The 72089-nt window shown below is 39.8% G+C and overlaps 1 pseudogene; it reads left to right on the top strand.

The window, feature by feature from the left end:
- Positions 1–35003: 35003 nt before the first annotated feature.
- LOC100458141 (thyroid hormone receptor-associated protein 3-like) lies at positions 35004–58938 on the top strand (annotated as a pseudogene).
- Positions 58939–72089: the final 13151 nt, after the last annotated feature.

The raw sequence follows: 72089 nt of genomic DNA, 5'->3' as shown, positions 1-72089 counted from the left end.
TTCCCATATACATCCTGACTCTCCTTTCCTCATCCTCCACAAAAGACGATTAAGAAAACTTTAAGAACCCTTCTATTCAAGGGAAATCAAGACATCATGTAGGCCCTGAACAAATTAAACAAATTTTTCTAAGCCATAATTCAAGAATATGCCTGGAAAATTAGAAAGTACTAATTGGAATAAAGGAACAGAAAATTTTAAAATAGGTGTATCCTAAAAGTTTCAGACATATATTCATCTTGGCACTGGGTAGCTAAAAGTGTTCTAGAGGAGACATAGAAGAGGAAAAAAGGATACAGAGAGCAACACGGAGAAAACACAAAGACTGTGTGCTTTATAATTCTATCATTTAGGGTAAGCTAGTCCAGTGTCTCCGAACTGATTTTTCATTATCATTTCCCTTAAAGAGTCTTTTTGGACATTTTTTCTTGATCCCCCAACGCATGATATTTAGTTTGTAAAATTTATTTATTTTTAGTTGCCAAATAAAAATTATATATATTTATGGGGCACAATGTAATGTTTTGATACACACACACACACACACACGCACATCATGGGAAAATTAAGTCAAGATAATTAACACATCCATCACCTCATATATTTATCATTTTTTATGGTGAGAACACTTAAAATCTACTCTTAGCAGTTTTAAAATATACATTATTATTAACTATAGTCTCATCTCCATGCTTTTCAGTGGATTTATAGAGCTTACTTCTCCTGTCTAAATGAAAATTTATACTCTTTGACCAATATCTTTCCATTTCTGTTCACTTCCCCCTGAAATTTGAATACCACAAATATGCTAAGTATCTGCTTACGTACAGTGTGTACACACTGTATTTTTTTCTTCTATCCCAAGAGCCAATTTTCATACTCTTGGAAGTCATATTATCCATGTTAGGAACGCAAAGGTTAGATACTGCTTGGTAACACACAATCCCAACTTTTTAAATTATTATTATGCTTTAAGTTCTAGGATACATGTGCAGAATGTGCAGAACTGTTACATAGGTATACATGTGCCACGGTGGTTTGTGGCACCCGTCAACCTGTCATCTAGGTTTTAAGCCCTGCACGCATTAGGTATTTGTCCTAATGTTCTCTCACCCCTTGCCCCCCAACCCCTGACAGGCCCCGATATGTGATGTTCCCCTCCCTGTGCCCATACGTTCTCATTGTTCAACTCCCACTTATGAGTGAGAATATGCAGCATTTGGTTTTCTGTTCCTGTGTTAGTTTGCTGAGAATGATGGTTTCCAGCTTCATCCATGTCCCTGCAAAAGACTTGAACTCATCCTTTTTTATGGCTGCATAGTATTCTGTGGTGTATATGTGCCACATTTTCTTTATCCGGTCTATCATTGATGGGCATTTGGGTTGGTCCCAAGTCTTTGCTGTTGTGAACAGTGCTGCAACAGACATATGTGTGCATGATTTATAATCCTTTGGGTATATACCCAGTAATGGGATTGCTGGGTCAAATGGTATTTCTGGTTCTAGATTTTTGAGGAATCGCCACACCGTCTTTCACAATGGTTGAACTAATTTACACTCCCACCAGCAGTGTAAAAGCATTTCTATTTCTCCACATCCTCTCCAGCATTTGTTGTTTGCTGACTTTTTAATGATTGCCATTCTAACTGGCGTGAGATGGTATCTCATTGTGGTTTTGATTTGCATTTGTCTAATGACCACTGATGATGAGCTTTTATTCATATGTTTGTTTGCCACATAAATGTCTTCTTTTGAGAAGTCTCTGTTCATATCCTTCACCCAGTTTTTGATGGGGTTGTTTTTGTAGATTCTGGATATTAGCCCTTTGTCAGACGGATAGATTGCAAAAATTTTCTCCCTTTCTGTAGGTTGCATGTTCACTCTAATGATAGTTTATTTTGCTGTGCAGAAGCTCTTTAGTTTAATTAGATCCCATTTGTCAATTTTGGCTTTTGTTGCAATTGCTTTTGGTGTTTTAGTCACGAAGTCCTTGCCTATGCCTATGTCCTGAATGGTACAATCCCAAAATTTTAGTAGCTAGTTACAACAAAGCTATTTATTCACATCCTCTGTTTATCACAGATCAGATGGGGTAGGTGCTGCTCCCCAGATCTTCTCACCACAGAATTCAGGCTAACATGGCAACTGCCAATTCCAGTGTTGCCAGTTGCCAATGGAGGAGAGAAAAAGAGTGTTCTGGAAGTTTTCACACCTGCAATTAAATGCTTCAGCCTAGAAGAGGTATAAGTCACTTTTCCTCTCTGCTTATTGGAAAAAACTAGTCATATGGCCCTTGCAACCACGTAAGGTCCAAGAAATACAATTCTATTGTATACCTAGCAGGTGGAGAACAGGAGGAAATACTAAGCAAAAGGCACCAAAGATTCAAAGCAACCTTGCCTTTGGCCAGCCCTCCCAATCAAAGAGAATATGCTGCTAACTGTATACAGACAGGCTCTCAGGACCATAGGACATAAACTTACCTCGTCCAAGCCTCCCTTGAGTTCTTGCCAAAATTAATCAACAGAGACACTTCCCCAATTAATCAACAGAGACGCTTCCCCTTGCCCCATCATCCTGTCCAATGACCAGTCCATTCACACCCCAACTACACTGTAGCCACAAACTCTCCACATCCTCTCTTTCCTCCCTATCACTTCTACTTCTCCTCCCCCAGTATTGAAAAGATCAAAAACCAGCAAAAGGAAGTTAGAAGGTTAAGAAGACTGTCTGTTACAGAAACTCTATAGATCGCAAAATTGTACCTTTTAAACAAGCAGATGAACTAAATACAAATTGTTTAACACAGAAAAAAGGGTCATTAGACCAAGTGAAAGAAGGTAGAGGCTCAAAAAATAACTGATACATGAATGAATGTATGATTAGATAAATCAATGAATGAAAAGCACGATGTGCCATCCATTTTTCTTTTTTTTAACTTTCAGGTTCAGGGGTACATGTGAAGGTTTGTTACAAAGGTGAACTTGTGTCATGGGGGTTTGTTGTACAGATTATTTCATCACCCAGGTATTAAGCCCAGTGCTTAATAGTTACCTTTTCTGCTCCTCCCCTTCCTCCTAACCTCCACCCTCAAGCAGACCCCAGTGTCTGTTGTTCCCTTATTCGTGTTTGTGAGTTCTTATCATTTAGCTCCCACTTGTAAGTGAGAACACGCTGTATTTGGTTTTTGGTTCCTGTGTTAGTTTGCTAAAGATAATAGCCTCCAGCTCCATCCATGTTCCAGTAAAAGTCATGAGCTCATTCTTTTTTATGGCTGCATAGTATTCCATGGTGTATATGTACCACATTTTCTTTATTCAATCTCTCATTGATGGGCATTTAGGTTGATTCCATGTCTTTGCTATTGTGACTAGTGCTGCAGTGAATATTCACATGCATGTGTCTTTTTGGTAGAATGATTTATACTCCTCTGGGTATATACCCATAATGGGATTCCTGGGTCGAATCGTAGTTCTGCTTTTAGCTCTTTGAGGAATTGCCTTCCTGCTTTCCACAATGGTTGAACTAATTTACAGCCCCACCAACAATGTATAAGTGTTCTCTTTTATCCACAACTTTTTCAGCATCTGTTATTTTTTGACATTTTAATAATAGCTATTCTGACTGGTATGCAATGGTATCTCATTGTAGCTTTGATTTGCGTATCTCCAATGATCAGTGATGTTGAACTTTTATTCATATGCTTGTTAGCCACATGTATGTCTTCTTTTGAAAAGTGTTTGTGATGTCCTTTGCTCACATTTTTTTTTTTAAGACGGAGTTTCATTCTTGTTGCCCAGGCTGGAGTGCAACGGCCAGTCTCAGCTCACTGCAACCTCTGCCTCCCAGGTTCAAGTGATTCTCCCACCTCAGCCTCCCAAGTAGATGGGATTACAGGTGCCCACCACCACAACTGCCACAACTGACTTTTTCTTTTTCTTTTTTTTTTTGTATTTTTAGTAGAGATAGTGTTTCACCATGTTGACCAGGCTGGTCTCAAACTCCTGACCTCAGGTGCTCCACACGCCTCAGCCTCCCAAAGTGCTGGGATTACAGGCATAAGCCACCATGCCCAGCTCTTTGCCCATGTTTTAATGGGGTTGTTTTTCTCTTATAAATTTGTTTAAGTTCCTTATAGATGCTGGATTTTAGACCTTTGTCATATGCATAGTTTGAAAACATATTCTCCCATTCCATAGATTGTTTGTTTACTCTGTTGACAGTTTTTTTTGCTGTACAGAAGCTCTTAAGTTTAATTAGATCCAATTTGTCAATTTTTGCTTTTGTTACAATTGCTTTTGATGTCTTTGTCATGAAATCTTTGCCTGTTCCTGTGTTCAGAATGGTATTGCCTAGGTTGTCTTCCAGGGTTTTGGTAGTTTTGGGTTTTACACTTAAGTGTTTAATCTATCTTGAGTTGATTTTTGTATATGGTGTAAGAAAGGGGTCCAGTTTCAATCTTCTGCATATGGCTAGCAGTTACCACAGCACCATTTATTGAATAGAGAATCCTTTCCCCATTGATTGTTTCTGACAGCTTTGTTGAAGATCAAATGGTCATAGGTGTGTGACCTTATTTCTGGGCTATCTATTCTGTTTCATTTGTCTATGTGCCTGTTTTTGTACCAGTACCATGCTGTTTTGGTTACTGTAGCCCTCTCATATAGTTTGAAGTAAGGTATTGTGATGCCTCTAGTTTTGTTCTTTTTGCTTAGGATTACCTTGGCTATTCAGGCTCTTTTTCAGTTCCATATGAATTTTAAAATATTTTTTTCTAGTTCTATGAAGAATGTTCTTGGTAGTTTGATAGGAATTGCGTTGAATCCGTAAATTGTTTTGGGCAGTATGGCCATCTTAATGATATTGATTCTTCCTCTCTGTAAGCATGGGATGCTTTTCCATTTATTTGTGTCTTCTCTGATTTCTTTGAGCGATGTCTTGTAATTCTTGTTGTAGAGCTCTTTCACTTTCCTGGCTAGCTGTATTCCTAGGTATTTTATTCTTATTGTGGCGATTTTGAATAGGATTGCCTTCCTGATTTGGCTCTCAGCTTGGCTGTTGTTGGTGTATAGGAATGCTAATTTTTTTACATTGATTCTGTATCCTGAAATTTTGCTTAAGTTGTTTATCAGCTGAAGGAGGTTTTGAGCTGACACTATGGGGTTTTCTAGATATAGGATCATGTTGTCTGAAAACAGGGATAATTTAACTTCTCTTCCTATTTGGATGCCCTTTATTTGTTTCTCTTGCCTGATTGCTCTGGCTAGGATTTCCAACACTATGTTGAACAGGAGTAGCCACCCATTTTTCAAAGTCCTCAAATATGCATTTCCTTTTATTGCTGTTTTATTTATCTTGATTTAGACAAGTGGGGCTCTCCTTCCTTTCTTGCCATGTTCCAGTCTTAGCTAAACAACAAGCTCTGTTTCCTTGTGGTCCCACTGTTGGCTTGACAACTTGATTTGGATTACCAGTGTTTATTACTCCACTTCCTCTTTCCTTCCTCTGTATTTGCAGTCAAGGTCTTATAACTTGGCCCCTTCTTTAGATTGTTCTGTAACCTAATTGACCTATGACTATCCAAGCTTCAAGTTAGCCCTTTTCAAAGTCCCCAGAAGAAAGGATCTTGTGACATAAACATACCAGCAGTGAAACAATGATATTGACAAGTAGAAAGAAAGTAACTGGTTATTGTGAAATGCCAGATACATGTGCACAGAGTCCTGCAGGTCCAAGCCAATAATTGTTTTAAGTTTGTTGTTTCTCTCTCTTTTTTTTTTTTTTTTTCCTTTTCTTTAAGACAGGGTCTCACTCTGTCACCCAGGCGGGAGTGCAGTGATTCAATCACAGCTCACTGAAGCCTCAGCTTCCTCAGGTTCAGGTAGTCCTCCCACCTCAGCCTCCCGAGTAGCTGGGACTACAGGCACATGCAACCACACCTGGCTAATATTTTCTATTTTTTGTAGAGATGAGTTTTCACCATGTTGCCCAGTCTGGTCTCAAACTTCTGACCTCAAGTGATCCATCCGCCTTGGCCTCCCAAAGTGCTGGGTTTACGAGCGTGAACCACTATGCCCAGTCCATTTTAAAAAGCATTAATGAAGCAGGGGGTTAGCAGTCAGTATTTTTCCTTTTTCCACACATGGTTATGTGCCCAAGCACTCTTGATGCAAGTGGCATAATCAACTATGATCAAGAACCAGTCATTTGTCCATTTAGGCAGTTCAAGTGTCCAAGTGGAGATTTGTCACTTTCAAACCAAAATATCTACTTGAATATTAAAATATTAAAACCTCTCCTGAGATAGGGCTAGGGATAGAGTGAGGATATAGGGAATGAGCGTTAGTCTTTATGTTCTACAGAGCAATGGAGTCATTTTTTTTTTTAATACCGTTAGGGGAAAGGAAGAGGAAGAAGAGGTTCCCAGGTCAGCAGAAAAATTTTGAGTCAGAAATTGTAGAACCAAGCCTCAGAAAGGGCAACATAAACTTGCTTTGAACACAAATCAAACATCATTAACACACCAGATGGCCATCTGGGTTGTCTGTATCCTATAACATGTCACTCCTTGCTACGTGCTCCAGAGAGATCATAGATTTCTATTTCCATTTCTATTCATCTGATATTCTTGGCAAACAACAAAATGGAGAAGAGAGAGTGCAGACGCATAGAAGGAAAAGGATCTTTCTTTGCCCTTTCCATGTAGGCAATATATTCATGATCATGCACATGTGTATTGATGACAATATGAGACAGGCACTCAACTAAGAAGCACTGGGAATATAGCTGTGACCAACACAGACCCAGTCCCTGACCTCAGGCAAGTAACATTTTAATGCAGGAGAACAGACAATAAGCAAATAAAAAAAGAATAAGGTAATTTCATGTGACAATAAATGCTAGGAAGAAAATAGAATATTGTGATTTTTAAATGATATGAGAGTTAGATGTAACTTTAGATAGAGGTCAAGTGAGATTTTCTAAGACAGTGTCATTTGAACTGAGACCTAAATGATAAGAAAGGGAACAATAAGTACAAAGCCCCTGAGGCAGTAATGAGTTTGGTGTGTTCAAGGAACTAAAGGAAGGTCATGTGCCCGGGGAAGTGAGGAGGGGAACGATAGGAGATGGAGTTGGAGCAAAAAGCTGAATACAGGTCATGTGCGATCTTAAAGACGAAGGCCAATATGCTTGAATGTCTAAGGGTATGTGTAGTATGGTTGTCCCAAGTCAGAGTTAGGATAGTGAGCATTGAGTCTGTCTTCCTATATGTCTATTCTATCCCAGCCTCATTGTGTAGCAGCTGGTGAATGGGGGAAGTCTCACATCTTGTTTTGTTAAAAAAAAAAAAAAATTATTCTGTTCTACATCAAGTTTCCTAGAAGCCTACCCCAAAATAAGGATTCCTGTATAAGTAATTTATTAAGGAAGTGTGCCCCTCAAAAAAGCAGTAAGGGAGGGTGGGGAAGTAAGTTAGAAAAGGTGTGGAAACTAGGGAAGGGAGAAATCTCAGGCAGAGTCCCACAGTTAGGACTGCAACCACAGAGGGAACACTCCAAAGCAAAGATATTTAACTCAACATCTCCAGGTTGTCTCAATTTGAGGTGAGAAAACTGGCTTCCATGGTCTCACACTTGAGAGTCATTGACTAAAGGCCGTCCCAGGAAAAGTGAGTTCTAATGTCCTGGGTACAATTCTCAAAAAAAAAAAAAAAAAAAAAAAACATAAAAATACTGGAGGTAGTAACTGTTGGAAGCAAAAGCACAATGAAGGGCATGCACACAGGTACACATGCACGTGCACAGGTAAAATCAGATCTAGAGGGTCTGGTAGACCACTGCTATTATCCACTGTACATCCTAACTGAAATACCTAGCTTCAAAATATGGTGTCACCACTTACCATCTCCATGATCCCAGTTTTCTTATCTATAAAATGTATATAATCATAGTGTCTACCTTATAGGATTATTCCAATGATTTAAATAATGATAATGCCTTTAAAACTCTTAACACAATGCCTAGCATATGGTAGCCACTCAGTAAATGTTACTATTTTTTTCACCTAATCAGGCATTCCAAAAATACAATCTAACGGAATACTTTCCCACTTATTGCTTTTTCCATACTCACGTGAGCTCATAAAAGCTCCACTGATTTCCATGAGCATAATAGCTTTAAAATAAGGTCAGTTAGCAAGCTAGAGGATTATCCTCAAAACCTTCAAAGAGAAATATGACTGCATTCCCACCTAATTATACATCAAGGCATCCTTAAGAATCTCTCTTCCCACAGTGGAGGACTAGGAATATTCTTAACAATAACCAAGGAATGTCATTAGCTGTCATAAATAGATTTAGAAATCACAGATATCCAAAGGATTTCAATCCAATTCTTTATATTGGAGTTCATTATGGGTAATAATAGACATGTGGCTGCTTCGTTGATTCTTGGATATATTTCATAGCTTCCACAATTACATTTCAAATGCTATCCTACTTCCAAATAACTAAGGTACATGTTCACTTCAGCAAAATTTTTTTTAATCTTGATTAAAGGACTCAATGTCAAAGAATCTCTATTTAGCACTCAACAGGAATTTGAACATTTAATCATGTTCATGCCTTTCATCATCCCACTTCCCAGCACCTACATTTTGAGCTGTTTCCAGGTTGGCCTATTTCTTTCCATCCATTAAAATGAGCCCACAAGAAGCAAGGGATGACCTAAGTACAAGAATTAGAAACTAAACTCAGTAAGTGCAAGTCCTATACAGAGCAAGACAGTACTCAGCTCAGAGTCTAGTTGGAAAGGAGACTAATAACACTCCACTCCTTAAAGTCAGCACAGTCTATTTAGCTGGAATTTCAGGGCCCGTGACTGATAAAGATTGTTTGTGAAAAGTAGTTGGCTGAGATGTATTATCCTCCATGGTTTTCTCCCCTTCCTTGCCAAACCCTGTGAAATTCCAGTAAAGGAATTTTTTAAATGTGTTAACCCAAAAGGACAAACAGAGCAGAAGAGGAGACAGCAAAGGGATAGAGTTACAGGTGGGACTGAAAACACAGCAATTAAGTAAAAATCTACATTCTTAACTATAGGAACTTTAGCCTCCTTCTTCCACCTGCCCCAAAATGACAGTAGCAAGGCAGCTTATTTCCCCTTCATCCCACGCCATTATGGAGGCTGGATTCTTCTCTGCAAAAGCTGACCAGCACAAATATAAGACCTTTTGAGACATGTAGCACTCCCCAAGAAAAATATCTCTTTCATGAAACAGAGGTAACTATTAACCCCAAAAACAACCAAAATTGTATTAAGATGTGATTATGATATACTACTTATCCCAGCAGTGAATGGCATTTGTAGTTTGAAACAATGTAAACACCAACTCCTTGAAACCAAAATTGTGATAGATTGGGTAGATGGTGGAGAGGGGAGGTGGAGAGAGAAGGATCAGAGAAGTGTATACAGCAGTGAATTTCTGAACTATCTTTCAGGAAATATAAAAATAACATAAAGAAATATCATAAGATTATTATTTGAAATGTGGAGGTACATATTAGATGTAATTTCTAAAAATTGAAATGGGTTATTTCTGGAGACTGAAAGTAAGGGATGAAGAAAGGTGAAAGAGAAGGTCACTTTTGATGTAATAAATGTTTTAGCACCAATTTTTTAAAAGATTATAAGCCAGTTCAAAACTAAACATCAAAAACATACTTAGTTCTCCAGAAAGCAAAAATTCAAATCAAATAAATAAAATATCAAGCTTACTTTAGGCTCAGGTCAAAAAGTATATATATTGCCCTTTCAGTTTTGATTCTCTTTGATCATTTTTGTACACACACACACACACATCACTCTTTATTCAAACCTCCTTAAGATGTGTATTCTTATGTTTCTTATTTTACTTTTGATCCTTTTGATTCAGTATCAACATTGTAATCCAGTTGTTGGTCTTTCTTGTAAGATTGCCAAATAAAATAAAAGATGTCAGTTAAATTTCAATTTCAGATAAACAACAAAATTTTTTAGTACATCCCAAATAATGCATGAGACATACTTTTACTAAAAATTATTTATTGCTTATCTGAAATTCAAATTTAATGGGAATCTGTATTTTTATTTGCTAAATCTGACAACCCTATTTTAAGGATTATCTCTGTCTATATGCACTGCACATTTGCTTCTGAGTTAGTCCAAACTGCAGCTGCCTTTTTCCATCACATGTTCCCTGTCTAGCATTCCCAGCTCCATCTTGAGCCATCATTTCTTTAAGCCTTGTCACTAGAACTGCAAGGCTCTTGTTCATCCTGAAGAGGGTACAGCCTCTGCCTTGCTGGCCTCAGCCAAAGGGTGATGCAGAGACGGTAGTATTTCTTTTGCTGCCCTGTGCTTAGACGTCTGCCACTGACCTACAGTCTGTGACATTGTAAAAGATTGGTGACACTTAACACAGAATAATAAACATGACTTCGAGTAAAATTTAAAAAAAAAAAGAAAAGCTTTCACTTGGGGTCCTCTCATGGAAAACTCCAGTTCCTGGCTTACTTTTTTCTCTCATGGTCAAATAGTGCCACATCCTCTTCTAGGCGATAAAACCCACCACCATTAGTCCTTCAGAATATGAGCCCTTTCTCCCCTTTAAGGGAACTTAATTCCTACTCACAGTCTTGCCCTTCTTCTACTAGAGGACTTTATTAAGAATCCCCCCAGCAAAGAGAATAATGTTCTGTATCTTGATTGTGGTGGTGATTGCATGAGTGCACATCTTTGTCAAGTTTCATGAATTGTACACATAGAATGAATGCATTTAATAATATATTAATAACAAGTACGTCAATGAAATTGATTTTTTTTAATATCCCCTAGCAGTACTTTTACTAAATCATGAGTTAATCTTTTTGGAATCTAAAATAATGCCACAGAGATTTCAGCAGCACGGCCCAGGATTTTCTTTTCCAAGTTTGGATTTCCTCCAATTCCGGACACCAGAGTGAAGTGGAAATATGTCTTCATTTGTTCCTTGTAGCGTTCTACCCTCCTGTGGGTACTTTTGAATAAAACACACACACACACACACCTCAAAGAGTATACAATACAGTTTATCTGAATATCTTATAGAAAGGAAAATTATTTAGTAATAAACTCTTTATGTAGCTTGGAGACATGTGCAACATATAGCTTGGAAGAACAATTCAGTCGAGGCAAAATTATGGGCCTCTTTATAAAAATGCAGTTGCATATGAGACAATATTAAAAATGGAATTATATTAAGCAAGAATATCCTCTGAACTGTTATACGTGTGGTGGGGGAGGTGGAGTTGGGGACGTTTGACTACATCAGTTTCTTACCATTAAGAGTTTCCTCTAACTGTTATAGGTAGTGTGGTGGAGGTGGAGCTGGGGATTTGTCTTGCAGAAATAGTCCTGGGTTCTGGAATTTTCTACCCAACCCAGGGAAAATTCCATTTTCAGCCCAAACCCCAATCAGGAAATGATTCTTCCTAAAAACGGGGAACAGCTAAAAAAAAAAAAAAAAAACTCCTCCTTACTCCACAGCCCAGAAAACACAAACAGGACAGAAGGCTTAGTTCAGATAGAGGGACCGGAAGAGTCTGAACTCCACCCAGAGAAAAGCCTTTTTTGGGTAAGGAATTATTTAGGGCCAGGCATTTTGCAGATGACATAGGAGGGAAGCAAACCTCTTAAGCAAAAAGTGGGTACTTAGAGTGACCCTTTTGAAAGCACGTACACAAACTCTAACAACTTTCTGTAAACTTTAATAAACAAATGCTTTACTACTAAAATGAGAGAAAAAAAGAAATAAGATAATCTAATATTAAACCAAGACAGAGCAAAGGGTACCCAGCAAGCAGAATATCAAAAGAAACAAAGAAAAGAGGTTGATGTCCAGCATTAGAACAATAATAGTAATAGTGACAACTGTCTCGGGCACCCACTGTGTGCAAGGACTATTCCTAAGCACTTTATCCTCATATCACCCTTAGTAGCAGCCCACCCCAAGGGAAGAATCAGGGGACAAGGCCCACAAGACCCTGGAAATATGCCAAGTATAAAACCTCAGGTCAAAAGGTCACACCACATACTTGTCTTTCAAGTCACCTGCTTAGCCCTCTTCCAAGTATAATTATCTTCCTTTTATTCCACTCTAAAGCTTTCTAATAAGCTTTCACTCCTGTTCTAAAACTTGCCTCGGTCTCTCCTTCTGCCTTATGCCCCTCACTCCAATTCTTTCCTCTGAAGAGGCAAAAAGTGAGGTTGCTGCAGACCCATACAGATGCGGATTCATCACTGGTAACAATAGTGCTTAGTTAGATTCTTTTAGGTTGCAGGAACTAGGCACCTCCAAGTTACTTTACAATTACGCTTTTAAAACTTTCCCACCAAATACCCCTAACAGGCTGAAACTACACACCTCCAGAGGTTCTGGAAGCCATAATATTTTTTCTCTCTCTCTTCCTTACCTATTTTTCATAAACAACTTTGCTGAGGTGTAGTTTTCAGACTGTCATATTCACCTGTTAAATTTACAGCTCAACGATTTTTAATAAATTCACTGAGTTGTACAACCATCACCATAATCCAGTTTTAGAACATTTCCATCATCCCAATATGATCCCTCATGTCTGTTTACAGTTAATCTCCATTTTCACCACCTGCCCCAAGCAACCATTAATCTCTTTCTGTCTCTGTAGATTTGCCTACTTTGAACATTTTATATAATTGGAATCGTACAATATGCGGTCTTTTTTCATGTGGCTTTTTTCCCTAAGTGTAATCTTTTTGAGGTTTATCCATATTGTAGCAGATATCAGTACTCAATTCTTTTTACTGCTGACTTGTTTTCACTGTGTGGAGCCATAGCCTTTTTCATTGTTTAACAAATCTGAAAAAATATTGAAGCCTCAATGTTTACCTTTAAAATTTATTCAAGTGTTGTATATGTCTGTGTTGGCCTTAATATACAGATGTTTTAAATGACATAGTTTTCTTCAAATTGTTAAGAACTTAACTGTTACTCTGGCTCATTTTAGACTTCATTGGTGTGAGAGATAGAGCCTTGGGTAATGGAAGTTAATTACAGGGAAGTCCGCAGAGAAGAAAAGAAGGCAGGGTAGGTGAATCTCAAGCCTTTGTCTAAGTTACCAATCAAAGGTCCAAGCAGTGTGGCTGAGTTAGCAGAGTCGCATGGGACCAGGAAAGGCAACACTAGGCACTAAGAACTGCCCATAGTAGACCTCCTGAGAAGCAGGCAATGGAGTTTCATGACCCTCTATCCCATATATTTAGAGTTCTCATTTCAAAGTCTTTAGTCATTCCCAAACTAATATTTCTGTAATTGGCTTCTAAGTTCCAAGATAAAGATGCCCACCAGGTACTGGTATAAAGAGATAGGAGAATGAAGTGAACCATCATGACAATTGCAGTCAAGATTTTGAGGACTAGAACATTGAAAAAAGTGAGCATCTCTCTTTAAAAACTATTGTTTTAATAAAGGATTATTTCTGTTACATAGAACAAGTAGCTACCTCTACCTTAATATCCCAAAAGCTTACTCTTAAAGATAAGCGCTATTTTGCATGTTCTAAAGCTCTTTTTGTTGACTTTGTCAAAACTTGGAACAACCCAATGGGGCTGTTAATTAATTCTACAGATGATCAACTTGCTCCCTAGCTGAGGTTCTATTAAAAGCACCATCAACTCACCACCAAACGCAAAGATCTTGGTTTATAATGTCATTTTCCAATAAAAGAAACCAAGGCTCCTTGGAAAAATAGCTGATTCTAGGACTGGGGCAGGAAATATACAGGATGAGCCTGGAGCATTTTGCAGTACCAGAAAGTAAGGAAGTGCTTAAAATAAAATGATGAGGGTATGTCAAGGGACACGGGAGCCAACCTGAAAGATCTCCCAACAGCCAAAATCAGAAAAATTTGAGAAGCAAAATAAATAATGTGGTACTGGATTAAAATCCAAACTGTAAAATAAATATCCATGAGTCCCTACTGATATGAATAAATTATTGAATAAATAAACAAGTGGGAAGAGAAAGTAATCTCCAATAAAGAAGAATTCCAAATTATTTGTGTAGATATTCCTTCCTCAAGGAGGTAGAACTTAACTCCCCAGTTCTTGAGTGTGGCTGTATTTAGTGACTTACTGCTGAAGAGTAGTATGTAAAGGGAGAAAAAAAGCTTCACAAAGGAGAAATCTGGCAAATTACATTGGCCAAGCAATCAAGGTTAACATCATCAGTCATAAGTCATGTTGATAACAGATACCCCTCAACTAATGTGTTGAGAGAATGGCATTTTACTTTCATGGTTTCCTTCCAAAAACCCATAACCACAGTCTAGTCATTAGAAAAACATCATATAAACCCTGAGGGACATTCTGCAGAATACTTGACCAGTACTTCTTGAAACTGTCAAGGTCATCAAAACCAAGGAACATCACAGAAACTGTCACAGACCAAAGAAGGCTAAGGAGACATGATAAATAAATATAATATGGTATCCTGGATAGAATCCTGGGACAGAAAAAGGATGATGTTTCGGAGAAAAACTGATGAAATCTGGATAAACCATAGAGTTTAATTAATAGTAATATGCCAATGTTGATTTCTTAATTGTGACAAAAGCACCATAGTAATGTAAGATGTTAACATTAGGGAAAGCTGTGAAATATATGGGATCTCTCTTGACTATCTTTGTAACTTTTCTGTGAATCCATGCTATTCTAAAACAAAAACATTATTTGCAAAAAAAAAAAAAAAAAAAGCAAACATCAAGTTACAACCAAAGAGTTACTTCAGAAAATCTCTCTACAGAGAAATATGCAGTAAATCAGCCTAACTATGGGCAATCAGTGGTTGTAGAAACAGAGACTTTTTCCTTCTATTTTTTTAAGGAGTTACTCACTGCAAGTCTGATGTCATCCATACCCAAAAGCCTTGAGCTGCAAAATGATGATCCAGCCTCCTGTCCCAAGCCCCTACTCCAATACCCAAAGCCTAATATTGTTTCCATGTAACTGTCTCCCAGGTCTCTCAAATGCATGTGACAACAATCCATGTACAATAAAGCTATGTATAATGGTAGACTATTATTTTAATAGTTCAAATATCCAACACAGACTCATTTTCAGGAAGGCTGATGTTTGTGAATTCAGCCTCTTGGCCGGCCCTTGTGATTTGCTCAGCCTCCAAAATGGATGAATCCATGTTATAAACCATTTGTGAACAAGGTCCACTGGCAAATAACCCAGTCATTCCTAAATGGCCAGAGCAGTTCTTGGGATCATTCAAAATAAACTGAAGCTAATTTTCTTTTGGTGTGGGGATGATGAGGTCGAAGTAAAGATTAGGAATAATATGAAACCCCTCACTAATTTTTTTTTTTTTTTTGAGACAGAGTCTTGTTCTGTTGCCCAGGCTGGAGTGCAGCAGTGAGATCTCAGCTCACTGCACCTTCTCAAGTAGTTGGGACTACAGGTGCGTGCCACCATGCCTGACTAATTTTTTGTATTTTTAGTAGACAGGGTCTCACCATGTTGACCAGGCTGGTCTCAAACTCCTGACCCCTGGTGATCCAGCCTCCCAAAGTGCTGGGGTTACAGGCTGGAGCCACTACATCTGGCTCCTCTCACTAAGATTCTAAAATCAGGAAGTTGGGCCCTGAGCTGAGCCTGCGGATGAGAATTAAGACTCTCTTTTGCAGTTACTTTCCCTCCATCTTTGATTTGTTCTTTCATTAATTATTTGTTGAGTGCCTACAATGAACCTGAAAGCTGTGACCTATTACAAGGTGGTTTTTGAATACCTAGAACAGAAGAAAAGCAAATGGAACCAGAAATGAAATAAATCAAGCCAGGAACTACCTGGATGCCAATTTCCACAGTTCTTAACCCAATGGTACATGGCATACAGGTGCATAATTAAATATTTGTTGAATAACTGGGTAAACACATCAAGACTTCCCCATAAATACCTGTCTGAATAACTGTATAGAAGGCTGGGTCTGATGGCAAATTAAGAAACTATTCTGTGGTAAGAGCCTTTGGAATGACGGTACCCAGGAGTGAACTGAAGAGGCTCTTTACCAAATACACTCATCCTGGAGTCCCTGTGAGTCAAGGCGATGGAATAAGTGCAAGGAACTTGTTAAATTCCTTATTACAACATTGCTCCTGTATTTCCCAGGTCTCTCTAATCTTAAAATTAGCTGAGTAAGATCAATACATCTTTAATATAAACTGAATGATTATTTGTGAACAAATCTTTAAAAGCAGAGTAATCAACATGATGCTTTGGAGAAAGTATTGAGTTAGAAATTAAGAGAAGAGCATTCTGGTGCCAGGTGTGTCTTCATTCTCATAGAACTTTAGCCAGATTATTCTACTTCTTTGTGACTCTGATTCTTTTCTAAAGAAGAGGGTGCAGTGAAGAATTAGACTACATTATCTCTCTAAAATCCCATCAGGGTCCAAAATCTTATAATTCTAAGGCTATTACTCTAATAATTATAATACCTATTCATAGATTGCACTGTTTGTTTTACATGCTTTCCAAGTATTGTCTTATATAATCCTCACAACAACTGTATAAAGTAGGTACTATTATTCCCATTTTCAGATGAGAAAACTGAAGCACAGAGAGGTTAAAGATCACTGGCAGTCCTCATTGTACATGATATCATGTTGACTGAAACTCACGTATATTGAAATCATGCAAAGCAAGGGCACTGATCTGATATGCACACATTTTTGTTTGTACAATGTCTTGAAAGCTAATCACTGTACGTAAACTCAAGCAATTCAAATTCAGGGCCTGCATGCATAGCTTCTATCTACGCCAATAGTTCTCAAGGGGTAGTCCTCAGAACAGAAACATCATCATCCATGAACTTGGTAGAAATGCAACTTTTCAGACCCCAGTCCAGACCAACAGAATCAGAAACTCTGGGGCTGCAGCTTAGCCGTCTGTTTGCAAGCCCTCGAGGTGATTCTGATGCAGGTCAAAGTTTGAGAAGCACTGTTCCACAAGTTCCTGTTTAGTGACCCCTAGAAGATGTGGTAATGGAAGTCAGGAAGCATAGTGCAATGGTCGGGGCATCCTCAAAGTTCATCTACTCCAAAGAACTAAGCATTCCTTCAGCAGAGAGACAAAAGCCATAAAAAGGAAACATGCAGAAGTAGGGTCAACTTTGCAAGCTGGTCCTTTTCTTTTTAAGAGATGGAGGTCTCGCTAGGTTGCTCAGGCTAGTCTCAAACTCTTGGGCTCAAGTGATCCTCCCACCTCAGCCTCCCAAGTAGCCGGGATTACTGGTGCGGACCATCATGCCTGACTTCAGTTACCTTTAGAGACAGCATTTTTTTTCTTTTAACCATAGCTCTTCAGTGAACAAAGAATAAGGAAAAAAGAAACCTGTTTTTTCCTTTAAAACTGTTACCCATGACCTTTTTTTTCAGGTTGAAGTGTCTTTAGGATGTATCCCTGAGTTTCCAAAGCACTAGGCAGGGATTTAGCTATGTGATTCCAATTAGATTCCACAGGAGAGAGCTGGAGCCACTGACAGGTGCTTTGAAGTCCTTACCTCTGGTGGACAGTCTGCCCTTCTTAGACACAGCATCTGATATTCTGACACTGGTGGAAAGCATCTGACAGCCCACTTATTTCTCTTCGGACCCAATGCTGTTCATTCAGTGGCCTTTTTCCAAGAGGCACACCAGATTGTCAGCTTGCTTTCTTAAAAAACGAAAAACAAAACAACAACAACAACAACAAAAACAGAAAACAAAAAACTCCAGGCTAAGATATTCAAATTGCCAAACCAATGGTATCATGGGAGAGCATTAGAAAATCCTCTCCTAGTTAAATCTGCATGCCTCAAAGAGCAAAAAATTAATATACTGCCATTACACAGTTGAGAGGGAAAATTAATTTACAGAGAAACCTTTTCTAAGACATGTTCAGACTGCCTGGATACTACTCTAAATGGGAGCATTATCTGCCTTCCCAAAATAATACACCATATGCCCTAATCTGGCAGACACAAACATAATTACATGACTCTGGCAGAGCCAATATGCTTGCTAATAAATGGAAAAATGAGAATAATGCAAATCAAAGTTAAGTTCAACCGTTTTTAGAATTGTGGTAGGGAAACTATCTATTACAATTAAATATGGTAAAAGGCAGAAAATGGGTCTCTTGCGTAGATTTCAAAAGCCAAATCTGGCTGGGCACTGTGACTCGTGCCTGCAATCCCAGGAATTTGGGAGGTTGAGGAGGGAAGATCATTTGAACCCAGAGCTCAAGACCACCCTGGGCAACATAACAAGACTCTGTCTCTACAAAAACTTAAAAAAAAAAAAAAAAAAAAATTCCAGGCACTGCAGTGCCACCTGTAGTCTCAGCTACTAGGGAGGCTGAGGCAAGAGGACTGCTTGAGCCCAGGAGTTCAAGGCTGCAGCAAGCTATGATTATGTCACTGCCTTTCAGCCTGGGTAACAGGATGAGACCCTCTCTTTAAAAAAAAAAATGCCAAAGCTGCTCTCAGGAAACCTATTTAATATGTATCATACATATCAAAGAATACAAGGAATATTAACATGGAAAAGACAGTTGCTTGTGAATAGGTGAGGCAATCTCATAGGATTCCAAGCCATCAGGCAATTCCTTTTCTAATAATCCATTGTTATAGGGATTCGGTGAGGGTTCTTAATAAAACCAAAGCTCAAAATGCCAAATTCCACACAATTACCTTCAGTTTTTAGCAAAGAAAACTAAATGCAAAATGTGGTCTGGAAGTTGGATTTGCATCAGTGCAAACCTATTTCAGATGATAGAACCAAAATCATGAAAAACTCTAGCCTACAGTCAAAAATCACAATCTAACATTTGTGTATTCTTCGGAGCTCTCTTTTTCAGGTAAGTGATTTTTTTTTTTTCCTGATCATTTTCTCACAAAGCTACCAGGAATTCTCATTTCTAAGCTCCTGAGTCTTGATGTGTATTAAAAAGTACTAAGTAGGCCAGGTGCGGTGGCTCATGCCTGTAATCCCAACATTTTGGGAGGTCAAGGCGGGCGGATCACGAGGTCAGGAGTTCGAGACCAGCCTGGCCAACATGGTGAAACCCCGTCTCTACTAAAAATACAAAAATTAGCTGGGTGTAGTGGTGGGCGCCTGTAATCCCAGCTACTCAGGAGGCTGAGGCAGAAGAATTGCTTGAACCTAGGAGGTAGAGGTTGCAGTGAGCCAAGATCGCACCACTGCACTCCAGCCTGGGTGAGAGAGCAAGACTCTGTCTCGGGAAGAAAAAAAAAAAAAATGTACTAAGTAACTGGAAGTATCAAGTCTGATTCCATATGACTATGGAAGAAAGATATGGAGACAAAAAAAAAAATGGTGCTTCCTTTACCTTAGAAAATATCCAATTTTGCTAAGAAAGTTTTTTTTCCTGCAGTTTTGCTCTTTATCTCCCCCACCAATAAGCCCCAGCAAGCTCTCCTATCTTTAGAATAGAAGGAAGAACACGGTCCTAGTGGTGAAACACTGGTGTGGGGAACCTAAATTAAAAGCACCCAGGCTCTCATATGCTATCTCAAGGAGCAAGCAGAATCCTGCTACACCACTGGGGTTAAGAGGTGAGGAATGGCAACCTCTGCAGGAGGTGCTTCAGCTTACAAGCCCATCTTGTCATCCACAAGGAAAAATCTGTCATTGGGAACATGAACCTTTAGGGAAACAGTCCCTCCCAGAGTGCTACCAAATAAAGTCCCTCGAGTCACTGTTGCCAATTAAATTCCAGGAGAAAGACAGTGACAGATGTGGGGGTGCCAGTGGATTTGAGCTCTGTTAGTACAAATACCTTTGCAAGGGAGTGTGTGTTGCCCAGAGGAAAGCAGCAGTAATGAAATATTTACATATTTATAAATATCCAGGCATTAACAAGCTTGCCAAACTCATTCCGTGCATTCTAAAGAGTGGTTCCAGGAAAGAAAGAGGAAGACATGGCCCTTGATCAAGAGATGGCCACAGATCTAGGAAATCAGGCAGAGTAAACCAAAATCTCCACTCCTGGAGAGTACCCATCATTCTTATTGCTTCAAGGACAACCTTTGACAGTCATAGAAGAGATTATCACAAGTCCAGACGTGTATCTAATACAATGTCTCCGAAAGCATTTTCCACCCTATTCCCAAGAGATGATCCTGGGGTGGGGGGTGGGGGAAGTCCACTGGCTAGACAAACGCTCTGAAAAGTCCTGCAGTAAAGAAAGCTGCTAAATGTTGTTTAACCCATCTCTCTGACTTCTTTGGCCATAAGAATCCTTTTATTCACCAATACATACATCTCACATAGTCCAAATTATCCTTCATACTACCCAACATAGTGGAATTTAATTAGGAAAAACTGTATTTGCTTATTCCATATTTTAATGTTGAATTAAACAACAGAAAAACAAACAGTCCCAATCTAACCTAACCAGAATTCGAATCTCATCTTTACGCTACATGCATTTTTAACAGTCACCCCTCAACTAACACAACTTCTTTCTTCAACCTTGCATTTCTTTTCCTGTGTGGAAGAAAAACAATTTCCTTTAAGAAAGAAAAAAAAAAAAAAGAACTGAATCAGAGTGCCTATGAGGTTCTGCTTGATTTAAATCTTTTTTTAATTTATTGTTCTGGTACCCAGAAGCCAAGGTCAGACTTGCTTTTCTATGAAGACAAATGTAAAAGACATGACTACACTACAGGTCATTCTCTGACACTCTAAAGCGACAATGGAGAAACGCGACAGGTCTGAGGTGGGCAGGGACTTAGGAGTATTTCTGAGAAGTGTCTGATTTTGATTGATTGCTGGTCTAGCTTATCTGCTTGTTACAGTTTAGGACAAGATCTAACTCTTTTATAAAGTAGAGCTCCTGAGTTACTTACCTGGATCCATTTCCATTTAAAACAAATCCCGGAGAAGTGGTGATGGGGAGAGATTAGTTAACAATAATATATTATACAGTTTCAAACAGCTAGAAGGAGGATATTGAATGTTCCCTGCACAAAGAAATGATAAATATTGAAGATGATGGATATGTGAATTACCATGATATGATCACTCTACATTATATGCATAAGACATCATTGGGTACCCCATAAATATGTATAATTATTATGTGTCAATTTTGAAAAATAAAATGTAAAAAAAGCAAATTCTCAGCGTGAAACAGAATTACAGTTAACCGTTGAGCAACGCAAGTTTGAACTTCATGGGTCCACTTATACACGAACTTTTTTTCAATAAATACAGTCGGTCCTCCATATCTGCAGGTTTAGCAGAAAACCAAGCACAGATGGAAAATACAGTATTTGCGAGATACAAAATCCATGGATATGAAGGGCTGGCTTTTTTTATATGTGAGTTCCCAAGGGTCAACTTTGAGACTTTAATATGTGTGGATTTTGGTATCTGAGGGTGTCCGGAAACCAATCCCTCACAGATACTGAGGGAGACTGTAGTACCTCCTCTCCACCTCCCACCCTCATCTTGAGCCTGCTCACTTATTAGCAGCTCAGTGTGGCTCACTTGCCTACCCACCAGCTCTAAGCTATTTATACTCTAAGATCAGCCCTAAGTCCAGGCTGAAATGCAAAGATTTCCCTGCTGAAACAGGAATGGCCTTCAATCCTCCCTTAATTTATTTCTGTATTAGTCAGCTATTGCCACAATAATGCCACATAACAAAGTACCTTAAAACTTAGTGGCTACAACAACAAACGTGTATTTTTCTCACTCACAGTCCTCTGGGTCTGCTGGGATGGTTCACTTTCAACTGCTGGTTGGCTGGCTGGGCTCCAGGCTGTAGGTTGTGTTCGAGTCTGCTCCACGTGTCTTTTCATTTTGAGCCCCAGGCAGAAAAGACAATAAATACGTAGGTATGCTTTCCTTTCAGTGGATCACTGGAGCATAAGAGACCTTGCCCTATAACCCAAGCACAGGTAAGAGATCTGTTTCTGTCATATCTGTTAACATTCTACCAGCCAAGAAACATCATACAGCCAAGCTCTAAATCAATAGGGTGGGAAATTGAGGGAGAAGGGACTGAATATTTGCTGAACAATAATTCAAACTACATCACTCATCTCCTCCCTTGCTTCTCCTTGCACTATGTATTTTGGGGTCCCCTACCCCTAACTGCTGGTCTGGCTTTACAGCCACCTGGATGGTTTTCACCTCTTGGACTCTGCCTGCTTTCTAACTTTCATAGGGTCTTTTGGGATGTCAGCCAGAAGGACAATGCTGGAGTGGAGACATAAGAGCCAAAATCTAATCAAGTAGGATGAGTACCATAAAGAATCCTAACCTCAAGTCTTTTACCCAAAGAGTGTGGGTAAAAGACGGGAGCGAGACAGGCAAAAGCAATATGAGGAAGCCTAACTTCATCTTCCGGGCCAAAGGGACCCAACAGAGACAATAATAAGAGATGAACCTCAACGGTAAGAAGCTGAATTGACCCAGAAGCAGGATGAAGGTCAGACAGGCAGGCAGATTCGTTTTCCTGGCTAGTTTCCATCTGGTCATCAGGGTCTTAAGTTATACTGTTGCAGGCCAAGTTTGCTAGAGCAACCTACTTCCCTACCACAAGGCCCAGGTATCCTGCCTCAGGACAGCAGGCTAATGTAGCCCTACTGAACCCTTCACTCACCTCCACACTAGAAAGCAGATGCAAAAGATAATTTTTAAGTCCCCCATTTCAACATCAGCTTAGCCCTCTCCGTGATTAGGAGACAGGTCTCAGCATCCTTCCAAATGATTCCCGCTTTCCCTGAAGCCAGAAGTTCCCAAATTTTGCTTCACATTGGAAACACCTAGAGATCATTAAGTCAGCATGCCTGCCCACACTGCAGGCATGCTGACTTAACTGATCTGTGGTAGATCTGGGTACCACAATGTTTAAGAGATCTTTGGGAAATTCTAATAAGCAGTGCAGTTTGGGACCCACTTTTCTAAAAATCTAATCCAGCCACTCAGACGTTGACAAGAGTTCATTTCAAATTTACAACGCAGTTTTGGATAGGCAAAAGGAGACCCCTAGATGACTTTGTATGTAGGAGCTGAAGGGACCCCAGTGGTTCGGCATAAGAAAATACAGGCCCAAATCCCTTAGTCTGAAACCCAACAGGCTCTGAAAACTGAAAGTTTTTTCAAAACTCAATGGCAGTAAACCCTGACCTGACTTGAATCACTTGGTGTTAAGACCCGATTATTTATAGTTTTTATTCATCAAACGCAGTGTGAATATTCATCCATTTTTCCAGGTAAATATTAATGTGTTTAATTACAGAGTGCTTTTCCAGACCCTGCTGGAGTTGTTACATAACACAAGGTATGTGTACCTTTCTACATTCTGAAAATTCTGAATTCAGAAAACATGTGTGGCCGAAGAGTTTAGGCTAAGAGAATATGAATTTACACAAGGAATTTGTTTAATTGCTGCTTGGATATAAAGACCAGATACAAGAAGTGGATAGGAGAGAGAAAAATTATGAGTCAATATAGCCCTTGTGTGACTTAGATAAAAGCGCCCATCTGAGTGGGTTAATTAGCGAAAAGGACCACCTCTGAGTAAACACAGCCCTTCACTCGGGCTCACAGCTTGATAAGCAGATCACAGGCTGGATTTTACCCTCACTCACCTCCCTTGGCCAGATTCTTCTGTGCACTGTACAAACTACACAACCGTACAGATGGCCTTACAAAGCAACTTTTATAGCAGCTGGAATCCGAGGTGCAGAAATGAGCAAAGCTCTAAGTACAGGGATGTCTAATGTTCAATTTTTAATTGTTTCTGTTAATGAAATGGAATGTCTCTGCCTCCCAAACCTTTAACCTAGAGCATACACAAAAGCTTTGGGATGAAATAAATAGGATTACCCACTTGGGGCACGTGCATGGGATAGAATGCATGGGATAGTATGTGTAAAGATGGCAAACACGGGAGGACCAGAGTTCATAAGATGGGGCATTGGACTTTCCACCAACTGTTAAATAGAGTTCAAGCTAATTTCATCCAATTATTAAGGAACAGTGTCTAGTGTGACCCCAACCAATGTCTGAACTACAATAACGAACTTCAGGCCAGGCGCGGTGGCTCATGCCTGTAATCCCAGCACTTTGGGAGGCCGAGGTAGGAGGATCACCTGAGGTCAGGAGTTGAAGACCAGCCTGGCCAACATGGCAAAACCCCTTCTCTACTAAAAATACAAAATTAGCCAGGCGTGGTGGCAGGTGCCCATAATCCCAGCTACTCGGGAGGCTGAGGCAGGAAAATCACTTGAACCAGGGAGGCGGAGGCTGCAGTGAGCTGAGATCGCGTCACCACACTCCAGCCTGGGTGACAAGAGTGAAACTCCATCTCAGAAAAAAATAATAAAATGAAAATAAAAACATAACAAGCTTCAGAACAATTCTAGAAGAGAAGAGGAAGCTAAGATAGGTTAGATCATTTGCCTAGTAAATGTGGCCAAAAAGTATCTAAATCAGTGATTCAATGCAGATATTTCTGATGCCAAAGCCAATGCTCACAACTACTACTCTGTTTCTACCCCACAGCAGCTATAACAGCACTTAGTGCCCAAAGGCCACTCCAACAAACCCACAAATGGTGCCCACCCAGCCCTTTGCATATTTGCATATTCAAGGATCTTGTTAAAACTAGGCCTTATCAAACTAAGCCATAATAAACACCCTACCAGACAAACACAAGCATGTGAAACACTTAACTAGCTCCTGTGTACTTGTGGGCCTCATTCACATTTATGTAAACTCCACAATACAAATGTACTCACAATTTCAGCTGTATTTTAATGTTTTCCTTTGGGCATTTCATTTGTAGGATCCATTAAACTGAACGTCACCACTAGTTACTTAGAACCAAAAAAGCACTCTCATGTACCAGGCAAAACTGAAAACATTCTCAGCATTGTTTATCAGCAAGGGGGGTTTCCATTACCTGCACCCTTTGAATATGCAACAGACCACAAGAAATTCAACCAATTCAGGATGCAGCAGTACCCTGACCTATGACTATACACAGAGTTGTTTGCTTAAATTCCCATCAAACTCAGCCAACAAATTGCACCAGTGATTGATATAGCACTTAATAAGCAACATAGATAAATTGAAAATATAAATTTCCTGCTGTTAGTGACTGTGGCAGACACTGCTGATTATCTCTGTGGCAATAGCTAACTATGCATCAAGAAACTTATCCTCCCCAGAGGAGATTCTGGGGCACTAATTATTTTCTGTTTCTAGATCTAGATACTGGTCACATAGGTGTGCTAAGTTTATGAAAATGCATTGGACTATACGTTTATCATATAAGCATCTTTCTGATTATGTTCTATGCTTTAATTAAAAGTTTTTTTAAAATCAGTTATCCAATATACACAATATACGCAAATGAAAAGAATAAACTGAGAAAAAAAAAGTTATCTTCCATTCTAGGTATACAGTTCTGACTAGAAGCAGATATCCAGGCAGAAAACTTTCCCGGATTGCCTGCTTCAAGATAAAGCCCTGTGACTAGTTCTCACGCATGAAATGTGAGCAGAAGTGATATGTGCCATTTCTAGGTCACGGTGGCTACAGCACTGTGTACTTTCTCTATCCTCCCTTCCCATCTGTCCAATGAATGAAGAACACTCCCTTGCCCTAGAGGATGGCAGCGCAACATGTTAACAGGCTGACCATTGACCAAGAACACCCACGTTGAACTTTTAATGGCCTAGAAATAAAATTCTGTTGTGTTAAGCCATGGAAATTTTAGAGTTTCGTTGTTAAGGCAGCTAGCATTACCCTGACATGTATACCTACCTAAAATCTGTTCACTCCTCCTTGACTAACAGAATCCTGTTTTTGTTTAGGTTGACAATGTGTCTTCTTAAAAATACTGATCTCCTTAGATTATCTTGCAGTGGGATTTGATTATGTGACTCAGTCCTGATCAATGAGATGTAAATGGAATTTGCTGGCTATGACCTCCAGGAAAGCTCTTTAAAAGATTCAGCTTTATCCTGTGTGGAGCACAGACATGCTACATGTAGATGTTACAGCCATTTTGCAACCATGAGAGGCTGAGAGCTAAAGATATCTTCCCCCAGGAGTAACCACTATCCTTCCCAGTCTCTATTATTTTCAGCACTCCCCAGTCACGCATATATACGTATCCAACGCACATGTGCACAAACATTTCTTTCCAAAATGGCAGTTGGGTATAAGAAGGAGGGGGTTCAAGTGTCTTCATGTGAATGACATAGTGATTACCTCAGATCTGCACAGCCTCCTCTAATGCTGTTCCTCATCTTCATGAGACAGAATATCCAGGACCTACATGTCCAAAGGGCTTCTTTTTCTGCCTCAGTCTCTCACTCTCTCTGACTCCTCTTATCCCCTCAAACATCTCACCAGAAGGGACAGGCTTTCTCTGTGTCATATTCTCAATTCCAGCTTTGAGGCTAAGCCTAGATGGGGATAAGTATTTCTTTTTTTACTAAATAAGAGAAAGTCTAGGGAAACTGGCTTTTGCTATGAAAAATAAAAAATAAAAAAAAACTAAAGAAATTTAGAAAAATCTCCCTTCTCAACAATGCCTAATGCTCAAACCTATCTCTTGCTAAAGAAGTCAGGAACCTAACCTCTCCTGCCTGAATCATTAAAGCCTCCAGGCTTAGAGTTCAAGGAGAATCTAGTAGCTTAAAATAACAACCATTTATTCTGCTCATGAGTCTGCAGGTCAGCTGGGCAGTTTCTTTTGATCTCAGCTAAGCTCACTCATGCATCTGCAGTCTAGCTGTGGATTGGCTGGTTGGGTCTGCTGATCTTAGCTTGGCTCACTCTCACATGCCCAGGGGTCATATGACTATCAGTTGTTCTACAAAGGCCTTGGCTGCTCCATATGTCTCATTTTTGCGCAGGCTAGCCTGGCCATGTTCTCAGGGCAGTCACAGAGGAATAGCAGAGAAAGCAGAAATGCACAAGGACTTTCACAAGCCTCTGCTTACAAAAAGTCTGCTAATATAATGTCCTACAGACCAATGAAAATCACATGAAGCCCTTATTTAAGTGATGGGAAAATAGACACCCTCTCTTTAGTGAGAGAAACTGCAAAGTCTTAAGGCAAGGGGCATGGATTCAGAGAGGGTTTAAGAGTTGGTACTTTCAACTCAAACCATCTGCCATATCCACCAATATCATCTGCCATTGATGTAGATCAGATCCCCAGCACTGCCAGACTGGCCCACAAGCTTGGGCCAAGAAAAAGCCCTCAAGCAGAGAGTTGCAGATACATGGAGTAGCACAATACTGACAATTACTGAAATGGTGATGCTGAGGGGATATGGGGGGCAGTTGGCAGTCAATCTACAGTTTGGTGGATAGTCCATGATAGAAATGACCCATCAGATTCTCACTCAGGAATTAGTACCAAGATCTAGACAGTTGTGACAGAAAAAAAGAGACACAGCCGGGCATGGTGGCTTATGCCTGTAATCCCAGTATACTGGGAGGTGGAGGCAGGAGGAATGTTTGAGCCCAGGAGTTTGAGAACAGCTTGGGCAATATAGTGAGACCCTGTCTCTACAAAAAAATTTAAATATTAGTCAGGCATGGTGGTATGCTCCTGTGGTCCCAGCTACTAGGGAGGCTGAGGTGAGATGATCACTTGAGCCTGGGAGGTCGAGGCTGCAATGAGCCATGATCATGTCACTGCACTCCAGCCTGGGTGACAGAGCAAGACCCTGAAGAAAAAAAAGAAAGAAAGAAAGAAAAAGAAAGAGAGAGAGAGAGAAAGAGAGAGAGAGAAAGGAAGGAAGGAAGGAAGGAAGGAAGGAAGGAAGGAAGGAAGGAAGGAAAGAAGGAAGGAGAGGGAGGGAGGGAAGGAGGAAGAGAGAGAGAAAGAGAAAAGGAGGGAGGAAGGGACGGAGGAAGGGGAAGGGAAGGAAGAGAGACACTAATTAGCAGGACACACAGAGGAAAATAGAGCTTCTAAGATTAGGTCTAGTTGCAAGCTGTAATATATAGTCATGTGCAGTTTGTAATGAATGCCCTTTTCTTGAAAATACCTAAGTGAATCTCTGTGTGTAATGACTGCCTAAAATGGGCCAAATTCTCTGACTCTCCCTGTATCTCCCTGATCAATACCCCTTTGCAATGTGATTTTGTAGGTCCTCTAATCAAATATCTATTTTCATACCCTTTGAATTTGGGCTGGTCTTGTCACTTCTTTTGACAATAAAATGCAATAGAAGTGACAGTGAACCAGTTCCAAGTCTGGGTCTTAACAGGTGCATAATTTTGTCCTATTTTTGGAATCCTTGCCAGTGCCACAAAAACAAATGTTGAAGAATGAGAGAAACCATGTGAAAGAGAACAGTCATTCCAGTCATCCAAGTCATCCAAGCCCCTTCAACAACAGCTGACCCTCAAGCACATAAGAGAGCCCACTTAAGGTCAGCAGACCTGCCTACCCAACCTACAGCTGATTACAAACATATGAAGCAGCTCATCCCAGGTCAGAAGAACTTCCTAGCTGATACATGGGATTTTTGTTCTTTGGTGTGTTAATATGGTAGATTATATTGGTTCATTTTCAAATACTGAGCCATCCTTGCATTCTCAGGATAAATCCCACTTTGTTGTATTGCATTATTCTTTTTATATATTGTTGGATTCAATTTGCTGATATTTTGTTGAAGATTTTTGTATCAATGTCACTGGGCTATCTTATTTTCTTGTACTATCTTTGGTTTTTGTATCAAAGTAATGTTAGAGTTGTATCATGAGTTTGGAAGTATTCCCTCCTTGTTTATTTTACATAAGAGATTTTGTAGAAATGGTGTCTTGGTCTTCATTAAGTGTTTGGCAGAATTCACTAGTAAAGCTCTCTGGGTCTAAAGTTTTGGGATTTTGTTTTGTTATTGACTTTTGTTTTTTGTGGAGTTTTTTTTTTTTTTTTTTTGAAGATTCCTAAATATGAATTCAATCTCTTTAAAAGATATAGGACTATTTTTTCTTAAATAACTTTTGCTAATTTTTTTTTCCTTCAAGGAATTGGTCCATATTATCTATGTTGTTGAATTTATGTGTATAGAGTTATTTATAGATTTTTCTTATTACCATTTTAAAGTCTGCAGCATCTGTAGTAATATTCCTATTTCATTTCTGATGTTGATTATTTGTGTCTTTTATTTTTTCCCTGGAGCATATGGATAGATGTATTGTATTAGCCTGTTCTCACACTGCTATTAAAGACATACCCAAGACTGGATAATTTATACAGGAAAAAGGGTTTAATGGACTTACAGTTCCACATGGCTTGGGAGGTCTCACAATCATGGCAGAAGGCAAGGAGGAGCAAGTCACATGCTATGTGGATGGTGGCAGGAAAAGAGAGAGCTTGTGCAGGGGAACTCCTCTTTTTAAAACCATCAGATTTTGTGAGATTTATTCACTATCCTGAGAACAGCACAGGAAAGACCTGCTGCCATGATTCAATTACCTCTCACCGGTTCTCTCCCACAACACATGGGAATTCAAGATGAGATTTGGGTGGGGACACAACAAAACCATATCAGGTATTATATATATATTATTGATCTTTTCAAATAATTGCCTCTTTGTTTCATTGACTTTTCCCTATTTTTCTGTTTTCTATTTCATTGATTTATGCTTTTATATTTATTATGTCTTTCCTTTAGCTTTCTTTTGAGCTTATTTTGCTCTTCTTTTACTAGTTGCTTAAGGTGGAAGCTTACAGATTTGAAACTTTTCTTCTTTTTTAGTATGTGCACTTAATGCCAAAAATTTGAATCTAAACACTGCTTTAGCTGCATCCCACATATTTTAATATGATGTATTTTTATTTATTTCAAAATATTTTTTAATTTACCTTAAGATTTCCTCTTTGATTCATAAATTATCTGGAATTATGTGCTTAATTTCTAAATACTGAGGGATTTTCCATATATATATATATATTTTTTTTTTTTTTTGAGATGGATTTTCACTCTTGTCACCCAGGCTGGAGTGCAATGGCACAATCTTGGCTTACTGCAACCTCTGACTCCCTGGTTCAAGCAATTCTCCTGCCTCAACCTCCCAAGTAGCTGGGATTACAGGCATGTGCCACCACACCTGGCTAATTTTTTTGTACTTTTAGTAGAGATAGGGTTTCACCATGTCGGTCAGGCTGGTCTCGAATTCCTGACCTCAGGTGATCCACCCTCCTCAGCCTTGCAAAATGCTGGGATTACAGGCATGAGCCACCGCATCCAGCCCAGATATCTTTATTGATTTCTAGTTTGTTTTCATTAAGGTCAGAGAACATACTTTGAGTTATTTCAATTCTTTTAAATTTATTCAAGATTGTTTTATTATTCAAGATATGGTTTATCATGGTGAATATTCATATGGACCTAAAAATAATGTGCATTTTGCTATTGGTAGGTAAAGTGTTTTTTAATGTCAATTAGATCAAGCTGGTTGACGGTGTTACTTAGATCTTCTATACCCTTGCTGATTGTCTACTTTTTTGATTAGCTGGTAAGCTGGAAGCGTTGAAGTTACCAACAGTAATTGGATTTGTCTATTTCTCTTTTCAGTTCTATTAGTACTTGCTATATGTATTTGAAGTCTTCAACTATGGTAGTGGATTTGTCTATTTCTTCTTGCAATCTTTCAGTTTTTGTCTAATTTATTTTAACAGTGTGTTTTTTGGTGCATACACAGTAAGGATTGTTATGTCTTCCTACAGAATTTGCCCCTTTATTATTATGTAATGCCCTCCTTTGTCCATAATAATTTTCCTTGCTCTGAAGTCTGCTGTGTCTGAAGTTAATATAACTACTCTAGCTTTCTTTCGATTAGTGTTAGCATGGCATAACTTTCTTCATCTCTTTATTTAAACCCTATCTGTCTTAATATTTAATGGGAGTTTCTTGTAAGACAATACATAGTTGGGTCTTATTTTGTGTCCACTTTAACAGTCTCTGTCTTTTAATTAGTGTATTTAGACCATTTACATTTAAAGTGATTTTGGTATATTTGGATGAATATCTACCATATTTGTAACTGTTTTCTATGTGTAGCCTTTGTGTTTCCTCTTTTTTTGGTATTTCCTTCTTTTTCTGCCTTCTCTGGTTTTAATTGAGCATTTTATACCGTTCTATTTTCTCTCCTCTCTTAGCATTCAATTATCCTTCTTTTTAAAAACTTTTAGTCGTTGCCTAGAGTTTGCAATACACATTTACAACTAATCTAAGTCCACTTTCAAACAACACTGTACCACTTCATAGGTAGTACAGTTATCTTGTAATACAGTATGCCCAATCCCTCCCTTCCATCCCTTATGAAATTGCTGCCCTTTGTGTCACTATCCATAAGGTATATCATCCAATATATTATTATTTTGAACAAACTGTTAACTATTGTTAGAGCAATTAAGGATAAGAAAAGATTTTATTTTACCCTCATAATTTCTTCTCTAACACTCTTCCTTTCTTTATGTAGATCTGAGTTTCTGACCTATATTATTTCCTTCACTCTAAAGAAATTATTTTAACATTTCTTGCAAAGCATGTCTTGGGACAAATTCCTTCACTTTTATCTAAAATGTCTTATTTCTTTTTCACTTTTAAAGGATAATTTTTCTAGACACAGAATTCTAAGTGGATAGCTTTTTACTTTTGACATTTTAAATCTTATACTTTACATTCTTCTTGCTTGCATCATTTCTGAAGAGAATTCTAGTGTAATTCTTATCCTCATTATTTATAGGTAAGGTGGTTTTCTTCCCCTGGCTTCTTTGAAGATTTTGTGTCTTTGATTGTCTGTAGTTTGAGTATGATGTGCTTTGGTGTCAGGATTTTTGTTTCGTTTTTGTTTTACTATGTATCCTACTTGATGTTCTCTAATCTTCCTGGATCTGTGGTTTGTTGGATGTCATTAATTTTGGAAAATTCTCAGACATTATTATTCCAAGTATTTCTTCTGTTCCTTTCACTTTTTTGCCTCTGGTATTCCCACTACATGTATGTTATACCTTTTGTAATTGTCCTAGAGTTCTTGGATATTCTGTTCCAGTTTTTCATTCTCATTTCTCTTTGCCTTTCAGTTCACCCCATTTCTATGAACACATCTTTAAGCCCACTGATTCTGTCCTCAGCCATGTCCAATTTACTGATGAGTCCCTTAAAGGCATTCCTCATTTCTGTTATCGTGTTTTTTATTTCTAGTATTTCATGTTGATGCTTTTTTAGAGTTTACATCTTTCTGCTACATTTTTTTCTTCTAGCACCCTTAGCATATTAATCATAGTTACTTTAAATTCCTCATGTGATAATTCCAAAATTTCTGCCACACCTGAATCTGGTTCTGACATTTCCTTTGTCTTCTCAGAATATGTTTTCTGCTAGAAGCAGTTTCTTGACTTCTAAGCAACATTATCTTCCTTCTATTGCTTTTCCAGTCATTCTGGGACTTTTGCTATGTTAAATCCCTCTCTGTTTAAACTACCTGGAAAGGTTTCAATTTTCCTATTCGATGATGACTAGGACAATAGGTGAAGTAGGGTCCTCACATGTGGTCTCTGGGGGCGCCATGCATAAGCAGCTAAAAGAGTTCTTATTAATACAATTGGAGAAAAATGTATTTTTTAAGTTGTGCCTTGGGGAGCAGCAAAGAGATCAAGTTTATCACTGCAATACAAATGATAAAAGAAAACAGAAGCTTAAATTCATAAATTTGCTTGTGCTCTTGTCCTGCTCTTAAGTATGCTATTTAGCCTGAACATGATATACACAGCTATTAAAATTAAATGTGAACCCTGTGACATCTAGTATGATGAGGAAACTGTGACCACCACCACTGGCATCAGGCCATAATCATACAGTGTGTGGCACTGCCACTTCCATGCCAGGAATTCTAACTCACAGCCTTAAAATTTTTTAATTTAAAAAAATTATTAAAAATTAAAGGGAAAAACTACAGTTGATGTCCTTCAATAGATGAATGGATAAATAATAACTGTAGTCCATCTGTACAATGAAATATTATTCAGCATAAAAAAATAGTTATCAGGCCACAAAAAGGTACAGATGAGGCCAGGCACCGTGGCTCACACCCGCAATCCCAGCACTTTGGGAGGTCCAGGTAGGTGGATCACCTGAGGTCAGGAGTTCGAGACCAGCCTGGCCAACATGGCGAAACCCCACCTCTACTAAAAATACAAAAATTAGCTGGGCATGGTGTCGGACACCTGTAATCCCAGCTATTCAGGAGGTTGAGGCAGGAGAATCACTTGAACCTGGGAGGTGGAGGTTGCAGTGAGCCAAGATCACACCACTGCACTCTTTTCAATGAAAAGAGTGAAACTCTGTCTGAAAAAATAAATAAATAAATAAATAAATAAATATCTATATTTGGAAATAAAACTATTGTTACACTTAAAAGAATATTGTACAAAAGATGCTCAGTTTAGAGATAGAGTCATTAGTTAATCCATATAACAAGAGGAGAATCATATTTTCTCACAAATTTCATCGTTTCATGCATTCCCATGGGAGCCAAAAAGTTAAGACATTATTATATCAGAAATAAAAACCATAGGTTGAATTACCCCACAAGTAGGACTGTTCTTAAGGCAGGTTTTTAAATCTTCTGTTTTGTAGAAATTAATCCTTCCACAAACATCATAGAAACTGCAAGCTTAACTTCATATTTATATAAAGAGAAGGAGAGAAAGGAACACAGACCAATATACACATACCATTTTAGAAAGCAGTGTCTCGCAAACACAATCACATTTGCTTCTTCATGCTAAATCAAGATTGCAGGGACATTCAGAAGTGAAATTAAATGAGGGAATGATAACAATATGCTTGAGTAGTTTTATTTGTGCCAGTCTGGAAAAGCATATTACACCCCAAAGAAAGAAATAATAGTACAGCTGAATGACAGCATATTTATTGCTTATTGCAAGAAAAAAATGAATTATTTCAAAGCCATAAAACTATATTTGATAAATATTGTTTAAGACAATAAACATAAACAAATCTTTGTTTATAATATGGCCTTACTCAAACTATAGTTCATCATGCTTCTGTGATGGTTAGTTAAAGCTAGACTCTGGTTGAACAAGCAAAAGAGATTTTTCGAAGGATGGTAAGTAGTTCACAAAATCCTCTGGCAAGCTCAAGAAACAGGCTTGAGATGAGCTTCCAGGAACAATTCCTAAACCCACACTGCATAACTAGTCTGATGACAAAAATGTTATCACTACCACTGCCACCAAGCAGTATTTATGAGTTCGTACCACTACCACATCCATGCCAGAAATTCTACCTCACAGCCTTAACCTCCCAAAAGGAGAGAGATTTATTTTAAGGACTTGGCTCACATGACTGCAAAGGCTTGGCAAGTACAAAATCTGATAGGGTAGACCAGCTGGGAAGAATTGCAGTAAGTCCAAAGGCAGTCGCTTGAGACCCAGAGGACAGCCAATGTTGTGGCTGGAGTCCAAAGGCCATCTGCTGGCAAAATTCCCCCTTGCTTGGGAAGAGGCTAGACTTTTGTTCTATTCAGGCCTTCAACTGATTGGATGAGGCCCACCCATGAAATGAAGGGCAATCTGATTTACTCAAAGTCCCAATTTAAATATTAATAGCATTCAAAAACACCTTTACAAAAACATCCAGAATAATGTTTGACCAAATGTCTAGATGCCATGGCCCAGCCAAGTCAACACATACATTTAACCATCATGTTATTCCAGCTCTATTCTGTCACAAGCTTTTGGGTAAAGGTTTGGCAAAGATCTGATGAACAAAGTGAATCAAGCAGGAAAAAGATGGCACACTCAGAAAGATACTTTCAGAAAGTATATTAGGGGGGCTGTTTGCAATGGTGTGGGAAAGGATGGTAAAGCACCCAAAAACTAGCAACACGGGGAAACCATTACTGCACCTAGATCTGAAGGGCCAAGGGAAAGGAGCTATTCTGGAACCTGGTGAGAGCTTCCCTTCCCAAGATGGGCTCTTTATAGAAATGCAACAACAGCAGGAACACTTCTTGGCATACATGGAGCTGGGTGTTAATGTCCCCGCTGTGCCTCCTCCCACTCTCCAACTGCCTGCCATTGCTGTCATTGGCCAAACCCAATCAGAAACAAGAGACAAGGAAACCTTGGTGATATAGTCCATCCAAGTCAGCCTCCTGGAGGACAGGAAAGGTAGAGAATGGTGGCTAGTGGATCTGGAGGGACAAACAGAAGAAACCATATCACCCAAAGCCTAGCTCAGAGGCCTGAGCAGCAGCTGTTGGAGAGACCAGGAAGGTGAGCTCTGCCTTCTACCTTCAGGAGGTGGATTTTAAATGCTGGAAAATTCCAAAGTAGAAAAAAAAGGAAGGTGTTCCAGTGATGCTGGGTGGCTACAAGCAGGAAAACTGGACAACTGTCCTCTTTAAACTCAGTTGGGTACTGCTCCCAAAATCATGGACATCTTCGAGCAGTAGCCACTGCTGTGGTACACATCTCTCCAGTCTCAGAAAGCTGAAAACAACAAGGACACCTCACATGCAGGCCTTTCTCTTCTCTTCTAGAATTTTCTTTCTCCTAGGACCACAAACTCTTTGCATTTTCATCCAGGCCAATATCTTTTCTCTTGGAGGAGATTGGACATTTCCTAATATTATCTGAGAGAAAGAAACAAGAAACAAATGAACACGCTTGCACAAACTTAAAACTTTTCATTCCAGCAAGGACTCTCTGAATATATAATTTAGTGCCCAAATCTCCTATTTAATCTTAGAAATACTCAAAGTCAAAGGACCTTGGCCTGACTCAAGGAGAGATGCAGAAAGGACACACAGCAGCCTCCTGCTGTCCCTGTGGCAGCTCAGGTGATGAACCACCAATCTGCAGTTTGGGGCAATGGAAACTGGCATCAGCCTATGTGGTGAATTCTCAGGGTTTTATCTTGCCTTGGCATTCATTTTGAATACAAGTTTAACTTTCTCATACCAGAAGCAGGGCTCAGTCATCCTGGACACAGTTTCCAATTCTACGCCACACGCAAATGGCCCAAGCCAGTGGCCAGAGATAAGAACTTAAAGGTATCTGTCCCACCTGACACACTGGGCTCCCTGTTTTCCTGCCACTTCTTTCAAACGGACCATTCAGACATTTGCCTGCCAACTTAAAGTGATCCACATTATTCTCTTATATATGCTCTAGTTGCCACATGCTCGTTCTCGTGCTCTCGCTCTCTTGCTGTCTTGCTCTCTCTCTCTCTCTATCTGCCTGAGCCTTCTTTTTTACTGCCTTAGGTGATCTGGGGACAAAAGCCTGCCCTCCTGACTCATTATGTCCTCCTTGCTCGGAAAGCAAAAATCTTTGAACTTGTTTCCTCTTTGGTGATATACTGAATTTGCACATTTCATCTGAAGAACCAGGGGCTTCCCCAAACCAGGTTTTCCCTGGGACACTGGAAAGAATGTGAGGTCAGGCTCCCAGGGCCAGAGTGATGGTCAGGCAGGCATAAAGTGGACATGGGTCAGACAAGAGCCGCAAGGATGTCTGCCAGTATAAACAAGCTTCCCATGTGCGAGACCCCTGGTCACAGGTTGAACCACTAGGCTTAAGGCCATCTGCCATGTAAAGAAGTATAGTATGCTAAGAGAGGCAAACCATAAACACCCACAGGCAGTTCCCCCTGGGCAGAGTCACTAGCCACTCTGGTACTGGAACCCCAATTTAGCTGTGGACTTTCAAAACAGCTCCTCCTCCAGGTGTCTGCTAAAAACCACATACACACCATGCAAATTTAATATTAAAGTCTAGAGCTTTTACCTCATAAACCATCCCTGTAAAAATTGACCAAGGTCAGAAGTTGCAAATGGTAGCCCATGGATCAAATCTGCCCTGCAAAGTATTTCACTGGGCTGCATTCTGTTAACCTACATCAATTTTAATATCATTTTTTTCATTGCCAACATTTAAACATTGGGAAATTCAAAACCAAAATCCAGATTACAAGATTCTCCTAAAAATTAGGATGCTCTGGGAAAACTGGACTCATATCCCACAGCACAACACAGCAGCACTCAACAGGAGCTGAGAAATCCCTGACTTCTTTTGATAGGATGTGTGCTGTTCAGGTCACCACTTTTGTGCCCTAGAAGCCAAGGCTAACCATGAGTAACTGATTGTCATTATATTCCTGCTATTGTTTTTCTTATAGTTATGTTAGAGAGATATAAGTATTTTTCACACACATCTCTATCAAAATACAATGAAATTTAGACTAAGAGAACCATGTTTCAAGAGAAAGGAGAGGGTGTATATTTTTGTGCTGAAGTGATCCAGCCTGTCTCACTCATTTATGCTTTCTGCATAGGTCTGAGCCACATTTGGGGCTGTGATACCTGGAGTGACCCTCATCAACTTCTTTAGACCCACTTTTGCCTCTTAGTTCCTTGTTTGACTTAACTTGCTTGTATAATTCTAAACATGAAAGTAATTTTTTAAATACAAAATGCCACCTATGGTCTTCTCTGATCCATGAGAATGGAGACACCTGATCTCTTCTTTATTCAGTTATTCAGTATTCATTCAACAAATAATTACTGAGCATTATGGGCAAAGCACTTTGCTAAGCACCAGAGATACAGCAACAAGCAAGACCAATGTGATCCTAGCCCTCGTGGAGCAACCAGTCTCTGCTTTTCCAGAAATGAACTGGAGTTTATTATGATGTAGGAGCCTCATTTTTCAGTGAGTGACCTCACAGCTTATTTCTAAGCCAACACACTGGCCTGGGAAAGTGTTCTTGAATATGGTGATTTTATTTCTATGAGAAGAAATCGGACAAAGAGGTAGAAGGACAAAAATTATTTTCGCTAACTGGGGCTCAAATATTTTCACTACTACATCAGTCAGGTTAAGCTGTTGTGCTGCAGTAACAAATGACCCCAAGTTTGGTCCATCACAGATCAGCTATAGGGCTTCTCCAGGTCAGCTTCACCGTGGGGCTCAGACTGATGAAGCTGACTGTTTGTGACCCGGCTGGTTTGTAGCAGAAAGAAAGAGGTATGGTAAAAATCACACAAGAGCCCTTAGATCTTCTGTTTGCAAGTCTTGCACATCACTGTCACTTATATTCCTTTGGACAAAGCAAGTCACATGGCCATACCTGAGTTCAGCAGGGCACGGATATATAACCCTCCGGCAGAAGAGATCCCACAGGAAGGGCATTTTGGGGAAAGACAATATTTTCAACAATAACACAATCTATCACAAATAGCAATACAATCAGCTACTGGATGATGAAGGTCATCTGGTCCCTAGAGATCAAAATAAAAACAATTTTGGCATAAAAATCATATCTGCAACAAATTGATAGTCTCTAATGAAAAAGCCAAATAACATAGCAGAGGAAGAAAATGAAAATCTCAGAGTCACTTGTGTTCCCTCGTTCCTCACTGAAACAGCCCTAGCCACATGTTTTCCTCACAAGACAGATGAATGCTCGCTATGTATCATGACCCCATTCCAAGGTGAAGTTTCTTCCTGCCTTCTCATCATAGCCTGAAACAGGAAGCCTAGAAAATTGTTTTGGGGGGATATTAAATAACTTCCTGATTTAGTTGATTGATGAATAATAACTTCTAAAATTAGCTCTGCATTTCATTCCATAATGTCTGAGTGAAATCCGCTCAGCTTACCTGAAATCTTAGGAAACGCAAATACTGAACAAACTCCCTTTCAGCTCCTAAAATTGTTATTCTCCAGTTTTCTTCCAGTCCTTACACACAGGGAGGGGAGAGCAGCTCACATCCATTTGTATAGCTTCTCTCTCCAAGAGCACCCACAGGTTTATAATTATAACCATCCAAAGGCCTTCATTCTCTCTTCACCCCTTTAGAAAAAGATAAAAATTGGGCATAAAGATTGATAACTGTAATTACTTCCCACTCAAGCTAACTCTTACCTTTACTCCCCCAAAATTTACCAGTATAAATTATAAAATACAGATGCAGAAGGCAGCTGTATTATTCATAAAGATCTAGGACAGGAATCAGAGGACTGTAACACACAAATGCCTAGCAGACAGGAAAGAAATCCTCCTTGTCCCCAGAAAAGAAGGCACTTAACCTCAATAGGGAGAAGAGGGAGAGGAATCCTGAGGCTTTTAAAACAATTATCCATATCTGCAGACCATCTGAGTTGCAGTTTATTTGTTTAGTTTACTTTCAGCCTCAAAGAGGCATATATTGAAGTTCCCCAAGTTATTCTGCTATAGGCTACAAATGTTGATTCCAGGATAAAACATAATTAAAAATAGAAATATACTTATCATGAATCTGAAACCCTTTTTGAAACTGCCCTTGCAAAAAAACAAAGCTAACTGTCTTTGCTCATTCCCGGGCATAGGCCAAGCTAACTATGAGAGGAATTTAGTTTATAGTTGAACTTTAAAATGAAGACGATAACAGCCCCTTCCCAAAATGAACCCCCTATTTATTCAGGGACTGAAACTGCCTTGCAAAACTAATAAATTGGCTTCAAGGTTAGAATTATGGTTCAGGAGTCATGTGGCCAGAGGTCACAAGACTTGTAACCTCCCTAATTGCTACTATATATGACATCACTATTGTAAAACCTTAACTGGTGTTTGAGGTATCTTTCAAAGCTTGCATTTTGGTAGACTAGCTGGAACCATGTAACCCAAACCAAGAAACAGGTTCAACTGGTCTTGTGACTCCTACCCAGGAAGTGACCCAAGAAGACAGCTTCAACCTCCTGTGATTTCATTCCCAACCCAACCAATCAGCATTACACATTCTGTACCCTCCAGCCCACTAAATTATCCTTGAAAAACTCTAGCCTTTGAATTCTCAGGGAGGCTGATTTGATTAATAACTCCCATCCTTCAACTTGGCTGGCCATGTGATTATTAAACTCTTTCTCTACTGCAACCCTGTTGTCTCAAGTAATTAGCTTCATCTGTGCAATGGGAAAGAAGAATCTGTCTGGCATTACATTCTGTAAAGATCTAAATGTGTGAGGCCAAATGTGCTTTTTCAAATTTAAGCTCCTGAGCCCATATTACCACTTCTTCTACCACTTATTTCTAACCTCAGCAAGTATTGAGCAAGCATTTGTACAGCAGGTGTACATACAAGACAGAATGGTCAAATAAACAAGCACCCATGTAGCCTTAGAGAAATTCTTCCCGTAAAACATGAGATTTGCTTTTCATTAGCTTGAGTTTATTAACAAGGAAACGTGGAAAAATTCTGATAGAGAAGCCAAGGAGTATAGTGGGAAATTTTCTCAAAGCCAAGCCACAAAGATGGCATTATACACTGCAAAAGTGGGCGCCTTCTAAGATGTAAGTGATATAATCAAAAAAGAAAGAATGATGTGCATATAGTTGTGATTGAGTGGTAAGCTATTGGATTTGTACTAGAGATATAGACATTAATAAGACAGACACAATTTCTGCCCCTCATGGAGCATAAAGTTTATGAGGAAAGATGGATAAGTACTTGGAAATTTGATGAGCATTGTGAAAGAGGAGGTGGAGGGAGTTGTGGATTATGAACGGACATTTAATTTGGGACAGTTAGAAAAGGTTTGTTAATCAGTATATCAAAGAGATGTCTGCATTCCCATGTTAGTGCAGCATTATTCACAATAGCCAAGATATAGAATCAACCTAGGTGTCCAACAAATGAATGAATATAGAAAATGTGGTATATATACACAATGGAATACTATGCAGCCATAAAAAGAATGAAATTCTGTCATTTGCAGCAATATGAATGGAACTGGAGGCCACTAAGTGAAGAGAAATAAGCCAGGCACAGGAAGACAAATATTGCATGTTCTTACTCATATGTGGGGGCTACAAAGTGAATCTCTTTGAGGTAGAGAGTAGAATGGTGGTTATGAGAGGCTGAGAAGAGAAGGGAGAGAAATGAGGAGAAATTGGTTGAATAACTAGAAGAGAAGAACTGTATTGTTCCCAAAATTTTTAAAAAAAAGATCAATATTGGAGGTGATGGATATCCCAATTACCCTGGTTTGATCATAACACATTGTATGCAAGTATCAAAATAACATATGCACCCCCAAAATATGTACGACTATTATATATTAATTGTTAAACACTTTAAAAATAAAATTTAGGAAAGAAAAGGCTTCCTTGAGGAAGTGGCTTGGAAGCTGAGACCTAAATGTTGTGTGGTCTATTAAGTAAAACACATGGCAGCTCATACGGCTGCCCACAGCAATTCTCACTGTTGTCAGCTCCCCACCTTTGCATCTGAGAAGCTCCCACCAGGCACAGTGCATCACAGTCATCAAAGCTCAGCAGCAAGCCACCCACCTGATTCCATTAGGAAGACAACAAGACAGATAAGTGGAGAAATATGTTGAGAACTATTATAAGTCCAAGAAAGTTTAAATGGAAAAACCCAAAGTTTATTAGATGGGTCATCACAGAAGTGAGCTGATTTGAAATCTGTAAAATAGTCACAAACTCCTGCCAAAATCACGATAACTACTTCCCACAGTCAAGAATGGTGCTCCACTTTTTTTGATACAGTCTTTAAAAGATAATGAGATACAAAACTGCAGCTTTATAAATGAAACAAGAAGGAGGAACTTCTTGTCAACCTTTTGACAAAAGTATTTGAACACTTTCCTTCTAGACTGGTAGAAAAAGAAAACTAACAGTGGGTGTTATCAACAGTCAATATGACTCTGAAATTTAAAGATAAATATACATTGATTTTCTAAAACGTCATGTTTCAGTCAGAACTGTAGCATTTGATCCTATATTTCTCATAACAACAATAAGCAACTATCCAGCTTAATCAGCAATAATCTAGTTGGCAAACAGATGCGTGCAGCTTGATCCAACTAACAGGGCTGGATTTGGAGACCTCTTAGCAAATTGATTAGGACAACTACATGAGTATTAATGTTTTGTCTTTTGAAAATGTGTGATCATAACAAATAAACATGTTCTTTGATTTAATTCCCATAATTAGGATCCCAGTTTCTTCTGGGGTTATTTTAACCACCTGTGACGTCTTGTTCATTAGCTACACAAAGAGAACCTGAGATGAACCAAAGAAAGCTATAAGAAACCTTAACTGAAAGCCCAAGGTGTGTTGCCCTCAACATTGGCATTACAAGAACACCCTCCAGCTGCCTTTTCCTTTTACCTGTGATAGGTCCCACTTGTCCTCATTCCTCTGCCAAAGCAAATTAAACCAAGCTCCCTTTGCTAACCTTGAAGGCATTCTAAGATGGATCAAAAAAACACATTAGCTAAGACAGCTTTCTTTTCAGCCAAGAGCAGAGACCCAAGGAGCCCTGACTATCAAGAGCACTTGCTCAGCTACCAGAAATTCTTTTGTTAGGGTAAAGGGGCCACATGGGTTCATCAGTCCTGGTGCTCTATGGTGTATGTTAACAGGCAGGAAGACTTCAGAGGAAATTGGTTCTGGCCTTTCTTTGAAATAAATGTAACTGTAACTTTGAGTTTGGGGATGTACAAGTCTCTAAGTGAACTCCTGGGTAATCTCATACATTGTGATACATTCACTACTTGGAAATAAAAGTCTGTGAGTTACATCTTATTCTTCTCAAGAAGAATCTCTTGAGAAAATTATAGCAAAGCAATAGAATGTTTTGTTTTCTGTTTAAAAATAAAAATGACTGACAGTGCCATTTTCTATTTTGATATTTTTGTCATGAAAAAGTTGCCTGTTGCCTTATTTGCAATGTGACTTGAACAATGATTATTTTGCCATTCATATGCTGTAAGGATGGTTACAATGTTCCCACTAGGGCTAATATTCATCAAACTAGTCAATATACTTCATTTCCTCCAAATATTCATGAAGCATTTAAAAAATGGATTTCTCAGTTGTGAATCAATTGGATGAAGTAAAACGCAGGGAGTTTTCAACACGAAGGTCAGTTTTCAGTATTCTGTGGTTTGTGGTAGATTCAGTCCTTCTTCTAAATAATATGCCAGCACAACCATTGGATGATTTATTGCCTTCCCTTCCTGAACTTCCTGCTCCTCTCTGCCCCCAACACCAAAAAAATCCAAACAAAACAAAACAAAAAAACAGGTTTAAGATATATATTAGCTGATAGACTGTCAACGTTCCAAATATCAATAAGAGAAATAAAAGGCCACACACTGATTATTGGTTTAACTGTCAGTAGATGCAAGGACATACAAAATGACCTCAATCTGTCTAAATGACTGCCTTTTGTCTACCTTGTCCAGACCTGTTTGAAATTATACAAACTCAGATTCTATTCGGAATATTCACAAGCCCTTTCTGTTCATGTAATTCCCTTCTTTAAATTGACTAATGGTCTCTTCCTTTTCTCCCTTCTACTCTCTCTCCTCCCATACTCTTAAAGGTTTTGGCTTCTAGGAGGGACATGACTGAACTATTCAGAAGCTTTTTCATGGCTGTAAAAGAAAAACCTTTGACATTTTCACATAGGGAGCTTTCCTTTGTGATACAGACAAATCTTTTAAGTTCCCCATTATGTTCTTAATTATACACCCTATCTAAGTAGCTGTGGTTTTCTTTTCTGTTTTTAAATGCTAATTAAGAAGATCATAAATGTTCTTACAGTTTTATTAATCATTTTCAGATGGACAGTATTACACTTGGCACAATGCAGCATTCCAGTTTTCCCTAAAAAAAATCCAAGAAATATTCTTCCTACTCTTTTCTCTTCCCTAATAAAATCTCTGCTTCAAACACCCCCAAAAGTAGACCTATTTCCTTCCTGCCTTTTTCTGTTTTTTTTTTTCCTTCTAAACATAGGGAATTTGTCTCCAGGAAAGAGAAACATGGGACTGGGGTACAAGGATGGGAGTGAAACTTACTTTTCATGTGTTTCATTTTCTATTGGTTATGAAAACTTCCCAGCTTACATCAACAAATGTATCACCTCATGATCAGAACTCTCAGTTGGCTTGACTGATGTCTCTGGCCTGGGTTTCATAAGGCTGAAATCAAAGTACCGGCACTTGTTCAGAACACTTACATTTGCCTACAGCTGTGCAAAATTATCTAACACAAAGCCTATTTTATAATAAAGTGTTGAATATCTCATGTAATTTATTGAATACTGGAAGTAAAAAACAGAATGGTAAGGTTTCTGCTGAATGTGTAGTACTTTCTCACCATTGTAAAGTTAAAAAATCTTAAAATATCTTAGTTGAGAGCATCTGTACACACATAAGGCCTTCTGTCTATTGCATGTAAAATTATACTATTTTTTCTCAATTATACAAATATTACATGTTCACTGAAGAAAAGTTATAAATTATATAAACAAGCAAAGAGAAAAAATTAAGTTACCATTATCTCTCCATCAACAGAGAGCCACTGAAATATACTGGTGTGTGCACTTCCGGGTGTGTGTGACAGAGAGAAAGACAAAGAGAGAGAATACATTGATTTCTCTTTTTCGAAAGTGGAATCATACTACATACAGTTTAACACCATTTTATTTACATTAATTATTTTTGTGAACATTTTTTCATGTCAGTAGACAAATTTCTGCAACAAAACTATTACAGTTCAAAGGAAGTTTTTGAAAATATTTTTAAATGAGTAACATATTCATTGAAGAAAAATTAGAATATACAGATAAGCAAAATAAAATTGTAATTGCACCATGTGAAGATAACCACTGTTAACATTTCCATCTTTATTGTTATTGGATATACACTACTCTAGTCCTCCAAAGTTGAACACTATTGCCAAGCTTTTGCTAGACATGCTTTTGCTAGACATGCTCTTGCTAGACAGGCACCAGCAAAGATGGAACAAGCTAAACCTTTGTTCACACACTTGATTATTTCCTAAAGACTAAGTCCTTGATCAAGTCCTAGATGAAGTATTGGGTCCAAAGACATGAACATTTTTAAGACCATTGGTCAATGTTGCCAAAATGTTTTCTTGGAGAGTTTATAGAGTATGGGAGTACATTTTTCCAGGTCCTCTCACCAATCTTGGGTGGTATAATTTTGTTAAAAAAAACTTTCAAGCATATCACTTCACAACATTTTCAACTTTGGCACTACACAAAGATGTTTCGGGTCTTGGTTTGGAAGCATAAGCTCTAATAGCTTTTCTGGGATACTGTTTTAATCAGGTCCTGGCCTACTGTAAGAAGCAGACATGTTTTTGTGCAGGAAAAATCAGGAAAGACATGAATATTTACATGAAGAAAACCATGAAATTACCAAAGAAAATACTCAGCTGGAGAAAGAAATAGAATACTCTTCGAAATTGTTTCCAGAAGGAAATCTTTGCTTTGATTTCATTTTCTTCAGCACCCAATCCCAAGGAAGCATCCAATCCTCTCCCCTCTTGTTCTGCATGTCAGAAGACAAGAGTACCAGTTCTGAAGGTTCCTCCTTGAGATCCCTTTCATGGATCTGGTTTAAGTCCGAGAGCATGTAATCTGCCATGTGGAGCTCAGTGCAACAAAGGCATTGGCCAATTTCCAGCAATTATCTGAGAAATTCTATTTCAGATGCTAAATCTCCAGCTTTAATCAACTTGCAAATCCCAATCATCCCCAGCAGTGAGCAATCACAGGTCTGAAGGAAGCAGTGATTGTGTCTGTGACCCCAGAAGACCTCTCTCCATCAGGTATCATTTGGAAATCCCTGGGGTCTGATTGCCTCCTATTAAACTTTCACTATTTCCAGATAAGGTATCTGAATAGAGGAAATGATGCCCAGGTGCTAGAAGGGCTGCTAACTTGGGGCCAGCTGAAACTGCCTGTGTCCTTCAGGCTGAAAATTGAGGAAGGGAAGCAATGACCCAGGAGATAGATGTGTATTCTGTTCCTTTGCATCATCAGAAGCCTGGCTTGACCAGAGGTTTTTCTCCCAGCAGCTTTGGTGATGATATCTCTGTGGCAGCCACCTGAGGGTAATTGAGTCCTTGGCTAATTTGGCTTGGTGCCAGCAGCCATTTTGAGGCAACATTTGCCCAGAGCTCCTAGCTTAATCTCAGCAGTTAAGCATTTTTGGCACTGCCAAAATCTGTCACCTTACCCTGCATAACCCCCAAAGGCAGTGCTTGTAGTGCACAGCAGGAGTCCAAATTGTGTGTGTGTGTGTGTGTGTGTGTGTGTGTGTGTGTGTGTGTGTGTGTGTGTGTGTGTGTGTGTGTATGTGTGTGTGCATGTATATCAGCAAGTGGGATAAATCAGCTCTTAATGAATGAGCACATAAAGATGATCCATTCTAAACATCTGCAAGTGTAAAACCACGTGCCTAGTGAAAAATTTTTTTCTGTTCTAATGTAAGATCTACCTAGAAAAGAATATCACAAAACTTACTGCTTTATGAGTTAACAGAAAAAAAAAAAAAAAAAAAAACCTGTTTCTGGTAGTTTTCTAAGTGTTGAGGTAGAAGGAAGAAGACAAGAGGAGCCAAAATTTGCATTTAGAAAATGAGGTCTTCCTCCCAGAACTGCCAACACAGATTCTCTCTAACACTTTGTTGAAAATTAATTCTCTCCACAGAAACAATAATTGAATTCTAACCAATTTTTTCTTTTTAAAGAGGTAGATTATATTTATGCTATAATTAAACCCAGCAAAAAGATCATAGGCATTTCTTCAACTAGGTCAGAAATCATGAAGTTAGGTGTGCCAACACTACTATCAGACACACCTGCCAACAATTTAGCATCTTCCCGCTTCATGCTTCTCCGAACAGCAGGAAATGTTCAGCGTTGTCACAAAGCTGCTTTCCTCTGCTTTGCTACACAAGCATCTTCTACCTGCAGTATTTTTCGTGGCTTATTTTTCCTATCTTGCAAAAAGAAACGCACCTACCTGTTCCCCTATCTACAAAGGTTCCTCCCATAATTTTTTATTGTTAAATAAAGTCTTCATTCCCTTTTATTGATCAAATTTGAACTTTTTGCCTAAGATACTTGTATTTCTTTTTTTTTTTCTTTTTCACTTTTCTGGTGTGTGTTTTTTTTTTTTTTTTTCTTGCTTGGGTTGCATATTCTGCAAAACATTGAGAAATAATATCAGAAGACAGTTACTACCACATGCTCTGATATGATGATGTGGCACCTGCCACAGGCCAGGTGTCCTTTGAGGGATGGTTGACTCTGCCGGTGCTCCTCAGAAAGCAAGAAGAGCCTGGGGGTTTATGCCACTGTTTCTGACCACACAGTAGGCCTGATCCAATAACTAGGAATATGAAAGTCTAATATCAGGATAATCCTGAGACATAATTCAGATTTTCCCAATGGGATCAGGCTGGAGATAACCTTTACAGGATTTTGCTTGAAATTTTATCCCTGCAGGGGGGTTTCTTCCTATTTCCAGTATCTAGTGTTGCACAATAAGCCACCCAAACATTAGTCTTCTATCACTGTGAAACTACCCCAAATTTCAACTTTCTATTGCTTCATAACAAACTATTCCAAAGCTTAAAACTGCAATTATTGTATTTGCTCATGATTCTTTTGGTTGGGAATTCAAACAAGGCATGGCAGGGATTTCTTGTCTCTGTCTATGACGTTTGGGACCTCAGTTGGGATGGCTGAAATGACTGTAAGGGCTGGCTGGACTGGCTGGACTGGCTGGACTGGTGTCATATGTCTGGGGCTTTGGTTTTCACTGCCAGCTGGATTCCTCAGTTTTCTGCTCCATGTCACCTCCCCGTGGTGCTAGCTCAAACTTCACAGCTTGGTGGTCTCAGGTGGTCGGGTTACTTACATGGCAACTGGTTACTGCTGGGGACAAGCAGACACTGCTAGGCATCTTAAAAGACAGGCCTGGTATTAGGCCAGAATCATTTCTACCATGTCTGTTGGTCGAAGCAAGTTATAAGGCCAACTCTGATGGGAGGGGAAATAGACCCCTCCCTGGTGGGTGGAGTGGTTTGTGCAAACATGGAGGAAACGAATGGGAGGCAGCCACCTTTAAAAACCAGTTACTACACTCCGCTCCCTGTCCTGCTTGCTCTTTTACAGGTTTCTCCTGGGAGCACTTTCTAAATGAAATCACCTACACATAAACTCTCATCTCAGAGTCTTGCCTCTGGGAAACCTGACGCTAAGATAAAGGTTATTTCAATCCAAAGATTTCAGCCTCCTGTTCTGGGAAGGTTTGTTACTAATGTGGACTAAATCCAAGTCTCCATGCTGACATCTGCAAAACCCCAGGAGCAAGCATTATAGCTCTAAATCAGGGGATCCCCAATTTGGGATGCTCACCACAAACACTTCAGAGCTCAAGAAGAAGAAAAAAAAAAAAAAAAAAACCTTTATGTTTGGGACCTACTCCAGGGATTCTGAATTCATTGGGCTGGAATAAGATGTATGCATGGATATTTTTAGTATTTTTTTAAAGTTCCCCTGGTAATTCTAATGTGGAGTCCAGGTTAGGAACCACTGTTCTGGCCAGGTGCAGTGGCTCACGCCAGCAATCCCAGCACTTTGGGAGGCCCAGGTGGATGGATCACGAGGTCAAGAGATTGAGACCATCCTGGCCAACATGGTGAAACCCCGTCTATACTAAAAATACCAAAATTAGCTGGGCGTGGCGGCACACACCTGTAGTCCCAGCTACTCAGGAGGCTGAGGCAGGAGAATCACTTGAACCCAGGAGGCAGAGGTTTCAGTGAGCTGAGATCACACCATTGCACTCCAGCCTGGCAACAGAGTGAAACTCCATCTCAAAAAAAAACAAAAAACAAAAAACAAAAAAAACCCACTGTTGTAAGTAGTTCAGGCTATGAAGACTGTGTGTGGGAAAAGGAGGACGAAAATACCACAAGGTATCCTGTGAAGGCAAAAAATAAATAACCCTTAACCAAATTACCTCTTGCCCTGGGGCCAAAATCTTATAGCTGCCATCAAGTAACATGGGTTGCAAATCTGGTTTTCAAATCCAGTTGCTCTAGGTTTAGGAGAGGAGAGGCTTCTTTTACATGTCTTGTCTGAATAAAAGTCACATACATATACTATACTAGTTAAGTTTAGAAAAATAAATTCCAGTCATTGTGTACCCTTTGCCTTATGGCCTACAGCATATTAAATGTTATTTCTAAATCCTACTAGAGTTTTATAGAAATAGTAATATCTAGCCTTCTCTTTACTAGGGACAAAGAACAATCTTGGTTATATTTGCACCTGAGTTGGAAAAAACAGCTTTCAGTGTCATTTATTAAACTTCAAGAGTGAAATCTGATTATTAAAGTTCCATAGTGTAGAAGAATATTTCAGAGTATAAAGGGCTCACAGACACTTTTCCTGGCTAATTCCACAATCAATAGGACAATATTTTCCCTTTTCTTCTTGCTGAGTCTCTTAATCTTTAAATGATACAGAGGAGAGAGTGTTCTAACTTCCTGTAATTACATTTTCCTGTTAAACTTTATCCTTAGTCCTAATTCTCAATTTGGTTTCTATAATCACTGGTTTTTATTCTATAAAACTTTGTTTTGTAATTAGCAAGATAGAGATAAATGTAACACAAAATATGTGCTAACACAGAACCAGGTTTTGCTCTTCCATGCATGAACGCCAAGTGTAGAGAAGATAACCTGCAAAAACAGTTCAAGGGAAACTTGATCTCATTCCAGAAGTAACAGCCTCCTCTTTCATGGGAGGCAGCAATCTTAAAATGTTGCATTTCAACACTGTACCTCCCCTTTCTTGCCAGGAATTATAACATAGTAACATCTTTGAAATGGTGATATGTCTTATAATTGTCATCCTTTAATTGGCAGGTTTTTTTCCTTCATAGTGGTAAATAAAATAATGGTGTACCTTAAAACTGACAATGTCTTAGTTTGGATGAAATATGGCAATCCACACTCACCCAGCTAAAGAAAGCATGGAATAAATTTCAAATTAAAATGTAGATATGTGAAAGGCAAAAAGAAAAAATTGAATTTCCTGTCTAATGTAGCCCCTTTTGGACCCTATCAGGAGCAAACAGCAATAACCAAAGCTTGGAGTGCTATATGCAGGTCACTACATATGCCTTCTCTCACCTATTGCAATTTTGAGCATATTGCCCACATTTAGGATAAGCTCTAAGAGACTATCTTAACAGTATAGGTGTTTTGTTTTGTTTTGTTTTATTTTTTAAGATGGCTGACTAGAGGCATTGTAAGCACGCCTCATCCACTTAGAAGTACCAAAAAATGTGTAGACAGTCTTTTTTTTTTTTTTGAGACGGAGTCTCCCTCTGTCGCCAGGCTGGAGTGCAGTGGTGCGATCTCAGCTTACTGCAACCTCCGCTTCCCAGGCTCAAGCGATTCTCCTTCCTCAGCCTCCTGAGTAGCTGGGATTACAGGCGCCTGCCACCACGCCCAGTTAAGTTTTGTATTTTTAGTAGAGATGGGGTTTCACCATGTTGGCCAGGATGGTCTCCATCTCCTGACCTTGTGATCTACCCACGTCTGCCTCCCAAAGTGCTGGGATTACAGGCAGAAGCCACTGTGCCTGGCCAACATTCACATTTTAAACGCATTATCCAAGCTGGAACATGGGAGTTTGACAGAAAAAAAAAATGATAGGAAACACTAAAATCTAGGAAGGAGAAGGAAAATGTGCAGCTTGTGTGGCTAGGATTGGCCCGGAACTGGTAGTGAATTCCTCAGTACAGGGGAAGGTGAGTGAGTGTCTTCCTACAATTTACCTTCTCACTTGGGAACTATACTATCCAGGCCATAGGAGAAACACTTTGACTCTTCCAAGCCGTGATTCGGACTTGGGAGCAGCCAGGAGACTGTAAGAAGGAACCCCAAGGAGGGAACACACCTTGGGTCTCACACTCTTTCTGGGACCTGAGGAGCTACAGTAAAACACCATTCTTGATCCTTGCTTTTAACAGACTATGCTCAGTCCTGGAAACCAGTGGCACCAGTCCCGGGCATTGGGGAAACTCAGGCTGCTGCTTCCAGAGTGGGGCATGGAGCCAAGGTAGGGGTGTGGGGGAGGCTTTTGCAAACAGGACTGAGAAGCAAGTGTGCTGTGGGCTGCAGCTGCTGGTGCTACATGTGGGCAACTCCTCCACTTGTCCTGAGTAAGACAAGAGTTGCTGCAGAAGCTTGGACATGAGCTGGGAAGGGGGCCCCCATGGCCCAGGGCCGAGTTCCAGGCTAGGCATGAACTACCAGGTCTGACTGAACAGCCAGGATGGGGGAGGGATCCCTCAGCTGCAACAGCCAGGATGGGGGAGGGAGCCCCACAAGCACTGGGGCATGAAAAGGACATAAGTACCCCAGCTGCTGGCCAAGGCTGTGGCTGCTGAGACTGCTGGGACTGGCCACCCCTACCACATGGTAAGACCTCACTGTAGTGGTGGCTGCCCCTCACCCAAGCATTTCTCCAGGGCCCAAGGATCACCCCACCTCACCCCCAACTCCTCATCACAGCTAGTCCATGCACTCATCATTGGGGGACCTGTGCACAAGTTTGCCTGGTCTGGCTCTGCTCGGCTTCACCCCACCCTCTGAGACAGAGTGCCGGATCCCTGGTCCTGGGGGTTCCATAACCCAATCCACCACCTGGGGCACCTAAGCATTTATCCTGGGGGACAGAGGCTGGGCACAAACAACATATCACTACCACGTCAAGCACCTGCAGTGCTTGCTTCTACCTGCAAGCACCACCTAGTGGCCTGGAAGCCAGCCTGCATGGCTCATTGCAACAACTGCCAACACAAAAGCACAGCACTTGGGAATCAGAAGAGCATCTCACCACTACTACTACCACCATTGCCCAGATCATGTGGCTGCCCAGGAACCCAAGAGCCTACTCACCCACCCAGGCCACCACTACCACAACCAGCATTGAGAAAGGCACCCAACAGCCCAAGAATCAGCCTGCTTGGAACCACCAACACAGGTGTCAGAATACACTGCCACAGAGCACAAGGATAGACATGCTTAGCCCCACTGAAAGCTAAAGACAGACCAATCTGGCATTCCAGACCCTAGCACAAGTTCACCACAGCCTCCACTAATAACCGCACCCTACCACACCAAGGAAACCACAGATACCACTGATGCTATTTATAGCCAATGAAATTATAATAGTCTTCCCTACTCCATGCACCCAAAGGCAAAGCCAAAGGGTCCTACCCAACCAACATCATAGTCACATATTCAGGAAAAAGCCCCCCAATGAAGGAAAATTAAAAAATAAAGAGAAGCAAATGCTGTAAAGACATAAGAAACATGAAAAAGCAATATGACACCCTCAAAGGAACACAATAATTCTCCAGCAATAGATCCTAACCAAAAAGCAATCCTCAAAATGCCAGATAAAGAATTCAAAATATTTATTTTTAAAAGTTCAATGATGCAAGAGAAATATGAAAAACAATACAAAGAGCTCAAAAATCAATTCAGGAAATAAGTGAAAAATGTATCAAAGAGATAAATACCTTTTCGAAAAAAACAGACACTCTGGAACTGAAAAAGTCATCAAAGCAAGAATAGAATACAATCGAAAGTTTCAAAAACAGGCTAGGCCAAGTAGAATAGAGAATTTCAGAACTTGAAGACAAATATTTTGAAATAATCTAGTCAGGCAAAAAATAAAGAAAAAAGATTTTTAAAAAAATGAACAAAGCCTTTGAGATACTTGGGACTACATAAAGCAACTGAATGTATTAATTGTTAGTATCCCTGAGGGTAAAGAGAAATTGAAAGGCTTAGAAAACTTACTTAACAAAGTAATAAATGAAAACTTCACAGTTCTAGGAAGAGATTTAAATATCCAGATATAGGAGGCTCAATGATCCCCAGAAAATACAATGCAAAAAGTACTTCATCATGGCCTACTGCAATTCAGGTTGTCTAAAGTCAAAGTGACAGTACAAATTCTAAAGTCAGCAAGAGAAAAACATTTTATCACCTATAAAGGAAACCCTCTATCTGACTAAAAGCTAATTTCTCAGCAGAAACTTTACAGACCAGGAGAAAATGGGATGACATATTCAAAGCACTAAAAGAAAAACACTGTTAGCCAAGGATACTATGTCCAGAAAATTTATCTTTCATAAATAAAGGAAAAACAGTCTTTCCCAGGCAAGCAAAAGCTGAGGAAGTTCATCACCTCTAGACCAGCCCTCCAATAAATGCTTAAGAAAGTTCTATACTCAGAGCAAAAGATTAATAGCTACCATCATGAAAACACTCAAATGTTACCACTGTAGAATACCAACAAACTACAATAGTAAACAATAAGAGAGAAATAAAGGGAAAAAATATATAATTACCAGAAATCAAGTAATAAAATAACAGGAATAAGCCCTGATATATCAGTAATAGCCCTGAATGTAAACAAATTAAATTTTCCACTTAAAAAAAATATAGATTTGCTGAATGGATTTTTTAAAGTGACTCAAGTATAGGCTGCCTACAAGAAACTCATCTCATCTGTAAAAACACGTACAGACTGAAAGTAAAGGCATGGAAAAAGAAGCTACATGCAAACAGAAACCAAAATTAGGCAGAGTAGTTATATCAGATAAAACAGACTTTAAATCAAAAACAGTAAAAAGAGACAAAGAATCTCATTATGTATTGATAAAAGGATCTATTCAGTAAGAAGATATAAAAATTCTAAACATATGTACCCAAAACTGAAGCACCCATATATATATAAAGCAAATATTATTAGATTTAAAAGAAAAGACAGACTCCAATACAACAATAGATAGGGATTTCAACACCCCATTCTCAGCATAAGACAGTTCATCTAGACAGAAAATTAACAGAGAAATATTGAATTTAAACTGCAGATTAGACCAGAAGGACCTAAAAATCATTTACAGAACATTTCATCCAGTGGCTGCATAATACACATTTTTCTCATCAGCACATGAAACATTCTCCAGGTTAGACCATATGTTAGAACACAAAACAAGTCTCAACAAATTTCAAAAAATTGAAATCAGACCACAATGAAATAAAGCTAGATATCAATAGCAAAGAGAACTCTGGAAATGATACAAATACATGAAAATTAAACAACATGCTCTGAATGACTGAATGAAAGAAATAAGGAGTAAATAAAAAAATTCTTGAAACAAACAAAAATCAAAACCCAATATGCCAAAACCTACAGGATACAGCAAAAGCAGTGCTAAAAGGGAAGTTTGTAGCAGTAAATGCCTACACCAAAAAAAAAAAAAAAAAATAGAAAGACTCCAAATAAACAACCTATTGATGCATCTCAAGGAACTGGAAAACAAGAACAAACCAAACCCTTGGTAGAAGGAAAAAAAGAAAAATCAGAGCAGAACTAAACTAAATAGAGACCAAAAATATATATATACACACAAGGGATCAGTGAAACAAGAAGTTGGTTTTTTGAAAAGATAAACAAAATCAATAAACTACTTGATATGCTAACCAGGAAAAAATGAGAGAAAACCCAATAAAATCAGAAATGAGAAACGAGACATGATAAATGATACCACAGAAATACAAAAGATCATCAGAGACTATTATGAACAACTGTACATTTACCAACTAGAAAACCTAGAGGAAATTAATAAATTCCTGGAAACATGCAACCTCCCAAGATTGAACCAGGAAGCAATAGAAGACCTGAACAGTCCAATAATGCACAGAAACATTAAATCCATAACAAAAAAATCTCTCAACTAAGAAAAGCCCAGGACCAGATATAGTCATAGTAAAATTCTATCAAACACACAAAGAAGAATTAATCTCAATCCTTCTGAAACTGTTCCAAAAAACTGAGGAGGTGGGAATTCTTTCTAACTCATTCTACAAGGCCAGTATAACCCTGATACCAAAACCAGACAAGCACACAACAGAACAAAGAAAACTACAGACCAATACCCCTGATGAACGCAGGCACAAAAATAAAAAAAATACTAGCAAATTAAATCCAATGACACATCAGAAAGATAGTATACCACAATCAACTGGGTTTTATACCAGGAATACAAAGATGGTTCAACATACACAAATCAATAAATGTGATACATTACATAAACAGAATTAAGGACAAAATCCATATGATCATCTCAATAGATGCAGGAAAAGCATTTCACAAAATCCAGTATCCCTTCATGATAAAAACCCTCAACAAAGTAGTCATAGAAGAAATGTACCTCAAAATAACAAAGGCCATATACAACAAACCCACAGCCAACATCATACTGAATGAAGAAAAGTTGAAAGCCTGTCCCATAAAAACTGGAACAAGACAAGGATGCCCACTTTCACCACCCTATTCAACATAGTACTGGCAGTACTGGCCAGAGTAATTAGGCAAGAGAAAGAAATAAAAGACATCCACATTGGAAGAGAGGAAGTCAAATTGTCTCTGCGTAATTTGGAAAACCTAAAAACACCACCAAAAACCCTTAGTTTGATCAACGAATCTAGTAAAGTTGCGAGATACAAAAACAATGTCCAAAAATCAATAGCATTTCTATACACCAATAACAATCTAGCTGAGAATCAAGAGGCAATCACATTTACAATAGCTATAAAAATATAAAATACCGGGGGCGAGGTTCTGGCTGGTTGTGCTGTTGCGAGCTGCAGCAGTGATCGCTGCGGCAGGCCCAGAAGTGTATCCTGACTCGTAAATTGAAGAAGCCACTGGTGCTGCAAGTGTTCTTTTGGGGTAGTGTCTGGGATCCAGTGCAAGTCGAATCACTGTTCAAATAAGGTGTAATTGGAAAGTGATCCTCTCTTCAGAGCTGTCAAAAACAAATCCAAGTCTGGATCTCGCTCAGGATCTGCATCAAGATCTCGTTCTCGTTCGTGTTCGAAGTCTCGGTCCCTAAGCCGATCTGTCTCTGGTTCAAGGAAGTGCAGGCTGAATTCTAGGTCTCGTTCCAGATCATATTCTCCAGCTCATAACAGAGAAAGAAACCACCCAAGAGTATAACACAGTCGGGATTTCCGAGGTCACAACAGAGGCTGTAGAAGGCCCTATTATTTCCCTGGGCGCAACAGAGGCTTTTATCCATGGGGCCAGTATAACCGAGGAGGCTATGGAAACTACCGCTCAAATTGGCAGAATTACCTGCAAGTATACAGGCCGTTCAAGATCCCCGTCCCCAGCGAGAAGGTCCCCTTCACCAAGGTACAGGAGCCATTCTAGAAACTCTGATAAGTCGTCTTCTGACCAGTCAAGGCGCTCCTAATCCTCCCGTTCTTCCTCCAACCATAGCCGAGTTGAATCTTCTAAGCGCAAGTCTGCGAAGGAGAAAAGGTCCTCTTCCAAGGATAGCCGGCCATCTCAGGCTACCGGAGATAACCAGGGAGATGAGGCCAAGGAACAGACATTCTCTAGAGGCACCTCTCAAGATACAAAAGCATCTGAGAGCTAGAAGCCATGGCCAGATGCCACCTACGGCACTGGTTCTGCATCAGGGGCCTCAGCAGTTTCTGAGCTGAGTCCTCGGGAGGGAAGCCCAGCTCTCAAAAGCCCCCTCCAGTCTGTGGTGGTGAGGCAGCGGTCACTCCTTCCTAGCCCCATGCCAAAACCTAGTCCTCCACTTTCCAGCACATCCCAGATGAACTCAACTCTGCCAAGCGGTGCTGAGTATCAGCCTGGGACACACCAAGTTCAGTTCGACCATGGCTCTTGGGTCCCTGAGTCCATCCAAAAACAGCCCTGTGGGTAAGAATTCACCATCCATTGGCTCCACATATGTCTCATCTCAGAAGCAGGAGAGTGCTGCTCCAGGAGGAGCAGCCTGTACAAAGAGGTATCTAGAAGAGCAGAAGACAGAGAATAGAAAAGATAAGGAACAGAAACAAACAAATACAGATAAAGAAAAAATAAAAGAGAAAGGGAGCTTCTCTGACACAGGCTTGGGTGATGGAAAAATGAAATCTGATTCTTTTGCTCCTGAAACTGATTCTGAGAAGCCTTTTCTGGGCAGTCAGTCTCCCAAAAGGTATAAGCTCCAAAATGACTTTGAGAAGAAGATGGCTGACTTCCACAAGGAAGAGATGGATGATCAAGATAAGGACAAAGCTAAGGGAAGGAAGGAATCTGAGTTTGGTGATGAACCCAAAATATGTCTAAAGTCATAGATGCAAACGAAAACCAGGAGGAGAAGTCAGGCAAATGGGAGGGCCTGGTATATGCACCTCCAGGGAAGGAAAAGCAGAGGAAAACAGAGGAGCTGGAGGGGGAGTCTTTCCCAGAGAGATCCAAAAAGGAGGATCGGGGCAAGAGAACCAAAGGTGGGCACAGAGGCTTTGTGCCTGAGAAGAATTTCTGAGTGACTGCTTACAAAGCAGTCCAGGAGGAAAGCTCATCGCCTCCCCCAAGAAAGACTTCTGAGAGCCGAGACAAGCTGGAAGCAAAAGGAGACTTTTCCACAGGGAAGTCTTCCTTTTCCATTACTCGAGAGACACAGGGCAATGTCCGGATGGACTCTTTTGATGAGGACTTTGCACGACCCAGTGGCTTATAGGCTCAGGAACGCAAGCTTTGCCGCGATCTAGTACATAGCAACAAAAAGGAACAGGAGTTTTGTTCCAATTTCCAGCCTATACAGTCAGCTCAGTCTCAGCGTAGCCCCTCAGAACTGTTTGCCCAACATATAGTGACCATTATTCACCATGTTAAAGAGCATCACTTTGGGTCCTCAGGAATGACATTACATGAACACTTTACTAAATGCCTAAAGAGACGAACTGAGCAGGAGGCAGCCAAAAACAAGAAAATCCCAGAGATACAGAGAAGAATAGACGTTTCCCCCAGTACCTGGCTACAAGGCTGAGGGAAAACACAAAGATGATCCTGTTGATCTCAGCCTTGATATTGAACATCGTAAGAGATTTATTTTTTTCCGACAGAGTCACGCTCTGTCGTCCAAGCTGGAATGCTGTGGCATGATCTTGGCTCACTGCAACCTCTGCCTCACAGGTTCAAGTGATTCTTGTGCCTCAGCCTCCCAAGTAGCTGGGATTACAGGCATGTGCCACCACCCCCAGCTAATTTTTGTATTTCATGTTGGCCAGGATGGTCTCAATCTCCTGACCTAGTGATCCACCCACCTCTGCCTCCCAAATTGCTGGGATTACAGGCACGAGCCCCTGTGCCCAGCCAGGAGAGAGATCTTAAATGAGGTAAATCGAGAGGATCAGTGGATTCCTGAGACTCCAGGCCCTCGAGGAAAAGGTCAGCTGAGAAAACAGAGAAAACTCATAAAGGATCAAAGAAGCAGAAGAAGCACCAGAGATTGAGAGACAGGTCCAGATCCTCCTCTTCCTCCCAGTCATCTCACTCCTACAAAGCAGAAGAGTACACGGAAGAGACAGAGGAAAGAGAGGAAAGCACCACGGGCTTTGAGAAATCGAGACTGGGGACCAAAGGCTTGGTGGGTCCAAGTGAAAGAGGAAGTGGCAGAGCTCGAGGAACCTTTCCATTTTGAGCCAGAGGAAGAGGCTGGGGCAGAGGCAACTACTCTGGGAACAATAACAACAACAGCAACGATTTAAAAAAAAAAAAAACAGGAAGAGGAGTGGGACCCAGAGTACACACCCAAAAGCAAGAAGCATTACTTGCATGATGACCATGAAGGTGAAGGCAGTGACAAGTGGGTGAGCCGGGGCCAGGCGGAGGAGACTTTCCTCTGGGTCGGGTCCGGTTCATGTTCCAGAAATCAAGTACCAGACCTCAGCTGGCCCATGACAAGTTCAGTGGGGAGGAAGGGGAGATTGAAGACAACAAGAGTGGGACAGAGAACTGAGAAGAGAAGGACAATTTATAGCCCACAACCAAGTAGGGGTCACTCTTGACGGGATTCCTTGCCCAGGGGAGAGAGGTGCTGGGAAGATGGCTGCGAGGAGCTAAACAGAGGAACCTCAAGAAGATTCTGAAAATCCTACCCTACCCCTCACCGGCCATGCAGATTGTACTACCATGGAAGGCATCCCTGACACTGCCTCCCACTGGACAGAGAAGGCTGGCTGTGGAGCCCGGGGGTCAGGCCCAGCTCTTGAGCAGAACACAACTCATTGGGCTTTAGCTGTTTTTCTCATTTGTTGTTAGTGTGTGGCGTTGGGGCAGGGGTAGGGTGGGACAGCGATGCTTGAATTTTTGTTTCCTATCAGAAACCAACAGTTTTGTTCTGAATTTCATTTCCTTTGGAGCTAAGAAGACTAATTTGATGATTTTCAATCTCTTCTCCCCATCCTGATTTTAAAAGCCCTTCTTTTTTTTTTTTCTTTTCTTTTTTTAGGCCTATGTAGTAATATTAGAAAAATTTAATTTGGGAAACTTTGATTCTTCAAAGAGAAAACAAAGCATGTGAATAAACTTTGAAGTGTTCACCTCAGTTTGGGACCAAATTGCTTGGATCTTTGTAAAAACCGGTTTTGTATGTCAAGGAGGAGTTTAAGGCCTTTCTGACCACCTTGTGTTCCCCTTTTCTGCACAGCCATGTATCACGTGGAGTTGCTCCTAACCACACCTCACGTGCCCCTGAGCCCTATTTCCTGATTTCTTCTGGGCTGGACTTCCCATTCTCCACCAGCAGCTCCGGTATCCCAAACTTTCTAGTCCTGCTGATCCTTCCAGCAATGGGGTGGAAACTGGAGGGCAGTGTCTGGTCTGTTTTCTAAAAAACTTATGAATTCTATTGTCTTTACAAATATAAGATGAGAAAATAATTTTTTCAATATTTTTATTAATCTTTTTATAAAATGAAAAGAAACTCCTATGATCGATTAAGGAATGTGGTTATGACTGGATGGTTCATGGAGTTTTTTGGGGTCTTTAGTTAGTTGTTTGTGTTGTTTGTTTGTTTGGTTTTTTTGTCGTTTTAAACTTAAGCTGTTTAAGTTGAAGCATTCTCAGATGTTTGCGGGGAAACATCCTCTTAAAATGGGTCCTTCTGCTTGCCTTCAGGGGAGGTGGTCCTGAGCAAGTGAATCATAGGGCGTTTATGCATATGTTATACGCAGACTGCACCCACCTCTTCTGAGACTTTGCCTCTTGGGTTGTTGTGCTGCTTTCCCCTTACTTTGCTACATTTCTATAGTTAAGTTAGTTTTACTTGATGATTCATGTTTAGGGGGAAAATGAAAATCTCCCTTAAAATGTGTTTTAACTCTTCCTGCAAATAAATGAAGTGGCAGATGTTATATATATATAAAATACCTAAATATATATATATAGGTATATATATAAAATACCTAAAGAAATAAATATAACCGAGGAGGTAAAACATCTCTATGAGGAAAACTATAAAATGCTGATGAAAGAAACTGTAGATGACACAAACAAATGGAAAACATCCCATGCTCATGGAGTAAAAAAAATCAATATTGTTAAAATGACCATACTTCCCAAAGCAATCTATAGATTCAATGCAATTCCTATCAAAATACAAACACCATTTTTCACATAATTAGAGAAATAATCCTAAAATTTGTATGGAACTAAAAAAGAACCCAAATAGCCAAAGCAATCCTAAGCAAAAAGAACAAAGCTGATGGCATCACATTACCTGACTTCAAATTATATTACCAGGCTGTGGTAACCAAAAAAACATGGTACTGGTATAAAAATAGACACATAGATGGATGGAGCAGAAAGAGTACCCAGAAATAAAGCCACATATTTACAGCCAATTAATCTTTGACAAAGCTGACGAAAACATACACTGGGGGAAAGGACACCCTTTTCAATAAATGGTGCCAGGATAATTGGATTGCCATATGTAGAAGAATGAAACTGGATCCCTATCGCTTGCTATATACAAAAATTAATCAAAATGAATTAAAGACTTAAATGTAAGACCTAAAACTATAAAAATACTAGAATAAAACCTAGAAAAAACTCTTTCATACGTTGGTCTAGGCAAATAATTTATGACTAAAACCTCAAAAACATGGGAAACGAAAACAAAAGTAGACAAATGGGATTTAATTAAACTAACAAGTTTCTTCATGGGAAAAGAAATAATCAACAAAGCGAAAAGACAACCCACAGAATAGCAGAAAATATTTACAAACTATTCATCTGATGGGGGACTAATATCCAGAATTTACAAGGTACTCAAACAACTCAACATCAACAACAAAAACAACAAATATTCCCATTAAAAAGTGGCAAAGCCTGTGCCCCATAAATATATACACCTACTATGCACCTGCAAAAATTAAAAATAAGGCTAGGCGCGGTAGCTCATATCTGTAATCCCAATACTTCGGGAGGCCAAGGCAGGCTGATCACTTGAGGGCAGGAGTTTGAGACCAGCTAGCCAATATGGTGAAAACCTGTCCCTACAGGGTTAGCCAGACATGGTGGTGTGCACCTGTAATCCCAGATACTGGCTGGGGAGGCTGAGGAACCAGAATCGCTTGAACTGGGAGGCAAAGGTTGCAGTGAACTGAGATCACAATACTGCACTCCAGCCTGAGTAACAGAGCGAGACTCTGTCTCAAAAACATAATAATAATAATTTAAAACAATTTTTTAAATGGCTGGGCACAGTGGCTCATGCCTATAATCTCAGCACTTTGGGAGGCAGAGGAGGGTGGGTCACCTAAGGTGAGGAGTTCAAGACCAGCCTGGCCAACATGGTGACACCCCCTGTCTACTAAAAATACAAAACTTAGCTGGGCGTGGTGGTGGGTGCCTGTAATCCCAGCTACTTGAAAGCCTGAGGCAGGAGAATCGATTGAATCTGGGAGGCAGAGGTTGCCGTGAGCCAAGATCACACCACTGCCCTCCAGCCTGGGGGAGATCACGCCACTGCACTCCAGCTTGGGAGACAAAAGCAAGACTCCATCTCAAGAAAATAATAATTATAAAATTAAATTAAATTAAATTAAAAATAATTGAAAATTTTAAAAAGTGGCCAAGGATATGAATAAATGTTTTTTCAAAAGAAGACATACAAATGGCCAAAACTTATATTTTTAAATGCTCAACTTCACAAATCATCATCCCCCATCAGAAGAATAATTTGCAAATAGTTGCAAATTAAAACCACAATGAGATAATCACCTTACCCAGTCAGAATTGCTATTATTAAATAGACAGCAAATAACACTTGTTGGGAAGTGTTTGAAGTAAAGGGAATTCTTATATACTCTTGGTGGGAATTTAAATTAGTACAACCTACATGCAGAACCATAGGGAGATTTCTCAATCTGTTAAAGGAATCTACCCAAAGGAAAGGAAAACAATTTATCAAAGAGATAACTGCATTTGTAGGTTTATTGCAGCACTATTCACAATAGCAAAGATATGGAATCAACCTAAATGTCCATGAATGGATGGATGAATAAAGAAAGTGTGGTATATATACACAATCGAATAGTATTAAGCCAAAAAAAATGAAATTGTATCTTTTACAGCAACATGAATGGAACTGCAGGTCATTATCTTAAGTGAAACAAGCCAAACACAGAAAGTCAAATATTATATACTCTCATGCATACGTGAGTGCTAAAAAATATGTACACATGAATATAGAGAGTGGAATGATAGATAATGGAGACCCAATGGGGTGGGAGGATGAGAGGGGGAGGATGATGAGAAATTATTTAATGAGTGCAATATATAGTATTCAGGTGATGGATACATTAAATCTCTGACTTAGCCACTACGTATAATCAATGCACGTAAAAAAACTGCACTTGCACCCCATAAATTTATACAAATAATTTTTAAAAAGTATAGATTCAAGGTCATAAATGTGGCAGTTACCAAGCTGGCATTTGGTTGGATTCCTATGATGCACTCCTATGTTTCACAATAACTGCCTTTGGGACTTAAATGTCAATAAGGGCTCCAAGACAGGAGTGTGAAAATTCTTAAGCTTTACTGAGAATAATCTTTAGCATTTGTTAAACATATTAATCCCAGGTCCTCACCCCAGATGTTTTATTCAGAAGCTCAGAGAGTGGTGAGTGATGAACAAGCTTTACAGGTGATTCAGAAGCGTACCAATGCTGAACTGCCCTGCAGTGGTGGTTTTAGAGCTCTAGGCACAGTATGGCATGCACACTGGCTCATTGGTGGTGAGATATCCTAAGCCCAGTATGTGTGGAGAGCTGATCCCCACATGCCCAGATTCACCTGACTGCCTGCTCACACTGCTCAGTAGGCCTATCTTGAGCTCATATCTTCTCACGCCTACTCTATTTTTCTGGTGATCTGTCTGTTTTCTGCCCTCTGTGTGAACTAGTGATGGCCCAAAACCTGGGACACATGTGTCAAATGCTCTACAAAAATACCTGTTCAATGAATAAAAGGAACTAAAGCCTAAAGTGATTTAGTTAAAAATAGTAAAGGATCAAGAAAATTTGGATTAATACTTATTTGTTTTCCAAATAATTTTCATTTTCAACAGCCACACAGAAGCTGCTTTTTTCACTAGATGTGGGATTATAATCAATCCCAACACCCTCTGTCTTCACTCCATTTAATATATATTATAAACAGTGGGTGTGGTAGACTGAATAATCGCCCCCACCAAAGCTGTCACCCTAGTCTGTTCAGACTGCCATAACAAAATACCATGGAATGGGTACCTTATAGACAACAGAAATTTATTTCTAACAGTGCTGGAGACTGGCAAGTTTCAAGTCAAGGTGCCTGCAGATTCAGTGACTGGTGAGGGCTCGCTTCCTGGTTTTTAGATACCTGTCTTTTCACTGTGTCCTCACGTGGCAGAAAGGCAAAGGTGCTCTCTGGGACCACTTTTATAAGGGCACTAACCCCATGTATGAGGGATCCACCCTCATGACCCAATCATCTTCCAAAAGCCCCACTCCCTAATACCATCACATTGGAGATCAGGTTTCAACACAAACATTCTCTCTATAGCAGATATCCATGTTCTAATCTTTGGAACTTGTGAATATGTTACCTTACATTATCAGAAAGACTGTAGATGTGACTAAGTTAAGAGTCTTGAGAAGGAGAATTTTGCCTGGATTATCCAGTTTGGCCCAGTGTAGTCACAGGGATCCTTTCAAAAGGGAGGCAGTAGGATCAGAGTCAGAGAGAGAAAATGTAAGGATGGAAGAAGAGATCAGAGAAGAGAGAAACGCTATACCAGTGGCTTTGAGTCTAGAAGAAGGAGCCTTTAACTGAGGAATACAGAGTGCTGCTAGATATTAGAAAAGGCAAAGAAAAGAATTTTCCCTTGTGGCTTCCAGAAGGAACACAAGCCTGCTGACATCTTGTCTGTAGACCAATGGTACACACCCAGAACAGTAAGATAATAAATTTACGTTGTTTTTAAGCAAAATTCATAATAGTTTGTTATAGCAGCAATTGAAAATTAGTAGTGTGGGGTTTTAAATTATCTTTCTTATGACATAGTTTAGAATTCTCTGAGCAAACAGGAAATTTTGGGAGCCCAAGGGAGAATAATTTGCATGGAGTCTGAGATACATTGACACTGATTTTTCTTATTTCTTGAAAGCAGATGGGATTAACCAACTATGACTTTGATTCTTAACAAATGCCAAAGTCTCTGGGCCCATTCCAGGAGATGAGCTGTATTTTGCAATCAAGCAGGAGAATCTACAAGTCTCCTGTAAAACTCACTTGTGTTTAAAAAGCATGCTCGCTTGCTTCTGGGATATGTATAGATTTCTGTTTAGAGGAAAGCGTATCCATCTGCATTCGAAAGAAGATAGAAAGAAGCATGGCTCCTTAGTTTCTGCCCTACATGAGACAATCAAAGGGCTAAATAACCCATAAGAATTCCTGGGTGTTCATAAAGGGATACTTTTTAGACTGTAGGCAATGCCTTTTGCTGTCTCATTCACTGTTCTGTCTCTTGCCCTTTCCTTCTCTCCTGCTCATCTACCCCAATAAGGTTTTCCTGCACCAATTCTGAAGCTTTGGGAGACTTTAGATGATTTTTACAGTCAGGAAAAGGATGGAAACTTTGAGGTGAAGTGCCACATTGCGTCTGTCCTCTTTCAGCCCTACACTTCCCCTTTTATGCCGTTTTCTCACCAGCAGGGCAGAAAGCCTGCAAGCTACGTTTGTCAGACCTACTTTCCACCTAGCTTCCTGTCAGATGCTATCAACGGGAGGCTCTGGCAGGAGTTTGGAAGGTGAGAGTAAGGAAGAAATATTTTTTCCTGTAGACACAGTTGTGCTTCTTGCAGAGGACGCGGCAACAAATGAGGCAAGAGTTTCAGCAGCAAAGGCGGTGGTAGCCATGGACAAATGTGGCTTCTGGATTTCTGCCAACTTTGTTCTAACAACACCACATTGTGTACTCTGAGCAACACCTTTTTCTCTTTGCTCTTTTGAACCTAGAGGTGTTATCTGTTTCCTGCAGCTACTGATCTTTGAAAAATCTTACCTTCCCCTTTTTCTCCTCTGGCTTTTCTAACACCTTTACAACCAACTGCCTATTTAAAAACCTAGAGCAGCTTCTGTTTCCTGATCAGATGCAGACTGCTAAGATTGCATCTTTCACCTACTTTAGCAAGGGACAGAGTGCAAATGAAACCCTTTTCTCATCTTTACTATCTGGGTTTTGGGAACTGCCATTTCATTAGGATCAACGGAATCAGAGCAGGGCCTTCCCAGAAAGGGGAGGTGGATTGAGTTTGGCAGACCCATGGCAAACTGGATTGGAAGCCAATGTTCTTCCTTAGATACTTATGGTCTTAGGTTAGTGTCTCTGGACATACTCCCTGAGATGAGGATGCAGGAGTTAGTGACTTATTACAAGAGTGCTATTAAGAGAGGCCTATAAAAGAATGAGGTAAGCCAGGCAGGATGAAGCCAAGCAGGGGAGAGATGCAGGTAAGGTCTCACAGAGGGTAGCTCCAGGCTGATCCCCAGGGGAGCTTTGGAGTGTAAGCCATGCCTTAGAGCTTTCCTGATCACATGGTCAGTCATTGTCTACAAGCTGCCTTAAGGACACATAAACTCCCAGGCAATTTTGACTGGTTCCAGTAGTCTGAGAACAGGCCTCTGAAGAAGAGTCCCAGGTACAGGTCTTTAGAAACAGAAATACACTGAAGCTGGGAAGGACTGCACAGAAAAGGTAAAAGGAACCCAAGGGCTTCTGGCCAGGGCACTGACAAGGTCTTCTATATCCCTGTTTCTCACCACAGTGAAGTCACGTTAATTCAAAGCTCACTCTCTCTTACTTCATTCATTCAAGATGAGCCCCTGCTCTCAGGCACAGTGCCCTGGGGGTAGAGTGGTGAGCCCAATGTATGGTTACCAGCCTCTCATATCTGGCAACAAGGCAGAGAATGCAGACCACTGAATAGAGTATTATACTATTATGGGAAAAGCTCTGCAGTGGGGGGTGCAGGGCAGTCCACAGTGCCTCAGGAACATCTAGCAGAAGCATCTTAATCACCTGGAGTTTGTCCTGGCAGTTTGTACAGGCAGAAGGAAACTTCCAAGGAGACGAATATTATAAACTGTTTTAGTAGGGAGGATCTCACAACTCTAGACCTGCCCAAGTACTAGGGCTGAGACTTATTTTCCTACATGGTTCCTCTAAGTATCACGGAGCCCAGGTTCTGTTTTGAGCATCGTATTAATAGTATGGTATAACAATCGCAGTTTTAGTCAGGGAAGCAGAGCCACTGGGATGTTACAAGAAAATGCTATGGTTTCAATGTCCCCACAAACTCATGTTGAAACTCAATTGCCAATGTAGTGGTGTTGGGAGGTGGGACCTTTAAGAGGTGATTAGGTCATAAGGGCCCCACTCTCATGGATGGATTAATGCTGTTATTGTGGGAGTGGGTTAGTTATCACAGATGTTTAGCCCCTCCTTTCCTCTCCATCTCATGGGCTCCCTTCCACTTTCTACCTTTTAGCCATGGGATAATACAGCAAGAAGGCCTACACCAGAAGCCAACATCACACTCTTGGACTTCTCAACCCCAGAACTGTGAGCCAAAATAAATATCTTTTCTTTATAAATTACCCAGTCTGTGGTACTCTGTTAGGGGAGCAGAAAATAGACTAAGACAGAAATGTATTAGAGGAATTAGACCTCACAACTGTGGAAGTTGCTGGAAGAGAAAGTCCCAGAAAGAGTTGCAGGGTCAGAGAAAAAGTTACCAACCAGCCTTCTTGAAGCACTGACACCAATAGCCAAGTTAGAGTTTGCAGAGGGGTCTCCAACCACTGAAGCAGATCTTGGGAGGGGAGCTCATAGAGAAGCCTATGAGCAGCTCTTCCCCTGTGGAGCTACCACATTGTGGGTCCACTGCCAGGCATCTGGAAGTGGACCTGGAGCCAGAAATGAATCTGTTGGTCAGAAGAACCAGCAGGTGGGAAGATGAGCTATGGTCACTGCTTCACTTCTGCCTCCCAAGTTTTATACAAGTTCTTCTTTTGGCCAACTCTATCCTAGAACCATAGAGGGAAGGGGATTCTGGGAAACTAATTCCCAGCTTAAACAATTTGACAATATAACAATCCAGCACATTTTGTTCTGGCTTTTAAATAAACCTCTGCAAAGTCCATGGTTAGAAGTGGGCCTCCTTTTGCCAGAAAATCCACAGCCACTGACGATGAAAGGCCCACGAGCACCAGGAAAAACTGTTGACACAGCTCCTCTGTGTGGGCCTCCATGATGTGTTTAATCAAATGTCAGCAGACAGTCTGTAGGTGGAGGATAAATATCCATGCACAGACTGGCTCTGGCCCTGGAAGGTGCTAGGCTGACTCCACACCTCTCCACATCACCACCCTGTTCCTGTCCTCTCATCTTAGCACCCTTATCCCCAGCTTCCTTGATCCTTTGATTTCAATTCTCAAGTGCTTATTTGGAAAACAAAAAATACTTCTCACTGGTGATTTTTATTTTCTTTGCATATAGATGTAGAGGCAGTGTGGTATTGCAGTTAAGAGCATGGTCTCCTAAAGTCACATTTTCTGTATTCAAGTCTTAGGCTCACTGCTTATCAGCTGTGTGACCTCGTCCAAGTTATGTAAACTTCCTGCCTCAATTTTCTCATTTGCATTAATAAAACAGGGATAGTGTTAGTACCTATCTTATACAGTTGTCGAGAGGATTAAAGGAATTGATATGTGTCAAGCACTTAGAAATGAGCCTGTTTGAGTACTTTCATTTTCCTCATTTTCCATGACTAGCTAGGGGAAGGGATCAGAAATCAGAGAAAAGAAAAGAACAAAGGTTAAATCTGTCTTTATAACCTATAACTGGTCTAATAAGGTAACCAATAGACACATGTACCTATTTACATATCTAAATTTAGATTAGTTAGAATCAAATAAAATTAAATATTTGGTTACTCAGTCACATTAGCCACATGTGGCTAGTGGCTACCATATTGGACAGCTCAGATAGAGATTTCCAATATCACACAGAAAACTTTATTATACAATGTTGGTCTAGATTTTCAAGAGGACTGTTTAACCTGCTGACTATCCAAGCTGTTTTTGAAGACTTGAATTAATGTATATAAATAACATATTAATTAAACTTCAATGATTGGAAATAATGTTTATTTAATGATTATATATTTTTCTTATCTATTCTACTAAGGCATTACCCAATAGGATTTGTTGATGCTTTGGAACAAATTACCATTAGTCAAGTGAAGGAAACAATAAAAATGCACAATGATATTTTCAAAACATTCTCATTATTGTCACAATTTCAGAATGGCCTTCCCCAAGCTTGTGAGATTTTATCATGCATGGACTCTACTCTTGTAAGGCAGAAGTCTTTAGAGACATTTTCTAATGAAGAAGAGTGATTATAGAAAAGCTACAACCAACTGTGAGATATCTCAATTCCTCTCATTTCTATTAATAGCTGGTGAATTTTACCAACAACTATTTGCTCAAGTAATGGAAGCAGATAGCCATAAGAAAAGTTTACAAGCATTGGGTTGCATTTGAAGATCTCAGCAAGAATATAAATGTATCCTCCCAGTGACATATAAATAACCCAGAGTTCTCTCATGCTCAGTCTCAAGGAAATAACTGGCACACTCTAGTGATCTGGTATGACAAATCATTGTGGTCAGAATTGTTGCTCCAAAAACACTTTTATGCATTGCTGGTGGGAATGCATATTTGGTACAACCTCTTTGGAGGACAATTTGGAAATATGTGTCAACAATTTTAAATACTTACATCCAGCGATGTGCTGTTGTATTTGTTGTATAATAAATAATTTGACTGGTCTTTGGCCCAGGTTCCTGGGACAAAGCCTCTAAGCCCTTGAAATTTTCTGAATGATAAATAGGAGTGTCTTTTTTATTCATGCTGAGCTTCTGGGACCACACCTAATTATCACACCTTATGCTAATAAGGTGACTCAAGGTGGGCTCCTACATTTCCTCCTGAAATGTAGGAGCCCTCCTATGTTTCATGATAGGGTTTGGCCATGCCAGAAAAAACAATCATATGATTAAAGGGTTGGGCTTTGGGACACATGAAATTCGTTTATAATCTCCTGACCCCCAAGGGAGGGATGAGGAGGGGGGATAGAGATTAAGTACAATCACATGGCAAATGACTCAATCAATCCTGCCTACATAATGAAACTCAAATTATAACTCTGGACACCTGAAGCTCTGGTGAGCTTCCTGATTGGTGAACACACTGATGTGCCAAAAGGGTGATGCATCTTGAAGCCACAGGATGAGGACACAGAAGCTTCATATCTGGGACCCTCCCAAGCCTCATCTATGAGGTGTCTTCATTGGCTGGTCCTAATTCATATCCTTCATAATAAAACTACAATTATAAATGCAGCTTTCCTGAGTTCTAAGAATCATTCTAATGAATGTATTATCAAACCTGAGGGGGCTGTGGGAACTCCCAAATTTGTAGCAATTTGTCAAAAATGTGGGTTACCTATTGATTCCTGAATTTGTGGCTGGCATCTGAAGTGAGGTAAGTCTTGTTAGGGACTGTTCCCTTAACCTGTGGAGTGGGCTAACTCTGGGTAGTTAGCATCAGAATTGAATTACAGTATTACAATGTTTGACAACCAGCTCTCCAGGAGGGAGGGGGGAAGCCCTAAGCCCTAGTTTGTGGTGTTTGCATATTTTCATGTTATAAATGCTCCCACTATGGCCAATAGCAAGTTACCAATGTGATGTCATTGATCATGGAGTTGGGAAGAGATGCAGAGAAATCAGCTGCTTATAAGCCTGCATGAGTTAACTGTAGCATACCCACACCATTGCTTATACCTTTTGACCAAGCAACACCACTTCACAAAATTCATCCAACAAATATGCTGGCACAATTTGCCCTTCGTAAATGTATACAAAGATGTTCATTGCAGCATTGTTTGTATTCATAAAAGATCAAAAACCAGCTACAGACACATCAGTAAGCTTAAGCGAATCACAGTGCATCAATAAAATGAAGTGCTATGCAGGCTTTAGAAAGAATGAGGCAAACCTACACCAATATGGAATAATTTGCAAGATATATCGTCAAGCAAAAAAAAGGAAAATGCAGAATAGTCTGTAGTCTGTCACCATTTGGTATAACATGAAGTGGGACATGTATTACAAATACAGTCTATCTTGGGAAGGAAGACACAAAAACCTAGTAACAGAGGTAGTTTCTGAGAAAGAGGATTAGGAGATTTGAGTGAGAGGAACACTGCTTTTTGCCTATGCCTTTTTGTGCTATTTGAATTTCTATGATGTCTATTTAAATAAAGTGATAGGCAATAATGGAGAGAAAGCAGGATAATGGGAATGAATGACTGAATACTCAAATGAATGAGTAAGCCCTCTAAACAAAATGGCCATTAGCTCTTTCATCATAGTTAATGCATCTTCCATCAACCTCTGTACACACCTCTGTTCTTACATCTGCTTGAGGGAAAGGATGACAGAGTTCAAAGAGAAACTACAACGCACTTTCTCTAACAATGAAGTCAAACGCTGAAAGGCCCATAAGAACCAAGGAGGCACCATGAATGCATGAAGTTGTCCATGTGGGGACTGTGCTGAACTGAAGGGCTCCTGCCACAAATTGAAGGGAGCTGTGACTCAGCTACAGCGGCCCTTATTCTGCAGAAATGTAGGCTCGGTGTTGCCAGATCTTTTGATTTTTCAAAAAAATTCAGAATTCCAAATTAGTATGTGAAATCTCTTCACCTTTTCGAAGTAAGCAACTAGTACAAATCTTTCAATGAAATAATGTGGACCAAAGAAAACCCATTATAGCTTTATATTTTTAGAGAAGACAGTATTTCCACCCAGGAACACAAGACCTTGCTTTAAGCTGAGTTTAGATGAGTGGTAAGCATGTGGATTTAGTGTTCTAACGAAAGGGATTTTATAATTTTTCCCCAAGTCCAAGACAATGAAATAAAATGATGGTATTTATAAGGTCAATTAAGTCTGAAACCTGTTCCTTAAAAGCTGTGAAAAGCCTGTCAAACCTATATAAAAGTGAGGGCCGGGGGTGTGCAGAAAAGAGCTACAAAGCGGTAGCAAGGCAACACGAAGGGAGCCAGAGAAGGGAGCCTTGCGGGGGCAAGGAAAAGAGAGGATTACAGTACTGATTTGCCCTAGGAGGGTGGGAAAGAAGCCAAAGATCTGAAGTCCAATCATTATACTGGTGATTTTTTTCAATGGGTTTTCTTGTTTATTGACCTGCCTTTCTGAATCCCCCGTGTTTCCATTCTAATTTGATTAGAATTGTCCAAATCCATCAATATCAGTATTGTGACTAATTTATCTCTACTGACTTAGATTCTCCCAGCAACTGTTGGCTGAAAGTGTGCTGATTTCTTATTGCTTTAGCTTTTTTAGAATCTTGGCTGTAAGCATGTCCATGCTTCTATGGAAGTGCAAGCCCGTAAGTGTTAAGCAAGCCCAGATAGAGGCAAATTAATGATGGTGTCTGTGTTACTGTAGAGGGGGAGAAAGAAGTGGCATTAATAACAATGACGGGGATGGTGGTAGCTACCCT

The sequence above is a fragment of the Pongo abelii genome, chromosome 2 (genome assembly GCF_028885655.2).
Source record: "Pongo abelii isolate AG06213 chromosome 2, NHGRI_mPonAbe1-v2.0_pri, whole genome shotgun sequence".
NCBI classification, from domain to species: Eukaryota; Metazoa; Chordata; class Mammalia; order Primates; family Hominidae; genus Pongo; species Pongo abelii.
The sequence above is the reverse complement of the archived record's forward strand: the minus strand, read 5'-3'. Positions and strand labels throughout refer to the sequence as shown.